The sequence below is a fragment of the Neovison vison genome, chromosome 2, assembly GCF_020171115.1.
Source record: "Neovison vison isolate M4711 chromosome 2, ASM_NN_V1, whole genome shotgun sequence".
Classification (NCBI taxonomy): Eukaryota; Metazoa; Chordata; class Mammalia; order Carnivora; family Mustelidae; genus Neogale; species Neogale vison.
In genome coordinates this window covers 49406115-49478203 of record NC_058092.1, presented here as the reverse complement: position 1 = coordinate 49478203, position 72089 = coordinate 49406115, and positions in this window count along the sequence as shown.

The following is a 72089-nucleotide window of genomic DNA, read 5'->3' as shown; positions in this document are numbered from 1 at the left end:
CACTTATATAATGTTTACTATATGCCATTTAATTTTCATAACAATTTTATAAACCAGGAACTATTATCCTCATTTTATGGATTAGAAAACTGAGCCATAGGTAGTTTTTACAACCTTAGTATATTATTTAGCCTATTATATGCTGAAGCCAAAATTCAATTCAGGCAACCTAGCTCTGGATTCTATGCTACTTTTTTTTTTTAATTTTAAATTTTTAATTTTTTAAAATTCTTTTCAGTGTACCAGAACTCATTGTTTATACACCACACCCAGTGCTCCATGCAATACAAACCCTCCATAATACCCACCACCAGACTCACCCAACTTCTCACACTCTGCCCCTTCAAAACCCTCAGATTGTTTTTCAGAGTCCATAGTCTCTCATGGTTCATCTCCTCCTCCAATTTCCCTCAACTCCCTTCTCTCCATCTCCCAATGTCCTCTGTGTCATTCCTTGTGCTCCACAAGTAACTGAAACCATGATACTTGTCTTTCTTTGTTTGACTTATTTCACTCAGCATAATCTCTTCCAGTCCCATCCATGTTGATACAAAAGTTGGGTATTCATCCTTTCTGATGGAGGCATAATACTCTATTGTGTATATGAGCCACATCTTCCTTAACCATTTGTCCGTTGAAGGGCATCTTGGTTCTTTCCACAGTCTGGCGACCATGGCCATTGCTGCTATGAACATTGGGGTACAGATGGCCCTTCTTTTCACTACATCTCTATCTTTGGGATAAATACCCAGTATGCAATTGCAGGGTCATAGGGTAGCTCTATTTTTAATTTCTTAAGGAATCTCCACATTGTTTTCCAAAGTGGTTGCATCAACTTGCAATCCCACAAACAGTGTAAGAGGGTTCCCCTTTCTCCACATCCTCTCCAACACTTGTTACTACCTTCAAAATATGCTACCTGTGAAAATTATAATGTTCATTTATACTTTTAAAGAAATAACGAAGTGAAGAATATGGTTATCATGAGCCCATCTGTATTAAATACATACTCATACATATATGTTTCTAAAGTAATAGACATTTCTGGAAAAATACACAAACAATAACAGCAGGTATCTCTAAGTACTATTTTGTATGTACATTACCATAGCAAAATATTGAAAATAATCCAACCCTTTGAAAATATGTAGATTATGGTATTCTCCACCATTGTAGCCATTAAATTTTTGTTTGAGAGTTCATAATCATGTAGAAATATACTAACAGAAAAAGATAATATATTCATTACAATATGATATTGAAAAAATATATATACAATCATTACAGTAATGAAGGTTCAAACACATTAGCAGTAGTAATTTGAGGATAGCCCAATTAAGAGTTTCCATCTTCCTACTTTTAAAAATTTCTGAATGTTCTGTAGATATTACATTTATAGTAGAGTACATTTTAATTTACAAAAATAATGTCACCAACTCTGAGAATTAAGAATGCTTGGATCAACCAGGAGATCAAAGAAGAACTGAAACAATTCATGGAAACCAATGAGAATGAAGACACTTTTGTCCAAAACCTGTGGGATACAGCAAAGGTGGTCCTAAGGGTGAAATACATAGCCATTCAAGCCTCCCTCAAAAAAATTGAAAAATCCAGAACACAGCAGCTGTCTCTACACCTTAAAGAACTGGAGAATCAACAACAAATCAAACCAACTCCACACAAAAGAAGGGAAATAATCAAGATTAGAGCTGAGATCAATGAGGTAGAAACCAGAGATACAGTAGAACATATCAATGAAACTAGAAGCTGGTTTTTTGAAAGAATCAATAAGATCGATAAACCAAAGGAAAAGAGAGAAAGCCCAAATTAATAAAATTGTGAATGAAAAGGGAGAGATCACAACTAACACCAAGGAAGTAGAAACAATCATCAGAAGTTATTATCAACAGTTATATGCCAATAAGCTAAGCAACCTAGATGAAATGGCTACATTGCTGGAAAACTATAAACTCCCAAAATTGAACCAGGAAGAAATTGACAACCTGAACAGACCGATATCTAGTAACGAGATTGAAGCAGTGATCAAAAACCTCCCAAAAAACAAGAGTCCAGGACCTGATGGATTCCCTGGGGAATTCTACCAAATGTTCAAAGAAGAAATAACACCTATTCTCCTGAAGCTGTTTCAAAAAAATTGAAGCAGAAGGAGAACTTCCAGACTCTTTCTATGAATCCAGCATTACGCTGATCCCCAAACAAGGCAAAGACCCTACCAAAAAGGAGAATTTCAGACTAATATCATTGATGAATATGGATGCTAAGATTCTCAACAAGATCCTAGCCAACAGGATCCAACAGCACATTAAAAAGAGAAAAGCAGACTTACAAAGCTGATGCTTAGCTTTGGGACCATAGTGACTCAGTAAGATCTTCAAAGGTCATGACAAACATGTCCCCACAAGGTTTTGGGTAGAAGAAAGAAATCTATGTGTAAGGAACTATATCTCTACCCTGAAACCCCTAGTCAAAATCCATTAAAGAGAGGAAGGAAACTCAAGGCTAACACAAAACATCACAGAATTTACTCTTTTTTTTTTTAAATTTTTTATTGTTTATAAACATATATTTTTATCCCCAGGGGTACAGGTCTGTGAATCGCCAGGTTTACACACTTCACAGCACTCACCAAAGCACATACCCTCCCCAATGTCCAGAACCCTACCGCCCTTCTCCCAACCCCCCTCCCCCCAGCAACCCACAGTTTGTTTCATGAGATTAAGAGTCACTTATGGTTTGTCTCCCTCCCTATCCCATCTTGTTTCATGGATTCTTCTCCTACCCACTTAAGCCCCCATGTTGCATCACCACTTTCCTCATATCAGGGAGATCATATGATAGTTGTCTTTCTCTGCTTGACTTATTTCCCTAAGCATGATACGCTCTAGTTCTATCCATGTTGTCGCAAATGGCAAGATTTCGTTTGTTTTGATGGCTGCATAGTATTCCATTGTGTATATATACCACATCTTCTTGATCCATTCATCTGTTGATGGACATCTAGGTTCTTTCCATAGTTTGGCTATTGTGGACATTGCTGCTATAAACATTCGGGTGCACGTGCCCCTTTGGATCACTACATTTGTATGGTGTAAGGAAATGGTCCAATTTCATTTTTCTGCATGTGGCTGTCCAATTTTTCCAACACCATTTATTAAAGAGGCTGTCTTTTTTCCATTGGACATTCTTTCCTGCTTTGTCAAAGATTAGTTGACCATAGAGTTGAGGATCTATTTCTGGGCTCTCTATTCTGTTCCATTGATCTATGTGTCTGTTTTTGAGCCAGTACCATGCTGTCTTGATGAAGACAGCTTTGTAATAGAGCTTGAAGTCCAGAATTGTGATGCTACCAACTTTGGCTTTCTTTTGCAATATCCCTTTGGCTATTCGAGGTCTTTTCTGGTTCCATATAAATTTTAAAATTATTTGTTCCATTTCTTTGAAAAAGATGGATGGTACTTTGATAGGAATTGCATTAAATGTGTAGATTGCTTTAGGTAGCATAGACATTTTCACAATATTTATTCTTCCAATCCAGGAGCATGGAACATTTTTCCATTTCTTTGTGTCTTCCTCAATTTCTTTCATGAGTACTTTATAGTTTTCTGAGTATAGATTCTTAACCTCTTTGGTTAGGTTTATTCCTAGGTATCTTATGGTTTGGAGTGCAATTGTAAATGGGATAGACTCCTTAATTTCTCTTTCTTCTGTCTTGTTGTTGGTGTAGAGAAATGCAACTGATTTCTGTGCATTGATCTTATATCCTGACACTTTACTGAATTCCTGTACAAGTTCTAGCAGTTTTGGAGTGGAGTCTTTTGGGTTTTCCACATAGAGTATCATATCATCTGTGAAGAGTGCTAGTTTGACTTCTTCTTTGCCGATTTGGATGCCTTTAATTTCCTTTTGTTGTCTGATTGCTAAGGCTAGGACTTCTAGTACTATGTTGAATAGCAGTGGTGATAATGGACATCCCTGCCATGTTCCTGACCTTAGTGGAAAAGCTTTCAGTTTTTCTCCATTGAGAATGATATTTGTGGTGGGTTTTTCATAGATGGCTTTGATGATATTGAGGTATGTGCCCTCTATCCCTACACTTTGAAGAGTTTTGATCAGGAAGGGATGCTGTACTTTGTCAAATGCTTTTTCAGCATCTATTGAGAGTATCATATGGTTCTTGTTCTTTCTTTTATTGATGTGTTGTATCACATTGACTGATTTGCGGATGTTGAACCAACCTTGCAGCCCTGGGATAAATCCCACTTGGTCGTGGTGAATAATCCTTTTAATGTACTGTTGAATCCTATTGGCTAGTATTTTGGTGAGAATTTTCGCATCTGTGTTCATCAAGGATATTGGTCTATAGCTCTCTTTTTTGATGGGATCCTTGTCTGGTTTTGGTATCAAGGTGATGCTGGCCTCATAAAATGAGTTTGGAAGTTTTCCTTCCATTTCTATTTTTTGGAACAGTTTCAGGAGTTCTTCTTTGAATGTTTGGTAGAATTCCCCTGGGAAGCTGTCTGGCCCTGGGCTTTTGTTTGTTTGGAGATTTTTAATGACTGTTTCAATCTCCTTACTGGCTATGGGTCTGTTCAGGCTTTCTATTTCTTCCTGGTTCAATTTTGGTAGTTTATATGTTTCTAGGAATGCATCCATTTCTTCCAGATTGTCAAATTTGTTGGCGTAGAGTTGCTCATAGTATGTTCTTATAATTATTTGTATTTCTTTGGTGTTAATTATGATCTCTCCTCTTTCATTCATGATTTTATTTATTTGGGTCCTTTCTCTCTTTTTTTTTTTGATAAGTCTGGCCAGGGGTTTATCAATTTTATTAATTCTTTCATAGAACCAGCTCCTAGTTTCGTTGATTTGTTCTATTGTTTTTTTGGTTTCTATTTCATTGGTTTCTGCTCTGATCTTTATGATTTCTCTTCTGCTGGGCTTAGGGTTTCTTTCTTGTTCTTTCTCCAGCTCCTTTAGGTGTAGGGTTAGGTTGTGTACCTGAGACCTTTCTTGTTTCTTGAGAAAAGCTTGTACTGCTATATATTTTCCTCTCAGAACTGCCTTTGTTGTGTCCCACAGATTTTGAACCGTTGTATTTTCATTATCATTTGTTTCCATGATTTATTTCAATTCTTCTTTAATTTCCCGGTTGACTCATTCATTCTTTAGAAGGATGCTGTTTAGTCTCCATGTATTTGGGTTCTTTCCAAACTTCCTCTTGTGGTTGAGTTCTAGCTTCAGAGCATTGTGGTCTGAAAATATGCAGGGAATGATCCCAATCTTTTGATACCAGTTGAGTCCTGATTTAGGACCGAGGATGTGATCTATTCTGGAGAATGTTCCATGTGCACTAGAGAAGAATGTGTATTCTATTGCTTTGGGATGAAATGTTCTGAATATATCTGTGATGTCCATCTCATCCAGTGTATCATTTAAGGCCTTTATTTCCCTGTTGATCTTTTGCTTGGATGATCTGTCCATTTCAGTGAGGGGAGTGTTAAAGTCCCCTACTATTATTGTATTATTGTTGAAGTGTTTCTTTGATTTTGTTATTAATTGGTTTATATAGTTGGCTGCTCCCACATTGGGGGCATAGATATTTAAAATTGTTAGATCTTCTTGTTGGACAGACCCTTTGAGTATGATATAGTGTCCTTCCTCGTCTCTTATTATAGTCTTTGGCTTAAAATCTAAATTATCTGATATAAGGATTGCCACTCCTGCTTTTTTCTGATGTCCATTAGCATGGTAAATTCTTTTCCACCCCCTCACTTTAAATCTGGAGGTGTCTTCGGGCTTAAAATGAGATTCTTGGAGACAACATATAGATGGGTTTTGTTTTTTTATCCATTCTGATACCCTGTGTCTTTTGATTGGGGCATTTAGCCCATTAACATTCAGGGTAACTATTGAGAGATATGATCTTAGTGCCATTGTATTGCCTCTAAGGTGACTTTTACTGTATATTGTCTCTGTTCCTTTCTGATCTACCACTTGTAGGCTCTCTCTTTGCTTAGAGGACCCCTTTCAGTATTTCCTGTAGAGCTGGTTTGGTGTTTGCAAATTCTTTCAGTTTTTGTTTGTCCTGGAAGCTTTTAATCTCTCCTTCTATTTTCAATGATAGCCTAGCTGGATATAGTATTCTTGGCTGCATGTTTTTCTCGTTTAGTGCTCTGAAAATGTCATGCCAGCTCTTTCTGGCCTGCCAGGTCTCTGTGGATAAGTCAGCTGCCAATCTAATACTTTTACCATTGTATGTTACAGACTTCTTTTCCCGGGCTGCTTTCAGGATTTTCTCTTTGTCACTAAGGCTTGTAAATTTTACTATTAGGTGACGGGGTGTGGGCCTATTCTTATTAATTTTGAGGGGCATGTTCTGAACCTCCTGAATTTTGATGCTTGTTCCCTTTGCCATATTGAGGAAATTCTCTCCAATAATTCTCTCCAGTATACCTTCTGCTCCCCTCTCTCTTTCTTCTTCTTCTGGAATCCCAATTATTCTAATGTTGTTTTGTCTTATGGTGTCACTTATCTCTTGAATTCTCCCCTCATGGTCCAGTAGCTGTTTGTCCCTCTTTTGCTCTGCTTCTTTGTTCTCTGTCATTTGGTCTTCTATATCGCTAATTCTTTCTTCTGCCTCATTTATCCTAGCAGTGAGAGCCTCCATTTTTGATTGAACCTCATTCATAGCTTTTTTGATTTCAACTTGGTTAGATTTTAGTTCTTTTATTTCTCCAGAAAGGGCTTTTATATCTCTGGAGAGGGTTTCTCTAATATCTTCCATGCCTTTTTCAAGCCCGGCTATAACCTTGAGAATTGTCATTTTGAACTCTAGATCTGACATATTACCAATGTCTGTATTGATTAGGTCCCTAGCCTTCGGTACTGCCTCTTGTTCTTAGTTTTGTTGTGAATTTTTCCGCCTTGTCATTTTGTCCAGCTAAGAGTATATGAAGGAGCAAGTAAAATACTAAAAGGGTGGCAACAATCCCAGCAAAATATGCTTTAACCAAATCAGAAGAGATCCCAAATCGTGAGGAGGGATTTCTCCCCCCTCACGATTGGGTGAGGGATCTCTTCTGATTGGGATCTCTTCTGATTGGGATCTCTTCTGATTTGGGGATAAAAAGAGGTTCAAAAAGAAAGAAAGAAAAAAAAGAATTAAAAAAAGATTGAATTAAAAATTCAATCAAGAATTTAAAAAAGAATTAAAAAAAGAGATTGAAGAGATTGGGATCTCTTCGATTTGGGGATAAAAAGAGGTTCAAAAATAAAGAAAGGGAAAAAAAGAATTAAAAAAAAGAAAATGAGTAAAGAAAACTATAAAAAAGAAATATATATATATTAGATAAACTAGTTAAAAAACGTTAAAAAAGAAAAGGGTAAAAGTTAAAAAAATTTTAGCAGAAGAAGAGAAAAAAAATGAAAAAGAAAAAAATTAAATTAACTGCAAGACTAAAAAATCACAGGGAGAAAGCCATGAGTTCCGTGGTTTGTTTTCTCCTCCTCTGGAATTCTGCTGCTCTCCTTGGTATTGAAACTGCACTCCTTGGTAGGTGAACTTGGTCTTGCCTGGATTTCTTGTTGATCTTCTGGGGGAGGGGCCTGTTGTAGTGATTCTCAAGTGTCTTTGCCCAGGCGGAATTGCACCGCCCTTACCACGGCCGGGCTGAGTGATCCGCTGGGCTTTGCTTTCAAGAGCTTTTGTCCCCTGAGCGCTTTCCGTAGAGTTCCGGAGGACGGGAATACAAATGGCGGCCTCCTGGTCTCCAGCCCGGAGGAGCCGAGAGCCCGGGGCCCCGCTCCCCAGTGCACCCTCAGTGAACAGCTCCCAGTAACTCCTCTCTGCCTAATCTCTGGCCGCGCTCCGAGCTCACCGAGCTTGCGACTGGTTCAAGGCAACACGGAGCTGTGAGCTTACTATGGGCTCTGTCTCTGTAGCTGGCTTTCCCGTTTCAATATCCGCAAGCTCTGCAACACTCAGACACCCCCAATCCTTCTGTGACCCTGCGAGACCTGTGGCCACGCCGACCCCGCATGGGCTTCGCCCCGGTTTAGTCTCTGGAGCGATGTCCCTCAGCTGACCAGACTTTTAATAGTCCTGATTTTGTGCTCCGTTGCTCCGCCGCTTGCCAGGAGTCGGCCCCTCCCCCCGGGGTCTATCTTCCCGTCGCTTTGGATTCACTTCTCCACCAGTCCTACCTTTCAGAAAGTGGTTGTTTTTTTGTTTTTAGAATTGCTGTTCTTCTTCTCTTTGATCTGCCGATGGATTTGCAGGTGTTTGCAATCTTTAGATAAGCTCTCTAGCTGATCTCCTGCTAGCTGAAGTAGTCTCAGCCTGCTACTTCTTTGCCATCTTGACTCTTCCCCCAGAATTTACTCTTAATTGGGACAATATACTTTGTACTACATTGGTGTAGAAGGTCATCAGAACACATGAAGTGCCACCAAAAAAGGTTGGAGAACATACTTTATGGTCCTTTTCAAAAGTTCTAGGGTAGGTTCTGCATTAATTGTGCTTTCCTTGTTACATTACTTATTGAAGCAACATACAGCTGTTTTGTTAAAGCCACATAGATACATGTCTGCTCAAATAAATTAATGTTCCCATCTCAACTGGATGATTTGGCAGAAATAATACACTCACCAGCCAATGTATAGACTGACCTACATGACTCTCTCACTCAAGGATCTAAAGTGGAACATTGTATATTACTCTAACAAGCAGATAGAGGCAATACATTTTTCTTTTAAATATTTTCCTAGTAGCATCTATTGACCTTTACCAAACATCCTGTATATTATACACGTGCTAGAATTTGAAAATGCAGATTCCCAGCGAATCTGGGAAATGGTATGCAAATTGTGAAGGTGCACAGAAGGCACTTTTCAAATTAACAAAATCCAAGAACTGGCATCTCAGTGCTTAACAAAAAGACTTTGCTTTCAAGGTGAGTTATACATGCACACACCCATACGCATGCATAAATTTATATATAAATTGTTATATATACCATTTTCTAATAGGCAGATTACCTGGAAAGTTTGAAAAAGCTTCTCGATCTGTATTATTGGAAAGCACACAAAACCATTTTGTGTTAAGATTGTTTTTATCCTGTTTGACCCTACTCCAATTCCTTCTACAAGTTATTGCCAGACTAAGCAACTTAAAGCATCCTTGCTCAAGGGAGGATGGAAGTATTCTATAGTGATGGTGTTTTCAAATTATCTATTCTTCTGTATTGCCAGAAATTGAAATGCACTACTCTCCATTCTAGACATAAAGCACTAACTATAATTAAATATAATCAACATATATAGTTTATGACCTGGGAGGCATAGTTAAATTCTAGAGAGAGCAGACCGTTTGGTTTCAAGCCTCAGCTATTAGAGGTTACTACATGGTAATCAAATAGTTAAAAGAATGGGCTTTCAGTTCATTCTAACTTTGAGTGCAAATTCTCACAACTTTTCTTGCTGGTTGAGGGATTTGGGGCTGTCGCTTGATTCTCTGAGCCTGTTTCCTCATTGGTAAAAGGAGGTTGTCAAAATGCCTAGTACATTTTAATTCAGAGACATATTAAAAGACCTGGTAGGGAGCATAGCCCATTTGAAGAGTAGAGATAATGAAAGACGTACAAGCCTGGAGAGTCAGTGACCATGTCAGGATTCTCAACTTTAAGGATTTAACTATTCATAAAGTTGATTAATAATGTTAAGAATTTTGAACTTGATCCTAATGGTATGAGGAAATTGTTGATATAGAGATACATTCCGATGAAGGCTTATTGAGGAGATTATTAAACAGTATCTAATGTGTGATAACACTTTCTTCAGGCATTACTGAGTTCAAGAAAATCAATCAGCCAGGGAATCATTCAAGCTGTCTGAAGTTCAATTCTACCAAAATTTTTGATTCTACATCTTATTAACCATTTTGATATTACCTAGGATATGATGTCTCTGTAAGTTTAGATCTATATCTTTTTTTTTTTAAGATTTTATTTATTTATTTGACAGACGGAGATCACAAGCAGGCAGAGAGAGAGGAGGAAGCAGACTTCCTGCTGAGCAGAGAGCCCGATGTGGGGCTTGATCCCAGGACCCTGGGAGCCGAAGGCAGAGGCTTTAACCCACTGAGCCACCCAGGCGCCCCCAGATCTATATCTTAAGAGCAGTTTTTATTTTGTTTTATACTATAAAAATAAAACCCCTCTCTGTCTTTCTTTTTCAGTTCCCTCACTTCTACTCTTCACAGGCTAAATGCCATTTCCTGTCAACCCTGCAAAGAAACCAAATGTCTGCTGTAGTCTTTGTTTGTTGATAATAATGTGGTTTTATTTTTTTTTATTTCATTTTATTTTAATTTATTTCTTTTCAGTGTTCCAGCATTCAGTGTTAATGTACCACGCCCAGTGTTCCATGCAATACATACCCACCATCATTTTATTTTAATTTATTTCTTTTCAGTGTTCCAGCATTCAGTGTTAATGTACCACGCCCAGTGTTCCATGCAATACATACCCACCATCAGGCTCACCCAACTCCCCATTCCTATCCCCTCAGTTTGTTTCTCAGAGTCCACAGTCTCTCATGGTTCATCTTCCCCTCCAGTATCCCCCAGCTCACTTCTCTCCCAATGTCCTCTGTGTTATTCCTTATGCGCCACGAGTTACTGAAACCATGATACTTGTCTTTCTTTGCTTGACTTATTTCACTCAACATAATCTGTTCCAGTCCCATCCATGTTGATACAAAAGTTGGGTATTCATCCTTTCTGATGGAGGCATAATACTCCATTGTGTATATGGACCACATCTTCCTTATCCACTTGTCCATTGAAGGGCATCTTGGTTCTTTCCACAGTTTGGTGACTGTGGCCATTGCTGCTATGAACATTGGGGTACAGATGGCTCTTCTTTTCACTACATCTGTATCTTTGGGGTAAACACCCAGTAGAGAAATTGCAGGGTAGCTCTATTTTTAATTTCTTAAGGAATCTCCACACTGTTTTCCAAAGTGGCTGCACCAACTTGCATTCCCACCAACAGTGTAAGAGGATTCCCCTTTCTCCACATTCTCTCCAACACTTGTTGCCTACTTTCCTTTTGATTTTGGCCATTCTAACTGGCGTAAGGTGGTATCTCAATGTGGTTTTGATTTAAATCTCACTAATGGCTAAAGATGATGAACATTTTCTCATGTGCCTGTTAGCCACTTTTATGTCTTCTTTGAAGAAGTGTCTGTTCATGTCTTCTGTCCATTTTTTGACCTGATTATCTGTTTTCTGTGTGTTGAGTTTGAGGAGTTCTTTATAGATCTTGGATATCAGCCCTTTGTCTGTAGTGTCATTTGCGGATATCTTCTCCCATTCTGTGGGTTACCTCTTTGTTTTGTTGACTGCTTCCTTTGCTGTGCAGAAGCTTTTGATCTTGATGAAGCCCCAAATGTTCATTTTTGCTTTTGCTTCCTTTGCCTTTGGGGACACATCTTGAAAGAAGTCGCTGTGACCGATGTCAAAGAGGTTACTTCCTATATCCTTCTCTAGGGTTTTGATAGATTCCTGTCTCACACTGGGGTCTTTTATCCATTTCAAGTTTATCTTTGTGTATGGTGTAAGAGAATGGTCCAGTTTCATTCTTCTCTACATAGCTGTCCAATTTTCCCAGCACCATTTATTGAAGAAACTATCTTTTTTCAGCTGTATATTTTTTCCTGTTTTGTTGAAGATTATTTGACCATGGATTTGAGGGTCAATATCTGGGCTCTCTACTTTGTTCTACTGGTCTATGTATCTGTTTTTGTGCCAGTACCATGCTGTTTCGGTGATCATAGCTTTGTAGTAAAGCTTAAAATCAGGCAACATGATGCCCCCAGTTTTGTTTTTCTTTTTCAGCATTTCCTTAGCAATGTGGGGTTTCTTCTGGTTCCATACAAATTTTAGGATTGTTTGTTCCAGCTCTTTGAAAAATGCTGGTGGAATTTTGATCGGGATGGTGTTGAAAGTATAGATTGCTCTAGGCAGTATAGACATTTTAACAATGTTTATTCTTCTGATCCATGAGCATGGAATGGTCTTCCATCTTTCTGTGTCTTTGATTTCTTTCATGAGTGTTCTATAGTTTCTCAAGTACAGATACTTTATATCTTTGGTTAGGTATATTCCCAGGTATCTTATGGTTCCTGGTGCTATAGTAAATGGAATCAATTCTCTAATTTCTCTTTCTTTATTTTCATCTTAGTGTACAGTAAAGCAACTGATGTCTATACATTGATTTTGTATCCTGCCACATTACTGAATTGCTGTATGAGTCCTAGTAGTTTGGGGGTGGAGTTTTTTGAGTTTTCCATATAAAATATCATGTCATCTATGAAGAGAGAGGGTTTGACTTCCTCTTTGCCAATTTGAATACCTTTTATTTCTCTTTGTTGTCTGATTGCTGCTGTTAGGCCTTCTAGTACTATGTTGAACAAGAGTGGCAAGAGTAGGCATCCTTGTTGAGTTCCTGATCTCAAAGGGAAGGATGTCAGTAATGTGGTTTTAAAATGTACTGGGAGTGGGGGTGCCTGAGTGGCTCAGTGGGTTAAAACCTCTGCCTTCGGCTCAGGTCATGATCTCAGGGTCCTGGGATCGAGCCCTGCATTGGGCTCTCTGCTCAGTGGGGAGCCTGCTTCCTCTTCTCTCTGCCTGCCTCTCTGTGGCCTACTTGTGATCTCTGTCTGTCAAATAAATAAAATCTTAAAAAAAATAAATAGAATGTACTATGGGGCACCTGGTGGTTCAGTTGGTTAAGCATTTGCCTTCAGCTCAGGTCATAATCCCAGAGCCCTGGGATTGAGCCCCACATGTGGCTTCCTGCTTGTTGGGGAGTCTGCTTCTCCCTACCCTCTACCACTCTCCCTCATGATTCTATCTTTCACTCTTCCTCTCTCAAATAAATAGATAAAATCTTAAAAAAAGAAAAGAAAAGAAAACCCTACTATGTGCTGGGGCAACTGGGTGGCTCATTCGGTTTAGTATCAACTCTTGATTTTGGCTCAGGTTATGATCTCAGGGTCTTAGGATTGAACCATTCATTGGGTTCCACAGCCAGCAAGGTGTCATTGAGGATTACTTTTCCATCTTCCTATGCCCCTCACACTGCTCATGCATACATGCTCACTCACTCACTCTCAAATAAATAAATAAATCTTTTTAAAAAAATGTACTATGCACCTGTCAACATCATTTTGTTTGAGATAACTGCTTTGGGACTGAGGATTTGCATGTGACATTTAAAAATTTTTAGATGCTGTTCTGGTACCTAAACAGTCTTTTGTACCTTATTGATGCTTTAATATAAAAGGTGAAGCTTGTGGGAAACTCAGGGTTGTAATGATTTAACATCAAAGCCTCAGAACCTGCAGCTACTGAAGAGACAATGATTGATTGAGGCTAAAAAGGAAAATTAATTTAGGAGAAAAAAATTTGGACTTCAAGTCTTCTGAACTTTAATTAAAATGGTGATTTAATTTTTGGAATTACTTTTCACTCCTTGTTGAACTTCATATCCATCTTGTCCAAATCGGGAGACATTTTGTATTACAGGTACTATGTTAATTTATGTATTTCTGTGTTGCCACCATTTGGACTTGTAACTTCTGGCACACTCATATTAGATAATGTGCCTCAGCAATAATTTGAAATGGGTCTCAGAATAAGGAATAAAGTTCCAGGCTGGGGTGCAATGTGGCCTTTAGTCAATAAAAATTGGCATCCTATGCTGATTCACATCCATGTTGCTTCTGCCTGGAAGGCTGTTGCATAGGCTACACAGGTTGGGGCACATACATTGTCATGTGAATGTTACCACTTAGAGAATAACCACAGTGGTCAGCTCTGCTTCTGGGGGTAAAAGCTGCATTGCCCATCACCATCGCAGGAGCAGATGTTGGTTTTGGTGAAGGAACTACTCTAAGATCATTGTTGTAGAGCTAACCTGCAGGCCTCTGCTTCCAAGGAGATAGTCCACTGGGTATTGACATGGGCTGGAGTGTTAAGATGAATGAAATGAGGAAACAAAAATCAGAAATTATAGGAAACAATATTTTTTGTTCTGTTTTTTCTTGTTTCAGCCCATAAAATAGGAATTCCTTTCCTCTCATAAATATTGGAAAGTGGTCTTATGCCTTTTTTCCTCCCACCCTCATGTTTTCTTAAGAATAAGGCATTTTCTCGATACAGATGTCATGAAAAGAAGGGCCATCTGTACCCCAATGTTTATAGCAGCAATGGCCACGGTTGCCAAACTATGGAAAGAACCAAGATGCCTTTCAACGGACGAATGGATAAGGAAGATGTGGTCCATATACACTATGGAGTATTATGCCTCCATCAGAAAGGACGAATACCCAACTTTTGTAGCAACATGGACGGGACTAGAAGAGATTATGCTGAGTGAAATAAGTCAAGCAGAGAGAGTCAAGTATCATATGGTTTCACTTATTTGTGGAGCATAACAAATAGCATGGAGGACAAGGGGTGTTAGAGAGGAGAAGGGAGTTGGGGTAAATTGGATGGGGAGGTGAACCACGAGAGACTATGGACTCTGTAAAACAATCTGAGGGGTTTGAAGTGGCGGGGGGGTGGGAGGTTGGGGTACCAGGTGGTGGGTATTATAGAGGGCATGGATTGCATGGAGCACTGGATGTGGTGAAAAAATAATGAATACTGTTTTTCTAAAAATAAATAAATTGAAAAAAAAAAGAATAAGGCATTTTCTCAAGTATAGTTTTATGCAGAATAAGGCCAGCATCTTGATGATTTGGGAAGGAAAAAGTGAAACAAGATGGGATCAGGAGGAAGACAAACCATAAAAGACTCTTAAATCTCACAAAACAAACTGAGGGTTGCTAGTGAGGGGTATGGAGAGGTGGTTGTGTTATGGACATTGGGGAGGGTATGTGATATGGTGAATGCTGTGAAATGTGTAAACCTGACGATTCATAGACATGTACCCCTCAGGCAAATAATACATTATATGTTAATGAAAATAATTAATAAAAAAGTAATGCACATACAAAGGATATATAATTTAAAAAATTAAACTCCATTCTGCCCCCCAAAAGTGCCAGATAGACTCCTTTTATTTTTTAAAAGAAATTTATTTATTTATTTTAGATAGACAAAATGGGTGGGAGGAGGGGCAAAAGGAGATAGAGAGAGAGAGAATCCTTGAGCAGACTCCCACCAAGTGCAGAGCCCACCATAGAGCTTGATCCCATGACTGTTTGAGATCATGACCTGAGCAGACGTCAAGAGTCAGGTGTTTAACTGACTGAACCACCCAAACACTTCAGAGATCTCAGAAATTTAGGTCTCTCCAATTCTTTCTCAAGAAAACTTAGCTATGGAGTATTATGCCTCCATCAGAAAGGATGAATACCCAAGTTTTGTAGCAACATGGATGAGACTGGAAAAGATTATGCTTAGTGAAAAAAAGTCAAGCAGAGATAGCCAATTATCATATGGTTTCACTTATTTGTGGACCATAACAAATAACATGGAGGACCTAGGGAGATAGAGAGGATAAGGGAGTTGAGGGAAATTGGAAGGGGGGGTGAACCATGAGAGACTATGGACTTTGAAAAACAACCTGAGGGTTTTGAAGGGGTGGGGGTGGGAGGTTGGGGGAACCAGGTGTTGGGTATTGGGGAGGGCACATATTGCATGGAGCACTGGGTGTGATGCAAAACCAATGAATACTGTTATGTTGAAAAAAAATTAAAAAACAAACAAAAAAATTAGCAAAAAAAAAAAACCTAAAAAAATTCTGAAAATAAGATTCTATTCCCAGATTTCACTATCAAATTATTCTTTCTTAAGCCCTAGATATGCATCCACCCTGAAAGATAGACTCCTTTTAGAACATTTACACATGGGGTGCCTGGCCACATCAGTTGGTTGAGCATCTGATTCTTGGTTTCTGCTCAGGTCATGATCTCAGGGTTTTGAGATGGAGCCCTAAATTGGGCTCGGTGCTCAGAGCAGTTCGGCTTGGGATTCTCTCTTACCTTCTCCATGATGCCCGCCCCCCACCCAAAAAAAAAACAAATAAGTAAAAAAAAATTATTTTCTAAAAAGAACATTTACATATATATAAAGGTACTTTCTGCATATAAAATCAAGACATACCTTGTATGTCTTGTACCTGCAAGGTATGAGAGTCCTTGATCCTCAATCCCTGATCGAATATCATCCAGTTAGGATGATAATAAAAGCTGTTAGCTCCTAACTTGAGACTGTGCTGAACAAAAAACTGTGTTTAAAGCTATTTGCTGTTTTACATAATTCACCATGGACAGGGGTCTTTTGTCACAACCTTTTCAGCATATCATTAAAGGGCTTGGATATTTATGAGAAGCTGTTACTTCTAAGAGAAGAGTTGCTTTTCAGGATCACCAGCTCACAGCGTTTTAGGTGCATGTCTCCTCATCCAAATGGTTTATGTTAGAGCACCTGTTGGTGGTGGAGCAGGAAACAGTTGGCAGTGAACTACAAGTGTAAGAATTTGAAGGTAACTAGGTCTTATTACCGTATGCCTGCATAAAAATATTATTTCCCTACTGTGGATGGGGGAACAGAAGCCTTGTGTCTGCTAAGATATGAACATTTGTTTGGGAAATTTATGTTGATATATAACAGCATATGGTCTTTTTCATCATGGATTTATGTACAGGAGGCAAGCTTCATGTTCACAGTTAGAAGCATTAAAGATGGAGTCTCATGAGTGACCTAGTGTGTGGCTGTCTTGTCATCTGCGATAAGAATCACAGTGCTTGGCACATACAGACACCATCTCCTTTCCCAAGGAGGAAAGGCCATCCCTCCTGGTGAAGAAATTGATCTTTGAAATTATCAAAGGGACACTGAAACTACACACATAGAATCCAGGAAGGACCACATCTCCCCAGTGTAAAGGAGTCATGGTATTTCAAAGACTTCTCAAGACTGGCAGCCAGAACAAAACATGTGACAGTTAGGAGCAAAAAAATATGTTACTAGGTCTGCCTAACAAGTAGGAATTACACTTTACACTTGCTTTTTTTTTTTCATTTTTCAATTTTATTTTAAAAAAATGAAGTATAGTTGACAATATTACATTACATCGAGGTGTCCACAGTGATTTGACAATTCTATATGGTATGCTATGCTCACCACAAGCATAGCTACTATCTGTTACCATATAATGCTATTATAATACCAATGACATATTTTCTATGCTGTATCTTTCATTTTTGTAATTTATTCATTCCCTAACTGGAAGCCTATATGTTCCATTTCTCTTCAGTCACTTTGCCCATTCCCCACTCTCTCCCCTCTGGTAACCATCAGTTATGGGTCTGCTTTTCACTCTTTGCTGATTTGTTTTGTTTTGTTTTAGATTCCTCATATAAGTGGAATCATATGGTATTTGTCTTTCTCTGCCTGGCTTATTTCACTGAGCAAAATGTCCTCTAGGTCTAACCAAGCTGTCACAAATGGCAAACATCTCATTCTTTTTATGGCTGAGTAATACTCCTCTGTGTATGTGTGTGTGTGTGTGTGAGAGAGAGAGAGAGAGAGAGACCTTCTTTATCTGTTCATCTATTGATGGATGGGAACTTGGGTGGCTTCTATAACTTGGCTATTATAAATAATACTACAGAAAACATAAGGGTGCATCTATCTTTTTTTTTTTTTTTTTTTTTTTTTTAGTGTTCTCTTTTTATTTGGGTAAATATCCAGCACTGGAATTACTGGATTGTATAGTAATCCTAAAATTTGTATGGAATCAGAAGAGACCCCGAATCGCTAAGGAAATGTTGAAAAACAAAAATAAAGCTGGCGGCATCACGTTACCTGATTTCAAGCTTTATTACAAAGCTGTGATCACCAAGACAGCATGGTACTGGCATAAAAACAGACACATAGACCAGTGGAACAGAGTAGAGAGCCCAGATATGGACCCTCTACTCTACGGTCAATTAATCTTCTACAAAACAGGAAAAAATATACTGGATTGTATAGTAATAGTATTCCTATTTTTTAATTTTTGGAGGAAACGCCATACTGTTTTCCACAGTGACTATTCCAATTCATATTCTTACTAACAGTTTACAAGGATGCCTTTTTCTCTACACCTTTAGCAACACTTGTTATTTCTTGTCTTTTTGATTCTAGCCATTATGACAAGTGTAAGGTGATATATCATTGTGCTTTGGATTTGCATTTCCCTGACAATTAGTAGTGTTGAACATCTTTTCGTGTGTTTGTTGGCCATCTATATCCTCTTTGGAAAAAATTTCTATTCATGGCCTCTGCCTATTCTTTTTTTTTTCCCCCTTTGGTATTGTATGAGTTTTTTAAAATATATTTTGGATATTAACCCCTTATTGAATATATCACTTGCAATTATCTTCTCCTATTCAGTAGGCCACCTTTATTTTGTTGATGATTTCCTTCAGAAATCTTTTTATTTTGGTATATTTCCAAAAGTTTATTTTTATTTTTGTTTCCCTTGTTTGAGGTGACCTGTCTAGAGAAAATTATTCTAAGGCCAATGTCAGAGATTACTGCCTATGTTTTCTTCTATCAGTTTTATGCTTTCAGATGCTATAGATAGGTATTTAATCCAATTTGAGTTTATTTTTGTATATGGTGTAAGACTGTGGTCCAATTTCATTATTTTGTATGTAGTTGTCCAGTTTTCCCAGCACCATTTATTGAAGAGACTGTCATTTCCCTAATGATATTCTTGCCTCCTTTGTCCTAGATTAATTAACCATATCAGCATGGATTTATTTCCAGGCTTTCTATTCTGTCTCATTGATCTATGTTATTTTTACTTGGTGGTATGTCTTCAAATCAGGGATTGTGATAACTCTAGTTTTGTTCTTTCTCAAGATTACTTTGGCCGTTGAGAGTATTTTGTGCTTACATGCAAATTGTAAGATTGTTCTAGTTCTATAAAAACATTATTGGTATTTTGATAGGGACCACGTTGAATCTATTGGTTGTTTGGGTAGTATGGGCATTTTAACAATACTAATTCTTCTGATCCATGAGATTGTGCCTTTGTTTCCATTTATGTGTGTCATCTTCAATTTCTTTCATCAATGTTTTACAGTTCTCAGAATACAGTTATTTTATCTCCTTGGTTCATTTCTTCCTAGATATTTTTCTTTTGGTTCAATTGCAAATAGGATTTTAAAATTTCTCTTCCTGCTATTTCATTATTAGTTTATAAAAACACAATAGTTTTCTGTATGTTAATTTTGTATCCTGCAATGTTACTGAATTCATTTATTACTTGTAATAGTTTTTTGATTGGTTTTCTATGTGTATATGTAGTATCATGTTATCTGCAAACAGTGACAGTTTAACTTTTCCCTTACCAATTTGAATGTGACTTTTATTTCTTTTTCTCATCTGGTTGTTGTGACTAGGAGTTCCAGTATTATGTGGAATGAAAGCAGTGAGAGTGACATCTTTCTCTTCTTTGTGATCTTAAGTGTGCTCTCACTTTTTACCAGTAAGTATAATGTTAGGTGTGGGTATGTCCTACATGGCCTTTATTATGTTCTCTCTAACCCCAGTTTGTTGAGCATTTTAATTGTAGATGAATGTTGAATTTTTTTTCTGCATTTATTGAGATGTCATGATTTTTGTCATTCATTTTGTTAATGTGGTGGATTATGTTGATTGATTTGGAAATATTGAACCATCCTTGCAGCCTCTTGAATAAATCCCTCTTGATTATGGTGGATGATTTTTATAAAGTACTGTTAAATTAGGTGTGCTAAGATTTTGTACAGAATTTCTACATCTATGTTCATCAGGGATACTGACATGTAGCTTTCTTTTTTTGTAATGTCTTCATCTGGTTTCTGTATAATGGTAATGAAGAGCTCATTGAATGTATTGGAAAGCTTTTCTTCCTCTTATATTTTTTGGAATAGTTTAGAGAATGGGTATTAACTCTGCTTTATTTTTTTTTTGTTTTTTTTTTGTTTCTTTTTAGCCTTAGAAAATAGGGTACTTTTTTTTTCCAATTTATTTATTTTCAGAAAAACAGTATTCATTATTTTTTCACCACACCCAGTGCTCCATGCAAGCCGTGCCCTCTATAATACCCACCACCTGGTACCCCAACCTCCCACCCCCCGCCACTTCAAACCCCTCAGACTGTTTTTCAGAGTCCATAGTCTCTCATGGTTCACCGCCCCTTCCAATTTACCCAAATTCCCTACTCCTCTCTAACGCCCCTTGTCCTCCATGCTATTTGTTATGCTCCACAAATAAGTGAAACCATATGATAATTGACTCTCTCTGCTTGACTTATTTCACTCAGCATAATCTCTTCCAGTCCCGTCCATGTTGCTACAAAAGTTGGGTATTCATCCTTTCTGATGGAGGCATAATACTCCATAGTGTATATGGACCACATCTTCCTTATCCATTCATTTGTTGAGGGGCATCTTGGTTCTTTCCATAGTTTGGCGACTGTGGCCATTGCTGCTATAAACAATGGGGTACAGATGGCCCTTCTTTTCACGACATCTGTATCTTTGGGGTAAATACCCAGGAGTGCAATTGCAGGGTCGTAGGGAAGCTCTATTTTTAATTTCTTGAGGAATCTCCACACTGTTCTCCAAAGAGGCTGCACCAACTTGCATTCCCACCAACAGTGTAAGAGGGTTCCCCTTTCTCCACATCCTCTCCAACACATGTTGTTTCCTGTTTTGTTAATTTTGGCCATTCTAACTGGTGTAAGGTGATATCTCAATGTGGTTTTAATTTGAATCTCCCTGAGGGCTAATGATGATGAGCATTTTCTCATGTGTCTGATAGCCATTTGTATGTCTTGATTGGAGAAGTGTCTGTTCATATCTTCTGCCCATTTTTTGATGTGTTTGTCTGTTTCGTGTGGGTTGTTGATATCAGCCACAGCAACTTCTTTCAAGATACGTCTCCAAAGGCAAAGGAAACAAAAGCGAAAATAAACTTCTGGGACTTCATCAAAATCAAAAGCTTCTGCACAGCAAAGGAAGCAGTCAAAAAAAACAAAGAGGCAACCCACGGAATGGGAGAAGATATTTGCCAATGACAGTACAGACAAAAGGTTGATATACAGGATCTATAATGAACTCCTCAAACTTAACTCTGCTTTAAATGTTTGGTGTAGGGGCGCCTGGGTGGCTCAGTGGGTTAAGCTGCTGCCTTCGGCTCAGGTCATGATCTCAGGGTCCTGGGATTGAGCCCCACATCGGGCTCTCTGCTCTGCGGGGAGCCTGCTTCCTCCTCTCTGCCTGCCTCTCTGCCTACTTGTGATCTCTGTCTGTCAGATAAATAAATAAAATCTTTAAAAAAATAAAATAAAAATAAATGTTTGGTGTAGAGTTCCCTGGTGAAGCCATCTTGCTCTGGATTTTGATTGTTGGTAGTTTTGATTACCAAGTCAATTTCATTACTAGAAATTGGTATATTCAAATTTTCTTTCTTACTCATTTTTGGAAGATAGTTTGTTTTTACTATCTTCTCCATTTCTTTTAGGTTGTCCAATTTGTCATATAATTTTTCATAGTAGTTTCTTAGAATCCTTTGTATTTCTGTGGTGTTTGTTGTTAGTTCTTCCTTTCATTTCTGATTTTATTTGGGTCCTACTCTTTTATTTTTAATCTTAATTAGTCTATCTAAAGTTAATTTTGTTTTATTTGTCAAACAACCAGCTTTTTGTTTAATTGATTATTTCCTTTCCTTTTATTTTTAAATCTTTATTTCATTTATTTTGGCTCTGATTTTATTATTTCCTTTCTTCTAACTTTGAACTTTGTTCTTTTCTTTTCTTTTTTTTTTTTTTTCCTAGCTCCATTACGTGTAAGGTTAAGTTACTTATATAGGATTTTTCTTGTTTCTTGAGGTAGGCTTGAAGCTCTATAAATTTTCCTCTTAGAATTGCTTTCTCACTGTCCCAAAGATTTTGTACCATTATGGTTTAATTTTCATTTATATCTTATATTTTTTAAATTTTCTCGTTGAACTCTTCATTGACCCATTGATTGCTTAGTACCATGTTATTTAGCTTCCATGTTTCTGTGTTTGTCTTTCCAGTTCTTTTTTCTTGTAAGCGATTTGTATTTTTTTTAAGATTTTATTTATGTATTTGAGACAGAGATACAGAGATAACGACAGAGATAGCAAGAGAGAGCTTGAGCAGGGAGGAGAGGGAGAAGCAGGCTTCCTGATGAGCAGGGTGCCCAATGTGGGGCTCGATCCCAGGACTAAGGCTGGGAACATGACCAGAGCCAAAGGCAGATGCTTAGCTGACTGAGCCATCCAGGAGCCCCTCTTGTAATTGATTTCTTTTTTCTTTATTATTTTTTTTATTTTCAGCATAACAGTATTCATTATTTTTTCACCACACCCAGTGCTCCATGCAATCTGTGCCCTCTATAATACCCACCACCTGGTACCTCAACCTCCCACCCCCCCGCCCCTTCAAACCCCTCAGATTGTTTTTCAGAGTCCATAGTCTCTCATGGTTCACCTCCCCTTCCAATTTACCCAAATTCCCTTCTCCTCTCTTTTTTTTTTGTGTGTGTGTGTTTTTTCCAATTTATTTATTTTCAGAAAAACAGTATTCATTATTTTTTTCACCACACCCAGTGCTCCATGCAAGCCGTGCCCTCTATAATACCCACCACCTGGTACCCCAACCTCCCACCCCCCCCGCCCCTTCAAAACCCTCAGATTGTTTTTCAGAGTCTATAGTCTCTCATGGTTCACCTCCCCTTCCAACTTCCCCCACTCCCTTATCCTCTCTAACTCCCCATGTTCTCCATGCTGTTTGTTATGCTCCACAAATAAGTGAAATCATAACATAATTGACTCTCTCTGCTTGACTTATTTCACTCAGCATAATCTCTTCCAGTCCTGTCCATGTTGCTACAAAAGTTAGGTATTCATCCTTTCTGATAGAGGCATAATACTCCATAGTGTATATGGACCACATCTTCCTTATCCATTGGTCCGCTGAAGGGCATCTTGGTTCTTTCCACAGTTTGGCGACCGTGGCCATTGCTGCTATAAACATTGGGGTACAGATGGCCCTTCTTTTCACGACATCTGTATCTTTGGGGTAAATACCCAGGAGTGCAATTGCAGGGTCATAGGGAAGCTCTATTTTTAATTTCTTGAGGAATCTCCACACTGTTCTCCAAAGAGGCTGCACCAACTTGCATTCCCACCAACAGTGGAAGAGGGTTGCCCTTTCTCCACATCCCCTCCAACACATGTTGTTTCCTGTCTTGTTAATTTTGGCCATTCTAACTGGTGTAAGGTAATATTTCAAGGTGGTTTTAATTTGAATCTCCCTGAGGGCTAGTGATGATGAACATTTTCTCATGTGTCTGATAGCCATTTTTATGTCTTGATTGGAGAAGTGTCTGTTCATATCTTCTGCCCATTTTTTGATATGATTGTCTGTTTTTTGCATATTGAGTTTCAGGAGTTCTTTATAGATCCTGGATATCAACCTTTTGTCTGTACTGTCATTTGCAAATATCTTCTCCCATTCCATGGGTTGCCTCTTTGTTTTCTTGACTGTTTCCTTTGCTGTGCAGAGGCTTTTGATTTTGTTGACATCCCAAAAGTTTCTTTTTGCTTTTGTTTCCTTTGCCTTTGGAAACATCTTGAAAGAAGTTGCTGTGGCTGATATCGAAGAGATTACTGCCTGTGTTCTCCTCTAGGATTCTGATGGATTCCTGTCTCACATTGAGGTCTTTCATCCATTTTGAGTTTATTTTTGTGTATGGTGTAAGAGAATGGTCGTTTCATTCTTCTACATATAGCTGCCCAGTTCTCCCAGCACCATTTATTGAAGAGACTGTTTTTTTTCCACTGTATATTTTTTCCTGCTTTGTTGAAGATTATCTGCCCATAGAGTTGAGGGTCCATATCTGGGCTCTCTACTCTGTTCCACTGATCTATGTGTCTGTTTTTATGCCAGTACCATGCTGTCTTGGTGATCACAGCTTTGTAATAAAGCTTGAAATCAGGTAGCGTGATACCCCCAGTTTTATTTTTGTTTTTCAACATTTCCTTAGTGATTCGGGGTCTCTTCTGGTTCCATACCAATTTTTTGATTATTTGCTCCAGCTCTTTGAAGAATATCAGTGAAATTTTGATCAGAATGGCATTAAAAGTATAGATTGCTCTAGGCAGTATAGACATTTTAACAATGTTTATTCTTCTGATCCAAGAGCATGGAATGGTCTTCCATCTTTTTGTGTCTTCTTCAATTTATTTCATGAGTGTTCTGTAGTTCCTCGAATACAGATCCTTTACCTTTTTGGTTAGGTTTATTCCCAGGTATCTCATGGTTCTTGGTGCTATAATAAATGGAATTGATTCTCTAATTTCCCTTTCTGTATTTTCATTGTTAGTGTATAAGAAAGCCACTGATTTCTCTCTCTCAAAGAGAGAGAGAGAGAGAGACAGGAAAGAAAGGGAAGATGAAAGAGAAGGTTCAGCCCAAATGGGCCCCAAGGTACGATTTATGAAGTATACAAACAAAAACAGACAAAAAGTCTGATAAAAGTATATGACAAGAGAAAAAAAATATATATGCAAATAAAGGAAGAACCTCATCAAAAAGAACCCCAAGTATAAGATTTATATACTATCAGGGCAAACACAAAAACACAGAAACAGTGGTGGAAGAAAAAGATGGGAGAGTGGTTATAAATTCTCAGGGTGGGTGAGGAAGGTTGTCTTGATTCTTCCTGGATGTATCTTGATATCTTTGTTAAAGGACTCAACTTTCCTAAGATAAAGGGGGGGATTAAAAATTGGTTTACCTATAGGGGTAGTATTGATTGGGGAAAGGGGATTATTTTGAGGTTTAACTCTATATGAATATTAGAAAATAAAAATAAAAAGGAATAAACTAGACTAAGCTAAACTAAAATTTAAAAAAAATTCAAAAAATAGAAATGCAAAAGTAAAACACAGGTGTATGTATCAAAAAGTTCAGGTTAGAAGGTTATTATGGAATTTGATGTACTGGACAGCTCACTGTGATCGTAAATACATTAAAAAAAATCTATATTTAAAAAAAAATGAACCAGGATAGTGGGAACAAGTTAAAAATAAAAGTTGTCCTATGAAGTAGTGGTGGTTGTTCTCTTGCAGTCTTTTTTTTTTTTTTTTTCTTTCTTGGTTTGTTTTCTGAGGTAGGGGCCTGCCACATGGGTTTTCAGTCAATGATGTTCCCTGAGTTAAGTCCTCCCGCCCCCCTCAAGGGGGTGGGCTCTGAGGAAACTGGTTTTTTTTTCAGGCTTTTGTTCTCTGGCGGTTTTTATGTTTGTTCACTTTTTTTTTTTCTCTTACCTTGACCGCTTTTGATGTTTTTTGTAGTTTTAGAGGAAAACAAACTGCACCCTGACCTCCCTCTCAGAGAGAAGCCTCATTCTGGCTGCAGAGCCCAAATAAGTTCCCCCTGGCCACTGTCAGAGCAGGTTCTGAGTTGCGGTCCCTGGGGACGCAGGATCTTTTGCTTGTACCCAAAACTACGGCAGCAGCAGCTATCTGGGAGCTCCAGACCACCAGAGAGGTTCCAAGCAGTGATTGCACACTGAGATTTTCCCGCTGGCCCAGGCTGGGAGTGCCTGGTCTTTCTGGGTCTAAGAGCACCCAGCTTGCATGCACCTCTTTCAGGGGAGGCTGTGGGTCGAGCGCGCATCTCAGGCTCTGAGAACAGGGCGCAGGTCCCAAAGCACCAGGCTGGGCCTTTGTATTCTCAGGGGAGGATGAGGGGTGCGCGTATCTCAGGCTCTGTAGCAGGGCTTGCGCATTCTGCCATCTGGCATGGCTCCCATCCCCTCACAGAAGCCAGAACCCATGCATTCTTGGGTGCGCTGGTGGCTTAGGGACCAAGACCTGGTTTCACCACCACACTCTCTCTGGCTCAGCAGCAGGGGAGGCTGTCCTGGGACCGGGGACTTAAGCCCCTGTCCCTAGCCGCCCCAATTCCCAAAATATCTCCCCCGTGATCCTTTGCTCTTTTTGAGTGCTCTCAACCAGACTCCAAGTTAATGCTGGTCCCCAGACGCAGGGCACTCTCAGATTGGGGTATTACTTTCCAACCGGTCACCTCTGGTGGCTCCCTCCCCCTTTTGTTTATCTTCCAATATCAGTCCATCATTCCCACTCCACTTTACCTGCCCACTGGCGTCTTCTGCCCCTGTAGAGATCCAGACGTGTATAATTCTGACCTTAGGATGATTTCATGGGTGATCGGAGTTCTTTGGTAGGTAATGAGCTCACTTTAGGGTACAGGTTGAAAAGGCGCCTCCTCCTACTTCCCCACCATCTTGCCCACCCTATAATCGATTTCTAATTTCATGCTGTTGTGGTCTGAGAAAAGAAGCTTGCTATGATTTCAATCTTCTTCAAATTTTTGAAACTTGTTTTGTGGACTAATATGTGATCTTAGAGGGTATTCCATGTGCATTTGAAAAGAATGTATCCTGCTATTTTTGGATGAAACCTTATATATATATATATATATATATAGAGAGAGAGAGAGAGAGAGAGAGAGAGAGATATCAATCTATATATATCTATATATATCTGTTAGGTCTATCTAGTCTAATATGTCTTTTTTTTAAGATTTTATTCATTTATTTGACAGACAGATATCACAAGTAGGCAGAGAGGCAGGCAGAGAGAGAGAGGAAGGGAAGGAGGCTCCCTGCTGAGCAGAGAGCCTGATGTGGGGCTCAATCCCAGGACCCTGAGACCACGACCTGAGCCGAAGGCAGAGGCTTAACCCACTGAGCCACCCAGGTGCCCCCTAATATGTCTTTCAAAGACACTGTTTCCTTATTGATTTTCTGCCTGAATGATCTATTTATTGACATAAGTGGCAGGTATTAAAGTCCCCTACTATTACTATTTTACTGGCATTATCTTCCTATATGTTGTTAATATTTGCCTCATGTCTTCAGATGTTCCAATGTTGGGTGCACAGATATTAACAATGATTATATCTTATTGTTGGATTGATTCCTTTATTATTTTGTAATGCCCTTTCTTGTCTCTTTTTACAGTCTTTGTTTTGAAGTCTCTTTGGGTGATGTAAGTGTTGCCATTCTGGATTTTTCTTCTCTTCCATTTGCATGATGTATATATATATTTTTTCCAACTCTTCATTTTCAGTCTCTATGTATCTGTACATAGGTCTGAAGTGAGTCTCATGTAGGCAACACATAGATGAGTCCTGTTTTTTCATCCATTCCATTACCCTCTGTCTTTTGATTGGAACATTTAGATTTACATTTAAAGTATGTATTGATGTGTATACTTATTGCCATTTAAAAATTGTTGTCTAGTTGTTTTGTAGTGCTTCTCTGTTCCTTCTTTTCTTGCTCTCTTTCCATATAGCTGATGACTTTCTTCAGTGTGATGCTTGACTTTCTCTTTATTAATATCTTTTAACAGATTTTTGGCTTGCCAATACCATAAATAACATACCAAGTGTATAGCAGTCTATATTAAGTTCAAACACATTCTAGAAGAACTTCATTTTTACTTATCTCTCCATGTATATGTATATGTTGTCATATTTTACATCCTTTTCTTGTGTGATTTCCTTGAATTTTTTAGATATAATTGATTTTATTGCTTTTGTTTTTTAACCTTCATACTAGCTTTGTAATTGATTGCTCTATTACCTTTACTGTATGTTTACTTCATTTATGGACTGTTTTCCTTTACAGTTTTCTTTCTTTTAATTGTGGCCTTTGTTTGACCACTTACAGAGGTCACTTTAACATATATGTAAGTCTGATTTAGTGACAATAAACTTCTTTAACTCTTGCTGTCTTAGAGATTCTTTATCTGTACTTCAGTGTGGATAATGACCTGTAGAGTATTCTTGGTTGAGTTTTTGTTCTTGTTTTTTTTCCCTTTCAGAACATGAATATATCATACCATTCTCTTCTAGCTTGTTCAGTTCCAGCTGAAAAATCAGCTAATAGCTCTATAGGGTTTCCCATGTATGTAACTGTTTGCTTCTTTCATTGCCTTTCAAATTCTCTCCTTATCTTTAATCCTTGACATTTTTATGATGTATCATGGTGTGAATCTGTTTGGTCTCACCTTGTTTGGAACTCTCTGTGATTCCTGAACCTAGATATCTGTTTCCATTCTCACATTTGGCAAGTTTTCAAATATTATCTTTTCAAATAATTTTCTGGCCTTTCTCTCTTCTTCTGGGACTCCAGAAATGATGCCCAAGATATCCTTTAACCTGTCCTCAGCTTTGTTGTTGTTGTTCTTTTTCTTTTTGCTGTTCAGCTTGGGTACTTACTATTACTCTGTTTTCCAGGTCTCTGATCTGTTCTTTTGCATCCTCTAATCTACTGTTGATTCCCTATAGTGTATTTTTCATTTCTGTATTGTATTTTTCAACTCTGATTCATCTGTTTAGTATTTCCTATCTCTTTGTTGAATTTCTCCTGAATTCATCCACTTTGTCTGCAGTCCAGTGAGTTTCTCTATGACCATTGCTTTTAGCTCTACATTAAGTAGTTTTGTTATCTCTATTTCATTTATTTTTCTGATGTTTTATGTTGTTCTTTCAGCTGGAAAAATATCTTTGTTTCCTCATTTTTTTGACTTTCTGTGTTTCTATGAATTGGGCAGAAAAACTACTTCTCCTGAATTTGAAGGGCTGCTCTTATGTATGTTCATCCCTTGTATAGTCTATATATACCTGGCACCTTTGCTGGTTGTCTGGAGCTGTGGCTGGCATGGTCTGGGGGTCCCAGGGCCCTCTGTTTGGGAACTCCTGGTGAGATGGCAAGAGCTGAAGTTGGCATGGGCCAGGGAATTTCTGGGCTTCTTTGCACAGGGATCACCCTGGCAGGAAAGCTGAAGCTGAAGTGGATGTAAGCCATGGGGTCCCAGAGCACTCTGTGCACTTGGAATCCTGGCATAATGACTGGAACTGAGGCAGGGTACAGGCAATTTTATCCTGGGGTGCTCCACATAGAGGGTACCCTTATGAGACAGTTGAAGCTGAGGTGGGCACTGTCTCAGGGTACTCTTCATTGGGGACACCCTAGTGAATTGTACAGTGCAAAAGTGGGTATGGGCCAAGAAATCTCAGGACACTGTGCATCAGGGGTGCCCTAGCAAGTCATCTGGAGCTGAGGTAGTATGGGCTTGGTGCTCTGGGGTGCTTTGCATCTGTGTCATTGTGGCTAGAAATGGCTGGAGCTGTAATGAGCACTGATCAGATGTATCCTATTATATGCAGTGCTGAGGCCACTCAGCATGGGACAGCTTGGGCTGGTGTGAGCTAGGGGGCTGGGTGGTAGGCAGTATTGGGTGTGGGGGTTTCTGTTGTTACCATGTCTCCATCTCTCTTGCTGTTCTCTGTGTGGTCTCTCTTTCTTGTTGGGTAGAAACTATTCATTCAGCCCTCAATTGTTTTTTAGGAGGAATTGTTTTATAAATTAAGTGTATATTTGGTATGTTCTTGGAAGAGGTAACTTCAGGGTCTTTATGTGTCACTTTCTTGTACTTCTCTTTTGGTACATACCCCTTTACATCTGCTTTTGAAGATAGAACGTGGGACCCAAAAGACCCTGGCAAAATAAAATTGTCAGTATTTCAGATTAATAAGGTTTAGGGTTTGGGTATAATTTTACTGGATTTCTATGGTTGCTGTTGTGTTTTATTTATTTTTATTCATTTTGCTAGCCAATTTAGTAATTATCCTTCTTTTTTTATATTTATGCCATCCAATCCACATATATTTATTGTGATGGGAGATAGTTATATTTAGAAGGTACTAGCTTTGAAACTATTCTAGCTATTTCCAATAGTATGGGAGTAATTTATAAACTCAAAACTCAGTTGCTTTATCCAAGAGGTGAGGCCAGTTATTATCTCGTCTTCTTAACAAGATGCTATGAAGCTCAAATACAGCAATATGCATGAAAGTGCTTTTTAAACTGGAGGGAAGAAGGGAAGCAGGGATGGTATGAATATGAGTATACTTGTGTTAGTTTGCTCAAACTGCCAAAACAAAATACCACAGACTGTGTGGCTTAAGCAACACAAATTTATTTTCTCACAGTTCTGGAGGCCAGAAAAGCCAGCAGGGTTGGTATCTTCTAAGGCCTCTGTTCTTGATTTGTAGATGACCATCTTTTACTATGTCCTCAAATCTTCTTGCCTCTATGCACATGCAGTCCTCATGTTTTTTGTGTCTAAATATCCCCTTCACATAAGGACATCATATTGAATTAGGGCCTACCCTAATAGACTCATTTTAATTTAATCATCTCTTTAAAATCCATATCTTTTTTTTAATATTTTATTTATTTCTTTGATAGACAGAGATCACAAGTAGGCAGAGAGGCAGGCAGAGAGAGAGAGGAGGAAGCAGGCTCCCTGCTGAGCAGAGAGCCCGATGCGGGGCTCGATCCCAGGACCCTGAGATCATGACCCGAGCCGAAAGCAGAGGCTTTAACCCACTGAGCCACCCAGGCGCCCCTAAAATCCATATCTTTAAATATAGCCATATTCTGAGGTACTGGGGATTAAGACTTCAACATGGGACTTCAGTTTGCTGGGGCATAATCTAATTTATAATAATATTGTACAAACCATTATTTAGAGTTTCTGATTTTCTGCAGACTTTCAGATTTCTTTTTTTAATTTATGAAAAATATTTTAATTTGATTACAAGTTAATATGAATATGATGAAAGTAGAGGAATTTGGCCATGAGGTTCTTTGCAACTATTCCACTGTATAACTGCAGAATCCAGTTATATTAAGAGATACCAATTAACTTGGAAAGAAATTCCAAAATGGTAGCTCTAGTTTAAAGCAAATTATTGGATGGCTTCTCAGTTGGTTAAACATCTGTCTTCAGCTCAGGTCATGATCCCAGGGTCCTGGGAAGGAGCCCCATGTCAGTTTCTCTTCACTGGGCAGTCTGCTTCTCCCTTTCCCTGTGCCCTTCCCCCAACTTGTATTCTCTCTCTCTCTCTCTCTTTAATAATTTGATTAAATATAAAGCAAATTATGGGAGAAATCACACACACACACACACACATATCCTATGTAAAATTATTATTGTTCCACTAATAATGTTTTCTAGAAGTCCTGTGAAGAATCATTTGAGAAAGCATACAAGAAATGTTCCAACAGAAGTTTAGCATTAAAAAATGTAATGATAAAATGACTGTCTTTCTGCTGATTCACTCTGTTTGATGGCACATTGCTAACTTCCATCTGCCTCTCACTCTGTTTCCATTCTTCTGGTTCTACAGCTGCAGGTTTCTTTCCTCTGCACCCCCCTCATCCCACACCTTCTGTTCCTTATATCACAGCACAACTCTTCTATAAATAGTGCTAAGGCAACCACCTGCACCATCATTTGTCAACAGTATCTCTCTCTCTATGGCTTTATTTTATTTATTTATTTTCTTTTTTTTTACTGATACTGTCTACATTTCACAGGCTGGCCCTTAGCATAGGTCCAGTTATCTAATTTACCTGCATTCATATTATGTGGAAGGCTGTCATATTACTGACAACATTCACCTGTCCTCTCCTAGATCTCCTCTGGCAACAATTTATTCCTCAATATATTCCTACTTATATTTCCTCTGTTGTAACACTTGTCACATTGTGTGTACTTGTTTGTAGATTCTGTCTTCTCTGCAGGATGGATGATTCCTGAAGATAGCAACCATGTCTTCTTCATTGTGATTTCCCTTTAAATTAGCACAGTGTCTGTTGTAAAGTAGATTTTAATATACCTTCAAAAGATAGGTTGTATAGTGTTTTAAAGCATCCTGGAGCCAAACTGCCTCAATTTTTGACAATGTGTGATCTTAGGTCCCTTGCTTAGCCCTCTGTTATCTCTAAAATGGAGATAACAACACTCCTTATCTCTGAGACTGGTGGGAATTCTAGGAGTTGATATAGTTAAGCATTTAGAACAATGCCTGATGCATAGGAAACTAGAATAGATTGGTAGCTATTATTGTTATTGGCAGTTAAATTATGGTTAGTGGGATGAAGGGATGTATGGGTAAATGCATTTTCAGTTGACATTTGGCACTAAGTTGCTAAGTTAGTATCACTAATAAAGTTTGAGGCATGTTTTGTTCTAATTTTAAAAATACATTAGACATTTCAGATGTCTTTAAAATATGGTTCATTTTGCTTTACTACCAGATTTGTCTTGTCAACAGTGATTATATGGGCTCTATCAGAATCAATATTCTGGCATGAATTTTTAAGAAGGAATGGGTAGGATGCAGTTTTCCCCTAGCATTTCTGAAAGCATCTTAGATTGTAGTCACATCAAAAGTTTCCCTTTCATCATATATTGTCTTTTCATTTTTCAAAAACTATTTTCCCTGGAGTGCTGGCACATAGTAAGACACTCGGTATTGGTTGAATGAATGAATGAATGGCATAGGACAGACAATGTGAGGAATTATTGTTCAAGAAGTTCACTGCTAGAAATACACTGGAATATTACAACTGGAGAATAACTCTAAAGAATATATTCATTATGGTGGGATTCTTTGTTTTTCTTTTTTTGTTGTTGTTCCTTGTTTTACATTATAAAATAAGCTTTTATTGCAATAGAGTAGAAAGGTCACTAGTCTCTATTTTTTTTTGGTTGTATGAAGAGTAGAAGTCATTTATGTTCCATGAGCCTCAGTTTTTCATAGTTAAATGAGGATAATTATATTCATCTTATAGTAGTGTGTGGATTAAAAGATACAGTTGTATTGAAATACCTATGCATAGTGGTGTCTGTGAAGGCTTTCATTTTCTTTCCTCTGGCTAGTCATCAGCCATATTTTTCACTTTCTCATTGTAACAAGAGAATGGTGATGATTAATAAGATACTGTAGTTATAAGCAACTTGGTGGGGAAAATTCTTTGCTTATTCTGTGAAAGTATTTAACAAAAAAAATTTCAAGTTAAAAACATCAACTTTATGATGGAAAATGAATGCCTAGATCAGGTAGTATTTTTCAAAGTTTTGGTACTTTGGACAAATGGGAATTTGGCCCTCAACCACTTCAGAAATCTATAGACCAGAGTTTCTGTGAACTTGATCAAACCTGAAGGCTTCCAACTTGAAACAAATTATTGTAAGGGTGATATAGCTATAGGTATTTCTACTAACCATAGAGGTAAAAAGCAAAAACAAAATTCCTTGCATCTGAAACTATCTATGTTCTTCATTTCAAGTTTTTATTTAAATTCCAGTTAGTTAATATGTAGTGTAATAATAGTTTCAGGGATAGAATTCAGTGATTCATCACTTACATATAACATCCAGTGTTCATCACAAGTACCTTCCTTAATACTGTAGTTACATTTTTTAACCTATTTCTTCTTTAATTTTTGCAAAAGACTGCCATTTAGTTATATGGGTTCACCTATCACTTTACAATGGCTATTGCATGTCAGCTAGAGAAAGAGCATCTTGGGAGGATAGAGATGTAGTTTCTAGTCCTTGACCTATTCCCTTTAATGACCAGCATGAAAACAGAACAGGATTTTTCCTCAAAGATTTAAGGTTTTGTACAAGAAATACACCTCACCTATTCTAAGAGTCTTTAGGGCGAGAAGAGGGAAAAGCTATGAAAGCAGTGGTAATTCTAAAAGCAACCAGCTGGCCTCATTTAATGATAATTGACCCAAAGAAGGTACCATATCAATCAACCATTAATCTGATTCAAAGATTTCTATTTTTCATTTGAGCTCTTTTTCTTTTTTGTAAATTTTTGAGGTAGCTTGCTGAAATGGAAGGCATTAAACTAGAAATCAGAAGGTACATTTCTTTGTTGGACTCAAGTTTATCATTTCCTTCATATGTTTCCTTGGGTAAGTCTCTCTCTGATTTTTTGAAGTCTGACCTCTTTTTTTTTATGAAAATAAATTTTCAGCACTGACTAATTTATATATACTTTGTGATAACCTAATTTAATTGAACTTAGCAAATATTTGTGAACTATTGCTAGGTGTCAGGCACTGTTACTTCATGCATTTATTAGATTCAACAAAAATTCTTGGACATCCACCATTTACTAGATGCTCTGCTGAGTTCTAGCCTACTGTCACAGGAGCTATAATCTCATGAGGGATGATGCATGAAATCTATTGATGTGTTCAGTACTATCCCAAAAGTATAACCATATTACTATATGAAAAGAGGATGGGATGATTAACTCTGCCTCAGGTAGTGGCAAGGTCAAAAGCCTCAGAAATGAAGTGGCACTTGAGTTTGATTGTAAAGCATAGACAGAATTTCTCTAGGTGAAATTCTCTAGGTGAAAGGATTAGCAAAACAGAGAATAAATATAGAAATACCTGATTCAAGCTATATTCAAAGCTATATTACATACTTGATGATGTCATCATAAAGACAGCGTGGTATGGCACAAAAACAGACACATGGATTAATGGAACAGAATAGACAACTCAGAAATGGACCTTAAATTCTATGATCAACTAACCTTTGACAAAGTGGGAAGGAAGGTCCAAGGAGAAAAAAGTCTTTTCAATAAATGGTGCTGGGAAAATTGGAGAGCTACATGCAGAAGAATGAAACTGGACCATTTTCTTACACCATATACAAAAATAGACTCAAAATGGATGAAAGACCTAAATGTGAGACAGGAATCCATCAAAATCATAGAGGAGACTATAAGAATATATAATATGTATTATAAGAATATATTACATATATGTATAGTTATATATATTTATTTAGAATATATATTACATACATGTATAGTTTATATATATATATATATACATATATGTGTATATATATATATATATATATATAAACTCACCGCCTATTTCTTCTCTCTTCTTGCCACCCTTAGTCACTTGTACTAAAGATTGGCTTCCTCATATGATCCTACTTATATGAAATGTCTAGAATAGTCTAGATCATAGGCAGAAGGTATATTAGTGGCTTACAGGAAAAGAAAGGGACTTTTAATGAGTATAGGGTTTCATTCTGGGGTGATAAAAAAATTCTAGAATCAGTGATGATAGTTGCACAACTCTGAATCTACCCAAAACCCCTGAATTGTGTACTTTAAAATACAAAATTCATGGTAGGTGTATTATAAAACAATAAATCTGTTATTAAAAAAACACGCAAATAATAGTTTCCAGAATGCAGTAAATGGTCTCTGGAAAATTCCAGATGTCATACTGTGGCTCTTATCACTAAAGGTTGACTCTCATATCCAGTTCAGATAGAGCAAAACACATCTAAAGGGAGAAGAAAGTATTACTGGCCCATTGGAACAGGAGTCCATTCCCAGACTGTCAGCTTTGGGCAGAAGAACATAATCATGAAACACAAATATGATCCACTTTTGGCTCAGTGGATAGAGGGTGTGCTTTATAATCAGACTGTGCTTGATTGAAATCTATGTTCTTCCAAACCAACCAGCTATATCACCTTGGACTAGTCATGTCTCTTCCCTTGACTCAAACTATTTTTCTGATAAGTCAGGATAATAATTCAGAGCTTTCAGAAAGATTAAGTAAAATAATATATCAGAAGACTCTAATACAGTTCTTGAGATAGGTGGCAAATTCCATTCTCCCTTGAGATCTAGACATATGTAGGGAATGTGGGAATTGGCAGAGTCTACCAGGAAGTAGTATTTCCCCCTCTATTGTGTAGGGGTATTTCGGGGGGGCAGGGTCCGAGAGGCTTCCCTATAAGGGACTATATTTTTTCAAATTTCCTTGTGTGACCTGGCCATGGTCTATATTTTTCTAATGGTATGTGCATGAAAAGGATGTGTATTGCTCAGAGCCAGGGTTTTAAAGAAGCAGGGTTATATTTTTCCCTCCCTCTTCCTCCTCATCTGGCTCTGAAGCCTTTTTTCATGCCAAGCTACAAGACTGTAGGACTGGATTCTTGAACAATTCTGTGAGGGTGAACTACACACAAAACAGGAACAGAAATGTTAGACTCCTGCACAAGTGAGGAGTAAACTTTCATTGGGTTAAGTTAATGAAATTTAGAATGTATTGATTATAGCAGCTAGCATTATTCTAACTAATACAATATACAATAAGGCTCTATCCTTGCGATCTCATTGAGAAAAGACAAATTATACTATCCTGGGGTTCATTGCTTTGTTTCCTCATGGAATATCAAATCTCATTCATTTGAATCCAATGCCATTTATGTTGCCTTTATAAAAGTATTTTTCAAAAAGATCAATGAAATAAAACTGTAAAATTCACGAGGCTATTCCATGACCCTTGAATTATTTTTTTCTACCCTCTTTCAACATTCATTCAGCAAATATTTATTGAGTGCCTTGGTTGGAAGAGAGGGGCTAGTGGAGATATATTTTAGAAAATAGATAGAAATACTAGACTGGGTAATTGGAAGGTAGTGCTCAAGGCAAGCTATAGATCATAGGTGTATTACAACAGCCTTCATGAAAACCTGCTGACTTTTCAAAGTATATTTGATGATTGCATCTACTTTCAAGTCTTTAGCTATTGCTTACCAGATACAATACACTAATTAAAACATATTTTTCTCTCCAACATGTTAATCCTATGTGAGCTTATTGCCCAAGGAATTCCTAAGCCCTACAGCTGATAATGTTAGAGAACAGAGACCACTGGGGGTTTGTAGAAAAAGTAAGGCTTTAGAGCCATTGAAATCTACATTCAAATCCTGTTTTCAACCTGAAACTGGTTTTCCTTATCTGTAAAATGAAAAATTTAATTGCTATTTCTCAGGGTTTTAAAGAGAATTTTAATTCACTTATATAGTGAGTAGTAGCCTAGTAAATGACTAATAAAAGATAACAGGTACAATAATTGCCCTGCAAAATTCCCATCTAATTAATTCAGATCTCTTATGACCTCATGACTGACAAGTACACTGTGTGGTTACTGCGTGATTTAGCTCCTCCACCTCTTTAACATATATAAAGAGCTCTCTGACCAAGTCTGACTCCAGTATGGGATATATGTGTGTATGCATGATTGTACAGGTCATATGTAAACATGAACACATGTGTGCACACATGCACACTTACACATTTTTCTTCTGTTATAGCATTCATGATAGGCCACCCAATTTCCACAGTCTGAAGATTCTAGAGATTTTTCTATTTCTGCCTACATTTTAAAGTCTCTACTCAGCTTCCTGAATGAAATTTGTTAATTTGTGTCACTATTAAAAGATTTAGGTTGTCTATTATTATTGCTTAGTCCCACCAAGAAGTGAAAACTCAGTGTATCACACCAGGGAGCAAATGAAAGCTCAGAATTTTTAAAAAGTCATCCTGAGCAATAATCTATAAATAAGCTAAGTCAGAATTCTTTAAAAATGATCTGATGTTTCTGGAAATTTTAAAAGCCTTCATAGGAATTGAATATGCATGCCCAAGATTGTTTGATAAAAACACTTGTTCTAATGAGATGCTTAATAAACTTTGGCTTTACCCCTGACAATATGTACCTGCCCAGGTGTGCTCTTAGCTCTTTAAGTCCATGTTACCTAGCAAGAAAGCCAAACATGGAGTATATTTATATTTGTTTTTAGTAGATTTTACATGGGAAGGACAGATTTAAGGCATAAAATGGTAGGGACAACACTAATTGTCCTGGTCTCTACTAGATTGCTTGGTGCCCAGCACCATGTTTGACAAATGGTCAATAGAGGTGGAATGGTTGAAGAAAAGAACACTTCCATTTTGAAGGGCATTCATTGTTCTCTGAATCTGTGTCTCCTGTCCCAAAGGGTCACCTATATTTGTCTTTGGGAATAAGGCTATTGGGATGTTGAAGATATAGGGGCCTTCAGGCAAAGATCGGCCCTTTGCGTAGATAGCTGAGTTATTTTCCCTCCACAAGACCCCACACACTGACACATACTTTCATGTGGGCCAGATTCTCATGAAAAGTGGCATGCTAGCTGGCAGCAGAGTCATCCAGACAAAAATATACATGGATATTTTGGGGTCATTCTTTCATTCAACAAATATTCATGGAATAACATATGTGTTTCTGGCTCTGTAAAGCACAAGAAATATAAAATCTAATAACATCAGTCCTTTCTCCTCAACAAAACTGTAACCTGAGTTTAAAATGGCAGATATATATTCCCTATGCCCTTTGTAACCACGCCCACAATAAGGTATGTTAGTTGCCTTCATGTTGCTATTCCTGGGCCAAACAATTACTAGAAGGAAACTCCTTAGCATCAGAGTCTCTGGTTTATTCACTGTGACGTTCCCAGGATGGGGTCATAATCGATGTTATATATATATATGTATATACATATACATATGTATATACATATACATATACACACATATGTATGTGTGTGTGTGTGTGTGTATAGATATATATAGATATATACTTGTTGAATGAAGGGATTAAACACAATGGGCACCAAGGGTGAAATCTGTTAGAGGTCTCAGAGTTTGGGAAGTTATAATTCTGATTCTAGAAATTAACAGCTTAGCCAAGGAAATCTAGTCTTACTCTCTGGACTTGTAATTGGTAAACCCTTCCAATGAGGACCTTTGCATGGTTAGTTTAGAAAGGGCATATTTTTTGCCTTTTCACGTGCTCCTAGGGACATATCTATTATATATTACAGCTAGTGTATACCACTACCCTTATTTCCTCTTTAATATTAATGGAAAAATAAAATAGAATGAACAGAAAAGTGTCCCAAGGTGTGATAAACATAAAAGCTTCAGAGAACATTCAAGTATAAATCATCTGGCACCTATAGTCACTAAGTGATCATTAAAATGTCAGAAACTCTATAGGCTAGGCTATGTGGGCAATGGCCCACCTGTTGTAGACCAGAGTAGACTAGACTGGTTTGTTGTAAAATAGAATGATTATGAAAATAATCTAGACTGTTGTAAAATGGAATGACTATGAAAAAAATGGAAAGAAGAGGCTTCAGAGTCAGACAGACAGAGGTGTACTTCCAACTGTTGCTATGTGGTTTTGAGTGTTATGGAAACTCTCTGGATTTTGTTTTCTTAAGTTGAAAAATAGCCATGTGATCCAGCAATCCCATTTGTGGGTTTATATCCATAGGAAATAAAATCAGTATCTTGAAGTGCTTCTACACTCCCATATTCACTGAAGCATTATTCACAACTGGAAACAACCCAAGTGTGTATCAACAGATGAATGAATAAAGAAAATGTGAGGTATATATATGCACACACACATACACACATGCACAAACACAGTGGAATCTCATTCGGTTATAAAAAAGAAGGTAATCCTGCCATTTGTGACAACATAGATGAATCTGGAGGACATGTTGCTATGTAAAATAAGCCAGGCAGAGAAAGACCTCTGCATTATTTTCCTTATCCATAAAATCTAAAAAAAAAAAGTTCAACTCACAGAAGCAGTGGAGAATAGTATGGTGGTTACCACGGTCTGAGGAGTAGAAGAAATGGGGAGATGTTAGATAAAAGGTACAAACTTTCAGTGATAAGATGAATAAATTCTGGTGTCTAATGGTGACTCTAATTAATAATACTGTATTGTATACTTAATATTGACTAAGAGAGTAAATATTAAGTATTCTTACCACACATCCATGAAAAAGTAACTATGTAAGGTGATAGAAGTGCTTAGCTTGATTGTGGTAATTATTTCACAACATATATGTATATCAAGTCATCACATTGTATGCCAGAATTTTTGTCAATTATACCTCAGTGTAGCTAGAAAAAAATTAAGTCAAAAAAAAAAAAAAACAACAACTAGGGTTAATACTACATACTTCATAAAGTTCGAGATAGTTATATGAGATTATGCAAACTGAGAGCCTAGTTCAGTGAAAGCCTAAATTATTAGTAAATTTTAGTCATAGCTGTTGTTTTCTTGAGTCAAATTTTTCATCACAGTGCAGCCAGTAAAGGACATGTGTTTAATGCACCTACCACTTTTCTAATTGTCGCTGGTATATGATGCTAATTAAATGAGTTTCAATTATGCAGCACTTGAATTAGAGGAGGGCTGGAGAAATGAATTCTAATCATCAACAGAGCCAGTTTCAACCAGTGTGTATCTATGTCCTGTGATCACCTGGGTTTGTTATTCTAGGTGTTTAACTGGCCATAATGGATTTCCTTTGCTACTAACCCCTTGAGCTACAACTTAGCCCTTTAATCATTCTTTCAGCCATAGGGTAAAGTCTATCATAATACAACGAAAGAGCCCATATTTTAGAATGAGAAAGACCTTGTTTTAAATTCTGCCTCTGTTACCAGCTATACTGATTTGGGGAAGTCACTTAACCTCTCTAAACATCAGTTTCTCATTCCAAATGTATACAAATATAATGATTACATAAGAGGGGCTCTTACCCCTTCAAATTTGCATTCTATTCTATTACTGGAATGATCTATCTAAATCTAAATCAGATCATGTTTCTTTCTTGCTAAAACTCTTTAAATACCTGCTAGATCTGTATTAGCTGGTTGGTGGGGGGTGTTTTTGAAAATATAAGTTCTCTGCTTCCATCCCAGATTAATAAATTATAATATCCTTACATGAGACCAATTATCTATAATTTCATGTAGCTCCCCTGTGAATTACAAGGTTTACATTCATTAGCCTAACTTTTCCATGATTTGACCTCAGCCTCTTTTTTAGTATTATCTCATACCCCCCATATCACAGGCTATGTGTAGCTATACCAACTGCAGACAGCTTTCCTAACATGCATCTGCCCTTGCTCAGGTAGCTTTCTCTGCTGGAATGACTTTCATATCTCTTTTTTCTAAGAGGTAATCTCATCCACATTTTTTAATATTCAAATAAACCTTATCTCCTCTATGAAGGTTTTTTCTTGCTGCACTCCCAGGAAGAACTTCATACTTTGTTTAGGCCCGGAAATGTGATGTACAGACTTGAAAATCAAGTGGATGACTATTACAAACATTCATTTTCTTGCGTGTAAGCCTCTAAATGGCTGGTTGGGAGTTGTCTTATTTGTCTTTATGTCATCAGCACCAGCACATAGTACATGGGCAACAAAATTTGATGAAGAAGTGAAGCCTATCTTCTGAAATTATGAACTCTGGTACAGAGATGTGTAGCTTTGATGAATGAGGGCATAGAAACTACAAGTTGTAAATGATCTCTTTGCCTTTGATATGGTAAGAAACAAATCAGTCTCTCTGTTTGGATCATTAAACTTAGACCATTTCATTTGGAGCTCTGGAGAAGCCGTTTCTGCTGAATACTGCCTTCTATTTTTTAGAGCAGTAAGTGGTTTCAGACATTGGTCTGCAGCTGTGGCATTAATACAGATGCTGACATGTCAGTAAACCCAAGGAGCAAAGATTTTTTGGGTGGAAAGATTACCAAAGATTTTCATTTCAGTCCAACCCAGAGGTTCAGGGATGATATAAACAGCATGCTGTTTTATCCATCGGTGATTGCCCAGGGAAGTGTGCTGTGTTTTATGGGCAACCTGGTGGCAGGAGATATATTGTCCAGTGGTTTTTCTACCTGCTGCTTGATTTATGATTGAAGGTCAGCTATATTATGGCTCACCTGCCAATGCTAACTACCTTTTATAAAATTATGGTCCTTCTGAATGGATGAATGCCTCTTAGTTCACACTTTCCATCAGAGTTTTGTAGGTAACAGTTACTGATGCCAGTTGGTTCTTGGCAATAGCATTAAACTTCAAGCCATAGACGCTGAGGACCCTTGGACCTTCTGATGTGTGACTCAGTCCTTAAAATCTTTACAGGGAATACAAATGGTGATGCTAAATCAGGTTGATCTTTCTCCTACTCTCCTTAAACTTCCTTCCCTCTCTAGTGTCATGTTCCGCTGCTGTAAAGAAGTTAAGGGTCTGTCAAACTGGTATTTATTCTCTGCTGAGTCAGGAACTCACTTTATAGCTGCATATTTTTTATTCCCTTTCCATCTAGGAGCAGTGATTTTGGGCTCCAGTTAGGTGATGAATTTTGTTGAGCGATCCTTATAGGAAGAGGGTACATCCACATAATATTCTGAAGTACCCAGTTGGCTATTACTCAGAAAACTAGGTATACAGGTTTGCAGCCTGACACCTCTTATATTCCTACAGTTCTTGACCTCTTATAATCTACATTTACAATCTAAAGGTGGCGCAGTAGAATGTTGAGAGAATATACTCCAAAGCTAGATAGGACTGTTTGAGTCCTGCTGATATCATTATGTGATTGGCTGTGTTCCCCGGCAAAAATGGTGACAAAGTGTCATAGATAGCATGTAGTTAGCATCCAGTAAATATTACAGTTCTTATTAGCATTTTTAGCTAATGATTTTATCAATGCTTACCTTCTCTTATGGTCATTAATAATAACAACACATTAACCTCAGTGTATGTCTATGCTTCAACTTTATAACAAGGTAAGAGTTTTCTAAAGCTTATCTAATCCACAGTCTTCCAAATATATTTATATTGGGATTTTAGCAAAAATAATTACACTTTAATATAATCTTAGTATTTTTTATGGAAATAGAAATTTCCTAGAAATTCATTTCCTAGAAATATCAAGACATGTTACCTGAAAAAATATGTCATTTTAATAATTTCCTATTAAGAAGACTCTGTATTGAGCCCAAGACATAGCAGGGAGACTGAAATAAGAGTTTAGGTACAAGACATGTAGCAAGGCTATGCTTTGGCTCCTTTGATTACATGCTCTTTTCCATTTAACCTATCTCAACTTTAGTATCTTTCTTTACTTTTCTCTTTCCTTTTCGATTTTTTTTTGTAAAATGAATAACAGTGCACAAATATGAGCAACAAAATTCAAAGGAATTTTATGACAATGGATTAAGAAACAGACACAGATAAAACACTTAGGATAGTCTCTGGCCCATACTTAGCCCTTATAAATGCAAGTTCCCATCCTAGTAACAGACTTGACCTGAAAATGTCCAATATCTACTATGTATAGAGATAGACAAACTAGCAACAAAAAACATACTTAGCAACAAGGAGAGATTTATAGTAAGCACTTACTATTTTCTACTGTAATTTCAAAGAACTTCTGTTCACCAAATAGTGGTGTTGGGAAATACCATTTGGAAGATGTCCAGGAAACTGCATGCATAATACAATATATGACCTCTTTGAAACATTTTTTGTTCATAGCCTCCCTAATAGTGACACCCAGGGGGAAAGTGAGGCAGCACAGCTCAGCACTGCAGTCATTTGATCTCCGTGGCCACTGCTGACAGAGAAAGAAAGAAAACTAAACTGTGATAATTGACAGAAGACCTTTCTGAGGCATATTGGAAAAAAGGTTGTCTAGTTGAGGCTCTTTGACATAATCTAGTTATAACATTGAGAATGAGTAGTCCCAGATTTTTAGTCTAATGAGACTAATGAATGAGTCCCTTGAGTACAGAGATGATCTCCTTTTTGGCTTTGTATAGCAGAACACAAGACTCAAAGTCTCAAAATTGCTGTTGAATTAACAGATAAATGAAATTTGAAGATATTTAACAAAATTTGCATTTATTTTGCATAAGACAGGAACCCAAGAAATGGTTAATTAACTAATTAGTTAATGGGTATAGAGTAGGAAGGTAGATGACTCTTGAGCCCCAATGACTCAAGCATAATTGTAATTTTTCTTCAACATCTCAAAAATATTTCAAATAACCTTTACTTTTCCTAATGAATGATTCTGAGATTTTCCCAAATACTTACTAGCCAAAAACAGTCAGCATATTTTCTACAACTTGGCCAGAATTATAATGTGTAGAGAGAAGCCCAGGCTAATTTTTAAATGGAGTAGGAAAGGTTCCCTTCAGAGGACTGGATTGCCCCAAGAGTTCTTAACTCTTATTAATGATTGGTCTAAAAAATGAAGGTAAAAAAATACTACACTTATTTTTTTGGTTCTCACTGAAGTTACTAACCACAGCACTATGCCTAATTCTTACCTGCTTACAAACTGGTAAGAACGGTTTTCTCATCTGAAATAGACCAACAATATATTACTCATTATTGGTCTCCTTTTTAGCTCTCCATTACATTGAATATTAGAGCTTCATAGTACAGACCTTAGGCCACCTTTAAGACATAGCATTCTCTCAACTATTAGAAATGGTCATGAAACTTTGAGTTAGTATCTTTAAGCATCTGTGGAAACAAGGGCTATTACATCTCAAAGTGAAGTTCACTTTTTACTAAGTATCATCTATCTGTCTCATCAGTGATTTGAAAATGATTAAAGGAACACAACATAGAACTACAGTACTGGCCATCCCATGGGCACTAACTCCCAAAGATGCATATTTTCTTTCAGTTACAATCACTATAATCATTAACCCATCTGGGTCTAATTGATTTCCATACAATAGATAGGAATGCTTTCTAAGAGATTATTCTAGTGGTACTAAATGAAGACTGCTGAAACCTTGGATTGGTTTGTTATTGGATTTTGATATATATTCTTGATTCAATTAGATTTATCCACCCTTATCAAGATAGTCCAATGGGCTCTTTTAATTCTAAGAATTTATTCATGCTGCATGATAAAGGCCCTATATATTCTAATAGTTAACTAAAATACCACACATGTGATAACTGTTTCATCACTGCAGGATCTAGAGCTGCACTGTCCAATACGATAGCCACTAACTAAATGTGGCTGGCAATTCAGATTTAAAATTTAGTTAAAACCAAACAAAGTTAAAAATTCAGTTTCTCAGTCACAGTAGTCTTGTTTCAAGTGCTCTATAGTTGTATATGGCTAGTGTATTGGGAAGCATATATATAGAACATTCCTGTCTTTGTTGAACGTTCTACTGGATAGCACTGATCTAGGGCGACCAACAAAGATATCCCGATTACAGCAGAGCTAATTAACATCTGCAGGGTAAGCCACATGGTGTTGCATTTATTTCCATTATTTCTGTAAATCAGAAAGAAATGTGTTTACCCTGGATGATATGGAGTCCTTCATAGTCAGTTACTTGATTTGAGCTTCAAGATTCTGAAATTCTATGTCACTATTTTTTTTTTTTTTGTCTGCTGCTCTCCTGCCATTTTTCTAATTAACTCTTTGTTTCTCATGTATTTTTTTAGAATGGCGGCACACTGTCGGCAAGGGGTAAGAAGAGAAAGGGAAAAGGATTAGAGGGTACACTGATGTCTAAGCAATAAAACCCTGGCGTTCTGGGTTTCGACGTTCTCACGTTGTAAGAAGTTCTAAAGTTTCACTTTAGAAAAAGAAGGAGCCTTTAAAGGGTTGATTTCTGCTTTTTCTGGCAAACCTTAACTTCCTGGTTCAAAGAAAAGACATGCATAAATGAGGCCCACAAGGCTTCTTTGACATCAAATCACTCTTACAGCACAACATTTTGATGAGTTAAGTGTAAATGAACCAGAAACATATGGATTAAATTTCCCCCATGATAGTAAGAGGTTAGAAAAATGGAGGGGGGAAACGTGCCTGGGAAAATGCATTTGGGGGTTTGCTGGGCCCTCAGTACTTAAAACTCAGGGTGTACCGTTTTGCTGGAAGCAAACTATAACGCGGAAGCTGTCACCTCAGCTCTGTTCCTTATGCAAAGCTTCCAGGGGAAATTGGAACCGACATTTGGGTTTCTCTTATAATTGATAAGACTATAATCTAGATTGAAAGAGAGCTGTGGCCATATCTGACACAATGGTGAATAAAAGGGAGTGTGTGTGGGGTGGGGGTTGCTCCTTTCCCTGTGATAGTGAGCAGAATCAGCTGATCAGGTGGGGTGGCCCTGGCTCATCCAGGTCTCTTAGAAGAAACATTTTGTCAAAGGCAGTCTTTTTGCATATGAATATACCAACAGAATCAAATCTGCCTTTCTGGGAGCCACTGAAAGATTTGAAATGGAGGAAGATACGCGATCAGATCACTCTGGCAACCAGCCATGTGCAGGGTGGATGCAGAGGAGAAAAGATATAAGGGAAGGAGAACAAGTCAGAGCAGATGAGAGATGAAATCCAGAAGTCAAAGAACAATGTAAATATTTATGAAAAAAAGAAGAATGTTAGGGCTTGGTGATTCACTTGGTATGTAAGATGAAGTGAGGTAATTAGGTAGGTAGGAGTTAAGTAATTTGTCCAAAGTCACATAACTTTTTTCATATCCAGCTCTTTTTACCCCAAAGTTTATGACAAACATAAACCAGTCAACCAAGGGTATTCATTCAGTCAATCATTAGTATGTATTTATTGAGAACATACCCTGTGTAAGACACTGTGTTAGATGCTTGAGATAATAGAGCAAGCTTGGAGATCATTATTGCTGTAGCAGGGAAATTAGCTCACTAGTATCTTATGATATTGTCCTCTAAAATCACTCCTGGAGACAGACCACATAATCAGAGAAACCTAAATCACTAATACTCCAGCTAGGTTCTTTTGGAACAGTTGCTGTTACACTTTGGTGTAAAGGTTTTGAAATATGTTTGAGTTAAGGTAGAGCTGCTTGCTTTCTCTAAATCAGTTTATCTGTCTGTAAGGAGCTTTTGCCCAGTCTCACTTGACAGGCAGCAATATATTGCATTAGAAGAAATTGCCACTGTTAATACTTATGGGCCCTTATAAATCACTACCACTATGCAGGGTTTTAGACTCCCAAGATGCACCAAATTGGGCCACTTCCCCAAAGAAGCAAACCATTCCTTCAAAAGGACAATACATCCTCTTATAATATCAATGGAAGTGATAACCTTTCTGTCTATCGTTGGCCTTGGTCAAGAAAAAAACAAAACAAACAAACAAAAAAAAACAATGCATCTCTGTTTTTCTTTCACTTCAAACCTGTATGGTTCAATGAGTTCCCACTTGATGAATTCTTATTTAACAGAAGGGACTCAAGAGGGAAAAGTAGGAACACTTACCAGAATTTACTGTACTCACTCATATATTCTCACAGTAAAAAAGAGGTAGAACTAATTTAGATGAGGTCTATCCACTTCCTAATCCGTGTTCTTTCCATACCACCACCAGTTACAGAATTGAGGGTAAGTAAATCTAATGTACCAGAATTGAGGGTAAGTAATCTTTCCTCCAAATTGTTTCTACCAAGAGGTGCCACAGAGAGAAGGGATGGGGAGAAGACACGCTGTAGGCCAAGGTGTAAAGAAGCCAAAATTTGTCATTTCCCCTGAAAGCTACAGACCCCTACACTTCACTACAGTATTTCTAACACAGGTTAAGCTTAGATGTCAAAGACGTGATGGTCTCCAAACACACAGTATACGGACTGAGAAATATAAGATGATGTGGGGATGTGTGTATTCTTGACTGGGACATACCATATTTGCTGTGTTTTGTGAAAGATTCTTACTTTCATCTTGTCAACTATCAATTGCTGAGTTCATTTATGTTAAGCTCATGTTTACCTAAATGCCTTCTATGAAAAGAATATATATTTTTGTTTACACACACAAAAGGAACACTAATGAACATTAAGTATTTATTTATTTTAATGAAGATTTGATATTTTTTCTCTCTTCTAAAACTTCCAAGGGTCATCCTTTGTTTTCAGAAAAAAAGTTCAAACCCCTTAGAGTGGCATGGCTCCACATGAATGGCCTATATAATAGAAAGTAGCGGTTAAGAGCAAGATCTGGAAAGTGTCAGTTTGAGTCTGGGCTTAGCCAGTTCTCTGCTGTGTAAACTTGGCCAAGTCGCTTCCTCCATCTTAGGTTCTTGATCTTGACAATGAAAAAAGTAATAATACTACCACTTAAGGTTGTTTTGTTTGAAGATTAAATTATCATATTTAAGAGTCTTGGAACAGTGTCTGACATATAGTTTAAACTCAGTAAGTATCAATTATTACTTTTTCCTCCTATATTAACTCCAAGCTGTTTTACCTAGTATTTGGTCTAAGCTCAAACTGATTGGGTTAATGCTAGTCATTTCTAAAAATCACCATTTCTTTTTGAAATGTGAGTTGTTTTTGAACTCAGGAAAAGTATAGACTTTTTTCAAGGAAAGACTTTCTTTGATTAAATCTTCATGTCTATAATAGAAATGTTCTTGTATTTTTTTTAAAGATTTTATTTATTTATTTGACAGAAAGAGATCACAAGTAGGCAGAGAGGCAGGCAGAGAAAGAGGAAGGGAAGCAGGCTCCCTGCTGAGCAGAGAGCCTGATACGGGGCTCAATCCCAGTACCCTGGGACCATGACCCGAGCCGAAGTCAGAGGCTTTAACCTACTGAGCCACCCAGGCGCCCCATGTTCTTGTATTTTTGGAATTTTCTAACTTTTCTATACTTCTAACCTCCTTTTGGAATGTAATAAGTTTTTCTAATACTGCTCTTTGCTCCACTACTACCATTTCTGTCATAACACTGTTGCCGCTGCCATTTCTTGGGAGCTTATTAGGTCAGGCACTGTACCAAGTGCTTTGTATGCATTGTCTACTTTAAGTCTACTTTATATATATAAGGCTTAAAGTGTGTGTGTGTGTGTGTATTTAAAATATGTATATTTAAATATGTATATTTTAAATATATATATATTAAATAAAAATATAAAACCTTAAGAGTATTTATTCATTCATTTAACTCATATTTTTTTCAGGGCTTTCTTTGTTTTTTAAATGGATTAAATGTTATCTTTTTTTTTTTTTTCAAAAATTTTTTCTGTTTTTTTTTTTTTTCCAGTGTTCCAATATTCATTGTTTATGCAACATACCCAGTGCTCCAAGCAATGTACCCTCCTTAATATCCACCACCAGGATCACCCCACCCCCACTTCCCACCCCCTCAAAACCCTGTTTGTTTCTCAGAGTCCACAGTCTCTCATGGTTTGTCTTCCCACTCCAACTTCCCCCAAATCATTTCTCTTCTCCATCCCCAGTGTCCTCCATATTATTCCTTATGCTCCACAAGCAAGTGAAACCATATGATAACTGACTCTCTCTGCTTGACTTATTTCACTCAGCATAATCTCTTCCAGTCCTATCCTTGTTGATATAAACGTTGGGCATTCATCCTTTCTGTTGGAGACATAATACTCCATTGAATGTATGGTCCATATCTTCTTTATCCATTCATCCCTTGAAGGGCATTTTAATTCTTTTCACAGTTTGGCAACTATAGTTTTTATTTAAATTCTAGTTAGCTAACATACAGTGTAATATTGGTTTTAGGAGTAGAATTTCATGATTCATCACTTACATATAACACTCTGTGTTCATAATAATAAATGCCCATCACTCATTTGATACCCTTCACTCATTTGGCCCAACCCACACCCATTTTGTCCATCCCCAACTCCCCCTCCATCAACCCTCAGTTTGTTCTCTATATTTAAGAGCCTCTTACAGTTTGCTTCCTTCTCATTTTTTTTCTTCCCCTATGTTTATCTGTTTTTTCTTAAATTCCATACATGACTGAAATCATATGGTATTTGTCTTTCTCTGATTTATTTTACTTAGCATAATATACTCCAGCTCCATCCACATCACTGTTAATGGCAAGATTTCAGTGTTCTAGGCACTGAGAGTGCAGTGTTTAGTTAAAAACAACAACAACAACAACAACAAAAACAATTCTTGCTTTCAGGAAACCTTCATTCTTGTGGTAACTTTTGATGCCTCATTTGAAGAAATTATCTTTTTCCTATACAGTTTAGAGTGAGCAACCAGGACCAAAGTAATTGGTCTAAATCCCATGCAGAGTCCCTTTTTAAGGGTGCCATTGAGAGTTTTTGGTTTTCCTCTAGTTTCTATTTCCTCCTTTTCCCTTCCTAATAACTTCCATTTCCTCTTCAGAGATCCCTGGAATTCTGAGGAAGTTGATTCTATCTTAGCTCCAGTGACTAAGATCTAGACTAATGGAAACAATCCATGCTTTCAACTTTGCAGAGGGCAGAGATTTGTTCAGGGCTGGGGAGGTGATCTAAGCTGGTCAAAGCAGACTGAATTTTCATATCTTTCCTTTATATGCAGGTGTAAAATTACTCTATTTGTGGACAGCATGTGTATACATGAACCCTGAAATGGTTTTAGCCTTTTTTACCTCCATGAGGGAACCCAGGATGAGAAAAAAATCAAATCATCAAGGAAAGCCAAGCCAAGAGAATTTTAGAGAAAAGACTGGCGTCCCAATGACACCATAAGCCTCTAGCTCAAATGATGCCTGAAACTGTCATATTTCACAAACTGTAAGATTTATAAGGCAAGAAATTCTCTTTCTTTTTTAGCCAGTTAGATTTTGGTTATGTGTTTTTACTGTTGTTTTGTTTGATTCGTAACTGAAAGCATCTTAAATGATAGACGAAGCAAAGGTCAGTGCCAGTTCTTCTCCCTATCCATCCTCATCACTTTCATCTCCCCATCATCTTTACTTATCCTTCTTTTAGTCGTCCTTTTTATCTTCTCTTTCCTAGTTCCCTGCTGTTTCACCCTCCCAAAATTCATATGGCTCCTATCAACACTACTGGTGGAAACATTAACAGACATAATAATGAACTCCTGAAATATTTATTTCATAGAAAAATATGTTAGGACTGGAAGGGACTTTGAGAGATAATGTGTTCCAGCCCCTTCCTTCAGGCAGATAAGCTATTATTATTCTCAGGAGGAAAATGAAGTCCAGAAATACTAACTGACTTGCTCAAGCTAGTTAATGTCAGACTGGGGAATAACCCCAAATCTAAGGATCAGAGAATCCCAGCACTCGGTAGCTATAAGGATTTTAGACATCGTCTGGATCCAACTCATTTATTTTGTAACTGGGGAAACTGAGTATTGGTGTGCATTAGTGACATGTCCAAGGTCACATTGCTAATCTCTGGCAGACATGGGACAAATGCATAAATTTCTGAATTTCTCTCTAGTGCTATTTCCACTAAGTTAAATTGCTTCTGCCTTTTTAATTTATTTTTAAAAGTGTTAGCTAATTATTGAAATTAATATGCCAATGCTTGAGATTCAATTCCCATTCCAAATGGGAATTGTCCTCTATAGTGCCTTGATCTCTGTCGGAGATTCATTATATTGGATTCTAGGACTCAGAAACAACTTTAACCATAAACCATAAATACTTTCTTCCTCTTTGTTGAAATCAGTCACTTTATACATAAAGTATCCCTAATTTTTAATATCTGTTTTCTTCTTCTCAATGTGAACCTTCTAGCATTCATGGTAGGAGGGGGATTAGACACTAAAAGCTTGCTTCTCCATCTTGCAGTTACCTGGGAGCAGTCTGGATTTTTATTATAAAGTACTTCTCTATGAACAACTACTTGGATGAGATTGTTTCTGGATTTTAAAGCTAAAAGAAATTGAGGCAGGGTTTCAACATATATAATGACAGGACATTTCCCATGGGGCTCATCCAAACAAGTATTGTTTTTCAGTCCTGGGAATTAGGGCTGGTATCACCAACTTGAATATTCCTTGAGTTTTTTTTTGTTTTTTTTGTTTTTTTTTTTTAAATTCAAACTTAACAGCTCTTCTCTCCACTCTTATCTGAGACTAACATAGCCAGAGGTCAAAAATTCATCCAGGGAGGGAGGAGGAATCCTTCCCATAGGAGCTTTCCTAATGTTTTTCACCCTTGTCAATGTTTCCTAAGGAAACAAGTTTTAACATCTACAATTGTATCAGCCAGTATTTTATATTTAAAACAACTGCCAACTCTCACTTGGATAAAACAAAGGTTTTTTTGGGTTCTTCCCCCACTCCCAGCCCCCGCTTCATGATTCATGCTGCTTGTGTGACATGGGTCAACCAGAGATTCCCCTTTGTGTCCTTATTTTACTTATTCACTACCCAGGCTAAATGGGAAACTTAATATTGCAGAAAAGAGAGAAAGTTCTAGAAGGTTTGACATTCTTAAATAGAAACGCTAGTCCCAAAGTGATTCATATATTACCAGTGTGCAAATTCTTTGCTCAAAGAAATGGCCACATCTAATTACAAGCAGAACTGGGGGGGGGGGGAGTGAGAGACACAGTATGTGTGCAAAGTCCTACAGACCTTGCAACAACATTTGATTACATTATCTCTTGAAAAAGTGAGTTAACTGAGGATGGAGGAGGACAAAGAGGAAGGGCATGAGGGCTACTGAACTTCAATAATTTACTGATGGGGCTTAAATGTTAGTATTTTGTCTATCTTGCTACTACAACACAGACTTAGTTTTTTCCTTGGGAAATGGAGAGGGGCTAGAAACACATAGGGTAAGTTCCAAACATCATTAAGTAGCTAGTAAGGATCTTTATGACTGGATCCGCTTGTCTCTTTTTTCTATTCCTTGCAACACTCCCTCTAAATAAAAATTATTGAGTGAGTTCTTTATTACTATTGTGTATTTTCAATAACGGTTTTATTTAATAAGGTTAGTTAATATTTTTTGCATCAACTGAATGATTATATTAAGATCAGTCCACAAGGGGGAACTAGGTATTTTAATCACTTCTTAAGTCTCTGCCATCAGCTAAGGTCAAGATCTTAGGGTCCTGGGATTGAGGGACGAGCATCTCGAGTGTCAGCTCTTTGTGCAGCAGAGAGTTCGCTTCTCCCTCTCCCACCCTCTTCCCTCTGCTCATGCTCTCTCTCCCTCTCTCTCTCTCTTTCAATTAATAAGTACAATTAAAAAATAAAATCAGCCCACAAGTTCTACAACTCAAGTTGTCCTTCCCAATCTAATGCTTTCTTGTTTCATAAAGCTACAACTAATAAAACACTTTAGACCTTTCTAGATTATTTTTAATCTGTCAAACATACTGTTTTTTGGAATATTATTTTTTTTCTTTTTAAAATTTTATTTATTTGACAGAGAGAGAAATCACAAGTAGGCAGAAGTAGGCAGAGAGAGAGGGGAAGCAGGCTTCCCACTGAGCGGAGAGCCCGATGTGGGGCTCGATCCCAGGACCCTGGGATCATGACCTGAGCCGAAGGCAGAGGCTCAACCCACTGGGCCACCCAGGCGCCCCTGGAATATTATTTTGAAGTCGAATGGGCCTAAAGTTAATAGTTAAAATCTGATTCCTTTCCATCATCAGTAAAGGTGACAATTTAGAAAAAACTTTCTCCACATGATGTAATGAGCACTGGGTGTTACATAAGACTGATGAATCACTGAACTCTACCTCTGAAACTAATAATATACTATATGTTAATTAATTGAATTTAAATTAAATTAGATCTAAAAAAAAGTTTTCTCTGGCACTCTCTTGCCCTAATGTAGACCTTTTAATCTTTGGATGTCTGTTTAAAATTAAAAACAGCTGTGCAGATCATAGCCTTTAGTGACAAATGATCTTATGCCAGTGAGTTACTTTCTTTAGGTGATGCTTGGTTTTCTTGTCCATGGACGACTGTTGGTGTCCAACTTTCCTGGTAGAATTACGGCTTTGATTTTACCTGAGTTTTAATACTGAAAATTTATTCTTGAGTTAAGTCCTTAGTTTTAAAAACTAGAAGCCATTTGATACAGTCATGGATTGGAAGCAACTTTTTTGCTTACCTCTTTCAATGTCTCATTCATGCAGAAACAACCTCTCTAGTATGAGAGAGAAATAAATAACCAGCCTCTTTAAAACTCATGTGGTAGGGTTTTTTTTTAGGAGGGACTAGGGTGGGGGCAGAAGAGTCATAAGATTGGGATGGATTGAAATGTCATAATACTTACATTTAAACAAAGCCATGTTCATGTGCCTCCATGCATTAATCTTATTCCTATTCTTTTTGTGGATATAGAACAAGTCTGAGGCTCCCTTTTTTATATTTAGTCTTCACATATTTGAAGTTAGCTGCTACAGCTCCCCAGATTTTTATTTTCTTAAGCTTATGTCAGATGTTCTTCATATGAGATAGATCACAGTTTTTATTTTTCTCCTTTGGATACAGTCATTTGTCACTGTCACTCCTTAGGGCATGGTGTTATATGTATGAATCTTCTTTTATTGGGATCTCACAAGATATGCTGCATGATGTTACTCTCCATCATGTTTGGAGTAAATGTGCCTTAGAGAAGCTGAGCAAATGTGCCTTAGGCGAATTTTTGTGAGCAATCAGGAAATGAGAGACTGTCTCAATTGTTTTAAAAGCTGGTGTGAATGTAGCATCATTTTGTGTGTAAGTACACAAATGGAATATAGGTGATAAGAGTCATATGTCCAAGTCTCATAAAGATGGGACCATTTTTAAAACAGAATAATAACTCCAGTAGTCAAATGACACTGCTAGTAACTCAACAGGCCCTTCAAAAGCAGGCATCAATTTCCTCCTTTGTTGCAGCTTTCCGACCTCAATGTAACTTAGTTCCTCTTCTGGGTCTGCTCTTCATGATGTATTCCCTTTTCTTCTACCAGAATTAACCAAACAGCCATCGCCTCATAACTACAGTTTATGTCCCCAGAGGAATCTGTTTCATATATGAAATCATCATTCTCTATTAGAACTTTTTTTTTTTTTAAGATTTCATTTATTTGACAGAGAAAGACACAGTGAGAGAGGGAACACAAGCAGTGGGAGAGGGAGAAGCAGGCTTCCCACCAAGCAGGGAGCCTGATGTGGGGCTCCATCCCAGGACCCTGGGATCATGAACTGAGCTGAAGGCAGATGCTTAACAACTGAGACACCAAGGTGCCATAGTCAGAGCTTTTATATCAGTTTATAATAGTTTTGTATCAGTTTTGTATTATAGCTTTTGTATCAGTTTATTACAGTTTTGTATCAGTTTATTATAGGCTATGGTTCAGGTTATCACTTGCCTTTCATTGGGTTAGATGCCACCTGTGGGACAATCAGGCCTGGTCCAGAGAGAGTTAGTTGTCACCTTTTCAAGAGCACCAGGCACTGTGACATGGAGAGCTTTAGTGATTCCTTTTAGGGACTAAGGAAAATGAGAAGAAAAGAACCTGGATTAACTCATTGGCTGTATGTGAGAATAAGCCAATTCATCAGGATCTTTTCTAAGTCTTATAATTCAGGAAGCAGCTACTAATAATGAGCTATCAATTAGAAAACCTCCAGATAAGGGAAGAACGGGTACAATCATTGGTACTTGAAAAACTTCATGAAGGCAAGGACAATAAGATACTTATTTTATTTAAAAAAAAAAAAAAACAACCAAGCCTAATACTTAGCACACAGTAGGTCTCAATAAATGTGGATTGGTAAAAATTCCTTAAATGAAGAACCAAAGGACATCTCAAGATTGTTTTTTATAGAGATCTCTGAAAACAGCAATATAAACATTGGCCAAGTAGGAAGCAGGAGATAAAATTCTATGGTGCCTATGCCTCCATCAGAAAGGATGAATACCCAACTTTTGTAGCAACATGGACGGGACTGGAAGAGATTATGCTGAGTGAAATCAGTCAAGCAGAGAGAGTCAATTATCATATGGTTTCACTTATTTGTGGAGCATAACAAATAGCATGGAGGACAAGGGGCGTTAGAGAGGAGTAGGGAATTTGGGTAAACTGGAAGGGGAGGTGAACCATGAGAGACTATGGACTCTGAAAAACAATCTGAGGGGTTTGAAGTGGCGGGGGGGTGGGAGGTTGGGGTACCAGGTGGTGGGTATTATAGAGGGCACAGCTTGCATGGAGCACTGGGTGTGGTGAAAAAATAATGAATAATGTTTTTCTGAAAATAAATAAATTGAAAAAAAAATTCTATGGTGCCTGCTTACTAGGTCAACATACTATCATTTTGATTACATAATTATTTCCTATTTTTTTAAAAGAGAACATTCAGATAATTCAGTTACCTCAAACATATTCTTAAGGATATTATTTCTTCTTAAGATTGAGCTTATTCTGTTTTATAAAGAGACAATAGACTAACATAAATTTACTTTCCCCTTAAAGAAGAATTTTCTAATCATCAAGTTTTTCAAAGCTGAAATCAGCATTTTAAGAAAAATACTTTGATTTTCAGAGGACTCTAGGGGATGTCCAATCTGACATGCATGTTATGAAGTGAACCCCACCATCAAATGCCTTATAAAGTCCTTCCTGAGTTTCAGTGAGTGATTTTATTCTATCTATATTTTTATGGGTTTTGTCTACATCAGCAATGGCAAATACCTGACTCAAATATTATCAGTCCCTCTCCCATGCTCATGGCAGACATCAACAATCAATATAGCCAGTAGAGTGGCCGCTGTAGATGAAAATGCTTTGATGATGACCTAAGACTTAGCTTATATTTGATTCTGTATTCTCATTGTCCTAAATTGAGGATTTGACAGCAATGTGGTGGAGTAACTTTTTAAGGTTGCTATAGTTTCCAATACCTCTTCTTCTAGCTTTTCCTGAGTACAATTCAAATTGACATTTACCATGAAATCATCAGTCATGGTCAGTTTCCAAATTCATTTATTTTGCTTTTCAACCTGTTTTTTCCCTGCCTACATGGGGAGTATATCTTTTTGTTTCCCCTTTCAGGATTAACTTAGTACTTCCCTGAAGTAAATTAAAATTCATGTCTGGGGCACCTGGGTGGATGTTTGTTAAGTATCTGCCTTTGGTTTAGGTCATAATCTTGGGGTCCTGGGATGGAGCCTGGGCATCAGGCTCTTTGCTCTACAGGAGCCAGCTCCTCCCTCTACCTGTGTTCTCTCTCTCTCAAATAAATGAACAAAATATTTAAAAAAATAAAATTCATGTCCAAACTCAGATTGATTTCTCAGATTGTATAGTTTTTCATAGAGTAGCAATCTAATGCAGTATAGTTACAAATCGCATTTAGTCCAAGTACTAAAGCAGTGTTTCTGTCCTGAGACCACATAAGCAGGGAAAAATATTCAGTTGACCCACCATGAAATTCATTTTGACTCAACTGATTATCAGTAAAGAAGAGATGTACCTGTGTAAAAGGTACCTACTCATCAGAGAATTTGTGATTCCAGACCTCATCTTTCCTAGTGATTACATACATGCACACCTGCTATTTATCTCTATCTGCACGTTTCATAGGAATTTTCAATCCCATATGCCCAATATGAAGTTCATCATCTTCCCCTCTTTAAACCATTTCATCATCCTACATTTTCTATGATTCACTAACTCAGCAAACATTTACTGAACATCCATACATGCTAGGAGCCATGCAGAATGTTGTAAATAGCAAGGCATGGACATATCTAGTTCCAGCTCTCATGAAGTTTACACGATAATAGACAAGACCTAATGTAAGCAATTAATTACATAAGTGATGGGTCACTAAAGTTAAAAACTGAGAATCATGCACAAGTCCTTCTCCTGATCCTAACATCTAATTAATCATTATATTTTCCCAGATCACATGTTCTAAATCTCCTTTGAATTAGAATCTTCCTATGTATTCCTACTTTCACTACCTGTGTTCTCTCTCTCATCTCTCATCCTGCACCAATGAAACAGCCTCTGTTATATTCTCTTTCAAACACATTTATCACATAATCATCACCAAATAATTTTTCTAAGGTTCAAAACCCAGTTGCTAAAAAGCTATATTTTTATTATTTTTATATTTTAAAGTATAATTATTAATTTAAATGATAAATTATTATTTATTATATTATTTATTATTATTATACATTTCCAAGATCCTTTACCCTGTCTACAAAGCCCTCCAAGATTGCCCAATATACCTAATCCTATACCTATCATTCTTTACTCTCTGTAGTTATGTTCTCACAACATTTTCTACACATTTTTTTAATTTGAGTTCAGTTAATTAACATATAGTATATCATTTCAGGGGTACAGTTCAGTGGTTCATCAGTCTTATATACCACCCACAGCTCAATACATCATGTGTCCTCAAAGTCCCTCACCCAACTGTCCCATCTCCCCACTCCTCCAGTAACCCTCAGTTTTTTTTCCTATGGTTAATAATCTCTTATGATTTGCCTCCCTCTCTGTTTTCATCTTATGATCCTCTGTTTTATTTCTTAAATTCCAAATATGAGTGAGATCACATAATTTTCTTTCTCTGACTTACTTTGCTTAGCATAATTCTCTCTAGTTCTAACACATTTTTCAAAAGGCAAGATTTCATTTTAGGATAACTGAGTAATATTCCAGGGTATATGCATGTATATATATATATATTTTTCATATGCATATGTACATATATATATATACACACCACATCTTTATCCATTCATCTGTCGACAGACATCTGGGCTCTTTCCATAGTTTGGCTATTGTGGATATTTCCGTTATAAACACTGGGATGCAGGTGCCCCTTTGGGTCACTACATTTGTATCTTTGGGGCAAATACCCAGTAGTGCAATCCTCAGTCATAGGGTAGCTCTATTTTCAACTTTTTGAGGAACCTCCATACTGTTTTTCAGAGTGGCTGTACCAGCTTGCATCTCCACCAATAGTGTAGGAGGGTTCCCCTTTCTCCACACACTTGCCAACATCTGACATTTCCTGACTTGTTAATTTTAGTCATTCTGATCAATGTGAGGTGGTATCTCATTGTGGTTTTGATTTGTATTTCCCTGATGCCAAGTGATGTTGAACATTTTTTTCATGCCACAGGCACATATTATATGCCACTGTGATTTTGCTCAGAGTATCTTTCGGTCTGAAATGCCTTTTCTGTTTGGCTTCTGCAACCTTTTTTTTTTTTCCTTTTGAAAGAGAGAAGGGTGGGGGAGGAGGAGAGGAAGAGAGAGAGAAAGAAAATCTTAAGCAGGTACCATGCCCAGTGCGGAGCCGGATACAAAGCTTAATCTCATGACCCTAAAATCATGACATGAGCCAAAATCAAGAGTCAGATGCTTAATTGAATGAGCCACCCAGGCATCCCTGGCTTCTCCAAGCTTAACTATCTTCGATGACTAAAGACTTAGTTCTGAAATCTTTTCCAATCCTCTAAAAGTTGAATCAGGAATTACATTATATTGCCAAAATACCTGGCCACATCTCAGTCATTGTACTTACCTCTTTGTATTATGATTTTGTATAAATCTGACACTCTGACAGGACTTTGGGATCCTTCAAGGCAAGGACTCAATCTTCATCATCCTTGGGGCCTCAGACCCCATTTTAGAGTTTAACACAGAGTATGCACCTTAGAAATGCTTGTTTAATGTGTGGATGGATGAATAGTCTACAAACAAGTCTACAAACAAGACAACCACATTTGGGGGATAAAGTATTTGTTGGTCAAAATATACTCATTTTTTATTTTATCTGTCCTGCTAAACCATTTAACTTACATACATAATGAATCAAAGACTTGATAGCTAGATTGTATCTAATTCAACCAATAATAGTTATGCAGGCAGGGCTGCTTTTTGGTTAATGCAAATGCTATCTGGCTAAACAATTTCAGTTGATATTAAAAAAGAACAAAAAACACGTTTACAGCTGTTTTAATGTGCCATCAAAGCTACAGGTTATCTCACATGTTAAACAGATGGATTTGATCTTTATTTTAAGTCCCAACTCCACCCTGCTTCAAATGTCTTTACCAATGAGTCCAACTTGTTCTCCACTCTTGAGTTGATCTTAAGATCTATTTTGCCATTCAAGCATATATTCTTATGATATTTACATATAAAGTAACCTATCACAGATGGAATAGACCAAGTAAAAAGATCAGAGATAGCTATTAGTGTCTTCTTTATTTCAGGTTCTTTACATGGCTTATTTCCAATTTTCCCGATAGCCAAGAAAGTAGGCTCACATTAAGTCTCTTTTATAGATAATGAAACAAGAGTTAGCCAAGTGAAATAACTTTCTTAGTAATCTACAGATCATAGAGTGGTGCTAGGATTTGAACACAAATGTATCTGATTACAAAGTTCCCATCTTTGCCCATTTCATTGCGTGTATATGGTTTAGTTTCCTCTTTTATAATGCAGAAGTACAGCAGAGGTGTTGGGACAAGGTAATAAAGCTGAGCAGATTATTGAAGGCTAATGGAAATTTGATGGGTGTGAATGAAAGGAGACAATAAGAGTTAGTCTAAAGGGAGAAACTAATATCAAGTCAGTCACTATATGCAGGAGACCATGTATATTTTAGTGTATATCTTATCTAATGAATCTTAATGAAATTGAACTGTGTTATTTCCCTTTTATAGATGAAGAAAGTACCTTGTTGTATCTGTTGAAATCAAACAGATAATATTATATAAGGAACTTAGATTTGTACCCGAGTTAGTTTGACCCAAATTTCATGTTGTTCATCACTTACGCCCTTCAGTAAACATTCTCTACAGGTAGCCATACAGATTGTTGTTGACAAAATGTCCATGAACACAAATGGCTGCATTACCTCATTTCTCCTCCTAAAAGTAACTCTGCAACCCACCTAATTGCCTTTGGGTCTCTCCACCTCTAATTATGCTTTTAGAAGATTGATCTTTAGGCCAATAAGTAGTGTTTTAAATACAGAATTTAAATACTATGTAAAGAAGTCAATAGACTTTCCCCTAGTATCCAATTACCTTTAACTTTGAGATGTAAATATATTTCCATTTTCCTCTGTAAACAAAATGATTGGAACCAACCTCTTTGCTTAAAGAAAGCAATAGTTTATCTTTTTTTGTTTAATTTTAATTAGCACCATGATCAGAATGTCACGTGGATTATTTCACAACATCTTAAATGCTATGTGTTTTTTAAATTATTAAAGTATAACTGATCATGTTAGAGTAGTTTTAGGTATATAACGCATTGATTCAACAGTTCTACATTACTTAATACTCACTGTCATCATATAATGCTATTATATTAACTATACTTGGGCTGTACTTCTCATCTCCATAATTTATTTTATAACTGAAAGTTTATAACTCTTAATCCCTGTCCTCCATTTTGCCTATTCCCATTGCTCTCTGGCAACTATCAGTTCTGTGTATTTGAGTCTATTTTCTTTTTACTTCGTCTATTTACTTTGTTTTGTTTTCATATTGTACACATAAGTGAAATCATGCGGTATTTATCTTTCTCTGATTTATTTCATTTAGCATAATATCTTCAGGGTCCATCTATGTTGTCACAAAGGCAAGATCTCATTCTTCTTTATACCTAATATTGCATTGTGTATGTGTGTGTGTGTGTATATATAATATATATACACACATATATATTATATATATACTTTATACATTTATATATATATATACACTATAGTTATATATATATGTGTATACACACACACACATATATATATGGTTATATGTATATATCCATCTATTTCTTTATCCATCTATTGATGGATACTTGGATTGTTTCCATATCTTGGCTATTGTAAATAATTCTACAAAACATAAGGCTGCATATATCTTTTCAAAATAGTGATTCTGATTTTCAGTAAATACCCAGGACTGAAATTAGTGGATATTCTGGTATTACTATTTTCTACAATGGTTGCATCAATTTGCATTCCCAAGAAAAGTTCATGAGGATTCCTTTTTTTTTTTTTTTTACTTCCTTACTAACACTTGTATTTCTTATACTTGACATTCTGACTAGGGTATGGTGATATCTCATTGTGGTTTTGACTTGCATTTCCTTAATGATTAGTGATGTTGAGCATTGTTTATGTGTCTGCCATCTATATCCCTTTTTTGAAAATATGTCTTTTCAGGTGTTCTGCCATTTTAAACAGATTAGTTGGGATTTTGTTTTTTGGTTTTGGTGTAGTACGTAAAGCTCCTCATATTTTATTTTAACCCTTTATTGGATATATCAGTTGCAGATAACTTCTCCCATTCAGTACAATGCCTTCTAGTTTTGTTAATGATTTTGTTTCCTGAGCAAAAGAATTTTGTTGTTGTTTTTATTTTTGTTTTTTTCATTTATTTATTTTCAGCATAACAGTATCATTATTTTTTCACCATACGCAGTGCTCCATGCAAGCCGTGCCCTCTATAATACCCACCACCTGGTATCCCGACCTCCCACCCCCCTGCCACTTCAAACCCCTCAGATTGTTTTTCAGAGTCCATAGTCTCTCATGATTCACCTCCCCTTCCAATTTACCCCAACCCCCTTCTCTCTAACTCCCCTTGTCCTCCATGCTACTTGTTATGCTCCACAAATAAGTGAAACCATATGATAATTGACTCTCTCTGCTTGATGTAGTGCCAGTAATTTATTCTTTTATTTTTTGTTTCCCGTTCCTGAGGAAACACATTCATAAATATGTTGCCAAGGCTTATGTCTAAGAGATAACTGCCTATGTTGTTTTTCAGAGTTTTATGGTGTCAGGTCTTACAAATAGGTCTTTAATCCATTTTGAGTTTGTGTGTGTGTGTGTGTGTGTGATGTAAGAAAGTTGTCTAGTTGCATGTGCATGTGACTTGTCTAGTTTTCCCAAAACCATTTGTTGAAAAGACTTTCTAAATTGCAAATTCATGCATCCTTTATATAGATTAATTGAACTTATAGGTTTATTTCTAGGTTGTCTATCCTATTCCATTGAAAATAGATGTCTAGTTTTATGCCAGTAGCATAGTGTTTTTATTACTATAGCTTTGTAGTATATCTTCAAATCTGGGAATGTGTTACCTCCAGCATTGTTGTTCTTTCTCAAAATTACTTTGACTATTCAGGGTCTTTTGTGGTGCTACACAAATTTTAAGATAGTATTAAAAATAGTATTGGTATTTTGATAGGGATTGCATTGAATTTCTAAATGACTTTGGGTGGTATGGATACTTTAATATTAATTCTTCCAATCCATGAACAGGTACATTTTTCCACTTACATTGTCTTCAATTTTTTTCACCAATATCTTAAAGTTTTCAGATTATAGGTCTTTCACGTCCTTGGTTAAATGTATTCCTCAGTACTTTTTTTGTGTGTGTGCAATTGCAAATGGCATTATTTCTTAAATTTTTCTTTCAACTATTTCATTATTAATGTTACACAAATGAAACAAATCTCTGTATATTAATTTTCTATTCTATAATTTTACTGAATTACTTATTCTATAGTTTTTTGATAGAGCCTTTAGGATTTTCTATATAGTATGATGTCATCTGCAAATGTGACAGTTTTTCTTCTTTTTGACTGATTCCTGCAATGAGGCTTTGAATACTGTGTTGAATAAGAGTGGTAAAAGAGAACATCCTTGCTTTGTCCCTGATGTTAGAGGTAAATCTTCAGCTTGTCACCATTGAGTATGATGCTAGTTGTAGGACTGCTATATATGGCTTAATCATGTTGAGATATGTTCCTTCTAACTCCACTTTATTACAAGTTTTTATCATGAATGAATATTGCATTTGTCAAATGATTTTTATGCTTCTATTGAGTTAGTTATATGGTTTTTATTCCTTTTATTTGTTGTTAATGTTATGTATCACCATTGGTTTGTGAATATTGAACCATCCTTACATCCCTAAAATAATCCCACTTGATCATGGTGAAATTTTTAAATGTACTGGTGAGTTTTGTTTGCTAATATTTTGTTAAGAATTTTTTTCCTAAGGTATCTTTGCTTGGTTTTGGCATCAAGACAACACTGGCCTTATAGAATGAATTTGGAATTTTTTCTTTCATTTTTGGGGAATAGTGTGAGAAGAATGGGGATTAACTCTTCTTTAGATGTTTGGCAGAATTAACCTGTGAAGATGTCTGGTCTGGGCTTTTGTTTGTTGGGATCTTTTTGATTATCAATCTTTTTATTTTTACTGATTCAGTTTCTAGGAATTTTTCAATTTCTTCTAGATTTTTCCAATTTGTTGACATATAATTTGTCACAGTAGTCTTATAATTCTTTGTATTTCTGTAGCATTAGTTATTCCTCCTTTATCTCTGATTTGAGTCCTCTCTTTAAAAGTCTAAGTTTTATCAATTCTGCTTATCTTTTTTTTAATTTATTTTTTATTTTCAGCATAACAATATTCATTATTTTTGCACCACACCTAGTGCTCCATGCAAGCTGTGCCCTCTATAGTACCCACCACCTGGTACCCCAACCTCCCACCCCCACCCCTTCAAAACTGTCAGATTGCTTTTCAGAGTCCATAGTCTCTCATGGTTCACCTCCCCTTCCAATTTCCCCAACTCCCTTCTCCTCTCTATCTCCCCATGTCCTCCATGCTATTTGTTATGCTCCACAAATAAGTGAAACCATATGATAATTGACTCTCTCTGCTTGACTGATTTCACTCAGCATAATCTCTTCCAGTCCTGTCCATGTTGCTACAAAAGTTGGGTATTCATCCTTTCTGATGGAGGCATAATACTCCATAGTGTATATGGACCACATCTTCCTTATCCATTCGTCCGTTGAAGGGCATCATGGTTCTTTCCACAGTTTGGTGACCGTGGCCATTGCTGCTATAAACACTGGGGTACAGATGACCCTTCTTTTCACGACATCTGTATCTTTGGGGTAAATACCCAGTAGTGCAATTGCAGGATCATAGGGAAGAACAAAAATAAAACTGGGGGCATCATGCTACCTGATTTCAAGCTTTACTACAAAGCTGTGATCACCAAGACAGCATGGTACTGGCATAAAAACAGACACATAGATCAGTGGAACAGAGTAGAGAGCCCAGATATGGACCCTCAACTCTATGGGCAAATAATCTTCGACAAAACGGGAAAAAATATACAGTGGAAAAAAGACAGTCTCTTCAATAAATGGTGCTAGGAAAACTGGACAGCTATATGTAGAAGAATGAAACTCGACCCTTCTCTTACACCGTAAACAAAGATAAACTCAAAATGGATAAAAGATCTCAACATGAGACAGGAATCCATCAGAATCCTAGAGGAGAACATAGGCAATAATCTCTTCGATATCAGCCACAGCAACTTCTTTCAAGATATGTCTCCAAAGGCAAAGGAAACAAAAGCGAAGATGAACTTTTGGGACTTCATCAGAATCAAAAGCTTCTGCACAGCAAAGGAAACAGTCAAAAAAACAAAGAGGCAACCCACAGAATGGGAGAAGATATTTGCAAATGACAGTACAGACAAAAGGTTGATATCCAAGATCTATAAAGAACTCCTCAAACTCAACACACACAAAACAGACAATCATATCAAAAAATGGGCAGAAGATATGGACAGACACTTCTCCAATGAAGACATACAAATGGCTATCAGACAAATGAAAAAATGTTCATCATCACTAGCCCTCAGGGAGATTCAAATTAAAACCACATTGAGATATCACCTTACACCAGTTAGAATGGCCAAAATTAGCAAGACAGGAAACAACATGTGTTGGAGGGGATGTGGAGAAAGGGGAACCCTCTTCTACTGTTGGTGGGAATGCAAGTTGGTGCAGCCTCTTTGGAGAACAGTGTGGAGATTCCTCAAGAAATTAAAAAAAATTCTGCTTATCTTTTCAAAGAACTAGCACTTGGTTTCATTGCTCTTTTCTATTTTTTTCTCTATATCATTAATTTTCTCTCCAATGTTTATTATTTCTTAATTAACTTTGGAGTTTATTTTCTTTTTCTAGTTCACTTAGGTGTAAAGTTGGCCTGATTATTTGAAATTTTTCTTTTTTCTTGTGATATGTCTCTTCCTTTTAGAACCGCTTTAGTTGGGTCCTGTAGATTATGATTCCTTTTTTTTTTTAATTTTCTCTGGTTTCCATGTATTTTGATTTACTCTTTGATTTCTTGGTTGACTTGTTGGTTGTTTAGAATATGTCATTTAACTTTCATGTATCTTTTTTCCACTTTCTTGTAATTAACTTTTAGTTTCATAACATTGTGGTTGGAAAGGATGTTTGGATAGGATTTCAGTCTTCTTAAACGTGCTGTGATTTGTTTCATGGCCTAACATGTGATCCATCCTGTTACATGTACACTGAAAAGATGTATATTCTATTCATTTTTGATGACATGTTCTAAATATATCTGTTAGGACTAGCTGTGTCAATCAAAGCTCCTGTTTCCTTGTCAATTTTCTATTTGGGTGGTCTATCCATTGATGTAAGGAGGGTGTTAAAGTCTCTTACTGTTATTGAATTTATGTATTTAGGTTGCCCTATGTTTGGTACATATTTACAATTGTTACATACACTCTTGTTGGATTTATTAACTCACCTTTTCTGTTGTATCAGTTCCTTCTCCAACTCTGATTTGAGTCCTGAATCTGATTAAAGATTTATCAATTTTAACTATACAAAAACCAGTTTGTGGTTTCATTGATCTCTTCTATTATTTGCTTTTGGCCTCAATTTCATTAATTTTCTCTCCAATCTTTATTATTTAATTCCTTCACTACTTTGGGGTTTATTGTCCTTTTTCTAGTTCATTCAGGTAGTAAATGCCCTTCTTTATCTCTTGCTACAGTCTTTGTTAAAAAGGCAAGGTAGCAGTACAGATCTTATTCTATTTTTCCACTTCGATTTCCATAAACTGCATTTTCCATTTTTTGACTTTCACTCTCTGTGTCTTTAGGTCTAAAGTGAGTCTTTTGTGGGCAGCTGTAGATGGGTCTATTTTAATCCATTCTGCCATTCTAGGTCTTTTGATTGGAGCATTTAGTCCACTTACTGTTAAAGTAAATATTGATACATATGTGTTTATGCCATTTTGTTGTCGTTTTCCTGGTTGTTTTCACTGTTTTCTGTTCCTTCTTCTCTTGCGGTTTGATGACTTTCTTTAATGGGATGCTTGTCTATTTTATTTCTTCAACTTTTTTTTTTTTAATTCCAGTTAACATATAGTGTAATACTGGTTTCAGGAGTTGAATTTAGTGATTCATCACTTACCTATAACACCCTCTTTCTTTTTTAGTTTTTTGTGAATCTATCATAGGTTTTTGGTTTGAGGTTACCATTGAGTTCATATCTAGCATCTTATGTGTATGGCAGTCTACACTGAATTGATGATCCCTTAAGTTCAAACATATTCTAAAGGCATTAAATTTTTATTCCCTCCTCATTTTACGTAATCCTGTATTTTACATCTTTTTACTTTCTGGATTTCTTGATTTGATTTTAGTTCTTTTGTGTTTTAACCTCGGTTCTATAATTGATCTACTACATTTACTACACGTTTTTACCACTGAATTTTTATTCCTTTAATGATTTTTAGTTATGGCCTCTAATTTTCACTTAAAGAAGTCCCTTTATCAAAAACAATGAAGTACTGTATGGTGACAAACATAACATAATAAAAAAATAAAAATTGGAAGGAAGGAAGGAAGAAAGAATAAATTGGGGGCACATGGGTGGCTCAATGGCTTAAGTCTCTGCCTTCGGCTCAGGTCATGATCTCAGGGTCCTGGGCTTGAGCTCCACATCAGGCTCTCTGCTCTCTGCCTACTTGTGATCTCTGCTTCTCAAATAAATGAATTTTAAAAAGAAAAAAAGAAAGAATTGCCTTTAACATTTCTTGTAAGGCTGTTTAATGGTGATGAATCCATTAACTTTTGTTTGCAAAATTCTTTCTTTTTCAATTCTAAATGATAACCTAACCTTGCCAGGTAGGGTACTCTTGGTTAGAGGTTTGTTAGTTTTCCCAGCACTTTGAATATACTGTGCTACTTCATTCTGGCCTGAGAATTTTCTGCTAAAAAATCAGCTGATAACTTTATGTGGTGTAAATATTTCCTTTTATCTTGCTGCATTTAAAATGTTCTCTTTAGCCTGACTTTCTGCCACTTTATTATTAGTCTTGGTTTGGACCTCCTTAGAATCTTGTTTGGGGCTCTATTTTCTGGACCCAGGTATCTGTTTTCCTATGTTGGGAAAGTATTCAGCTGTTATTCCTTCAAATAAGTTTTCTGCCCCTCTTTTACTTCTGGGATCCCTGTAATGTAAATTTTATTATGCTTGATGTCTCAGAGTTCTTAACCTATTCTCATTTTTTATTCTTTTTGCTGTTTAGCTTAGTTGTTTTCCACTATCCTCTCTCCCAGATTGTTGATTCATTTTACAACCCCTAATCTGCTGTGATTTCCTCTAGTCTATTTTTCATTTCAGTTATTGCATTCTTCAGTTCTCTCACTTTTTTAAATTTTTTATTTTTTATAAACATATAATATATTTTTATCCCCGGGGTACAGGTATGTGAATCACCAGGTTTACACACTTAACAGCACTCACCATAGCACATACCCTCCCCAATGTCCATAACCCCACCACCCTTCCCCCAACCCCCCTCCCCCCAGGAACCCTCAGTTTGTTTGTGAGATTAAGAATCACTTATGGTTTGTCTCCCTCCCAAGCCCATCTTGTTTCATTTATTCTTCTTCTACCCCCTTAACCCCCCATGTTGCATCTCCACTTCCTCATATAAGGGAGATCATATGAGAGTTGTCTTTCTCCGCTTGACTTATTTCGCTAAGCATGATACCCTATAGTTCCATCCACGTCGTCACAAATGGGAAGATTTCATTTTTTTGATGGCTGCACAGTATTCCATTGTGTATATATACCACATCTTCTTTATCCATTCATCTGTGGATGGACATCTAAGTTCTTTCCATAGTTTGGCTATTGTAGACATTGCTGCTATAAACATTTGGGTGCATGTGCCCCTTCGAATCACTACATTTATATCTTTAGGGTAAATACCCAGTAGTGCTATTGCTGGGTCATAGGGTAGTTCTATTTTCAACATTTTGAGGAACCTCCATGTTGTTTTCCAGAGAGGTTGCACCAGCTTGCATTCCCACCAACAGTGTAGGAGGGTTCCCCTTTCTCCGCATCCTCGCCAGCATCTGTCATTTCCTGACTTGTTAATTTTAGCCATTCTGACTGGTGTGAGGTGATATCTCATTGTGGTTTTGATTTGTATTTCCCTGATGCTGAGTGATATGGAGCACTTTTTCATGTGTCTGTTGGCTATCTGGATGTCTTCTTTGCAGAAATGTCTGTTCATGTCTTCTGCCCATTTCTTGATTGGATTATTTGTTCTTTGGGTGTTAAGTTTGGTAAGTTCTTTATAGATTTTGGACACTAGCCCTTTATCTGATATGTCATTTGCAAATATCTTCTCCCATTCTGTCAGTTGTCTTTTGGTTTTGTTAACAGCTCTCTCACTTTGTTGAACTTCTGAGTTTATCTACTCTTTATTTAATTCTGATGAGGATCTCTAGGATCATTATTTGAACTCTTTATCAGGCATATTGTTTATCTTTGTTTCATTTACTTTTATTGTGATTCATTTACTTTTCCTGTGATTTTGTCTTTTTCTTTCATTTGAGACATTCCTTTCACCTCATTTCATCTGTTTATATATTCAGTAGGTGAGCTTGTCTCCACCCTCCCTACTCTTTTTTGATGTGGCTTTCTGTCTACACATGACTGTGAAAGATCTGTTCTATGTATTCAGGTCATTTTCAGAGTTAGTTGTATAGATGTAGCAGCTATCTCAGTTTGTCCTTGGGATGACTAAGTGCAGGATTTTGCTATTCTGACATCTTCCTGCCTTCAAGGCTATACTGTATATTCTATTTATGTATTTATTTTACAAATGAGAAAACAGAGGCTTTGCATAGTTAACATATCTTGCTGCTGGTGTACAACTGATAACCCAGAGGGTTTGTTATAGAAATAATACAACTCCTTACCCATGTTAATGAAGAAGCAGACTTAATCAAACAACTACTTAATAAAAGACATTTTAAAAGTCAAGATAATATCTAACATGTATAAGAACTTGGACATACAGACCAAGGAAAATGTAATAAATAGAAAATATTCTTTGATACAGTAAAATCAATAGATTATTACAGTCTAGTTTAACAATACATTTTATTCTAGCCATTAAGATTTCCCAGGTTGGTGTGGTGAAATATCCACCTCTGTAAAAATCAAATGAGATTTTATATTAATACACTTTGTAACAAGTTGTATCCTAACAGAAATTTAAGAAATTATTAGAAAATATATATGTGAACCTTAGCTGACCTGATGAGACCTTGAATTTTCCTTTTATCAAAGATTATATACAGAAAAAGTATCTAACATTTAGAAAACAGGAATGGTGTAGTCAATATAAAGAAGTATATTAAGTAATTTATTATGGTGGGAATTTATGAACAATTTGGCAGTGAGCAGAGAATCTTACCAAAATTACCTAATGAATTATGATTTTACTTTGGCAGATCAGTAAGAAGCTTAAAGAAAATAATTTCCATCATATATAATATATATCTACATTTCTCTACCACTAGCTGACAGGTATATAATATTTTCACATTAGGGTAGCCTTCTAATATAGTTAATTACAGAAAAACACAGGTTATCATAATAATATTTACTATTTTGTTATTTTTAGTAATATCTGTGCAATAAATTTTACAAATTATGGTCTTAAGTGCAATTTTGAGTAGTAACAGGTTTATCACAGTTTTAATCCAACTATATTCCCAAGCCAGCTGTGGAAGATGAGGAAAAAGATAGGATCTAATGACTCAAAGCCAAGTAGAGAGAAATATCAGAAACCATGGTCCTGAATCAGAGACTCTAGTTTTAGTTTCAGATTGACAATTACTAATATCATTTTTGCCCCCAGTTTGAGGTATACAATGTTAACATGTACAATACTAGCTTTTCTAAAATGTGTTCTCTATTTGAAGTCTACTTTCTCATATTTAACATTAATATATTGCACACAGGTACTGCATATTGTATTATAAACTCCACATAGACAAAGACTATATTTTGTTCTTTTTTTTTAACTTATTCATTCAGTAAAGCTTTCCTTGTCCTTTTCTGCATTAGGCAAAGTTTCAGATTTCAAATGATTTCTAATTTAGCAGGGGAGGCTTAAAAGTAAATAGACCTAATGCAAAATGATCCATGCTCAGATCACAGCTGCATGGTAGAGAGGGTATGCGGGAGAGAAAGTTAGGATGAAAATTGTGCTAAAGAAAGGGTTTTCTGGTTGAGAAGACTAGTCCTCATAAATATTGGGAAATGAAGCTTAAGTATTTCAGGAGAACCCACAAGATAAGATGCGTATAAGAAAATGTGGCCAGAAATTAGACTGGAGAGTCAGCAGCTAGATCCCAAACAGATACAGATGTTATATAAAGAGTTTGTGCTTTATCCTAGATGAGACAGAGCAATTGAAAATATAAATCAGAGACTGAGGCTAAGTTTTAGAATGATTTCTCCTATATCAGAGTGGAGGGCATATTGGAAAGATACAAAGAAAGTGAATGCAGGTTTGTAGTAGAGATTAAAAGGAGAGGAATAGCGTCTCTAAATACTTAACATTAGAAATGATATAGCTGCACCAACTTGCATTCCCACCAACAGTGTAAGAGGGTTCCCCTTTCTCCACATCCTCTCCAACACATGTTGTTTCCTGTTTTGTTAATTTTGGCCATTCTAATTGGTGTAAGGTGATATCTCAATGTGGTTTTAATTTGAATCTCCCTGAGGGCTAGTGATGATGAACATTTTTTCATGTGTCTGATAGCCATTTGTATGTCTTGATTGGAGAAGTGTCTGTTCATATCTTCTGCCCAATTTTTGATGTGTTTGTCTGTTTCGTGTGGGTTGAGTTTGAGGAGTTCATTATAGATCCTGGATATCAACCTTTTGTCTGTACTGTCATTTGCAAATATCTTCTCCCATTCCGTGGGTTGCCTCTTTGTTTTTTTGACTGTTTCCTTTGCTGTGCAGAAGCTTTTGATTTTGATGAAGTCCCAGAAGTTTATTTTCGCTTTTGTTTCCTTTGCCTTTAGAGACGTATCTTGAAAGAAGTTGCTGTGGCTGATATCAAAGAGATTACTGCCTATGTTCTCCTCTAAGATTCTGATGGATTCCTGTCTCACGTTGAGGTCTTTTATCCATTTTGAGTTGATCTTTGTGAACGGTGTAAGAGAATGGTCGAGTTTCATTCTTCTACATATAGCTGCCCAGTTTTCCCAGCACCATTTATTGAAGAGACTGTCTTTTTTCCACTGTATATTTTTTCCTGTTTTGTCAAAGATTAATTGACCATAGAGTTGAGGGTCCATATCAGGGCTCTCTACTCTGTTCCACTGGTCTATGTGTCTGTTTTTATGCACTCCTG